The following is a 71810-nucleotide window of genomic DNA, read 5'->3' as shown; positions in this document are numbered from 1 at the left end:
ATGGAGGTGGCGGCCCTAGGCGAAAGGGAGCCCTCCCTCCCGTCTCTATTCTTTTTTTTTTTTAATTGTTTAGTTTGTTTTCTGTGGAAAAAAAGAAAAAAAAATTGTAAAGACAAAATTGCCCTTATCAAATAGGGAGTTGAGGCCATTCTTTGAGACTAATATGGCCACTTCAGACTCTTATTTAAAACAAGATTCATTTCAGGTTCTTATTTAAAAAAATAAAAGTACTTCGAGTCTTTATTTGAAATAATATCTACTTTAGACTCTTATTTGAAAAAAAATGAGGACACTTTAGGCCTTTAGTTCCATGGATTTAATAGTATACAAATGCTAGCATATAAATTCAAATGTAATATTATCTTAATTTTTAAATTTTAAATAATATCTTGAATTATAATTGATAAAGCCCAAAAATAAATATTTGTTTACTTGCAAAGAGTAAAAGAATGCGGTCATAATTTATGAATGGTATTGTGGACAAGATCAATGGCAATGAAAAATAAAAACTAACTAAAAAACAAATTGTCCAACATATGAAAGTTAAAAGGTCCCACAAAACTAATTCATGATACAATGCCTATCTTGAAAAAAACTTACCATCTCTATTATTTTAACTTTAAATTTTTATTTATTTAAAAGCATTTCATCTAATTTCGATACATAAACTTCCATGCAATGAATGGGCATGATAGGAGTCATGTTTTCAAGGTTATTTATGTTCATTTTTCTTTTGGTAACGAAGAAGGAAGTTATGACCGACCAAAAAGAAAAAAAGAAAAAGAAGAAGAAGGAAGTTATGAAGACATGGCACATTTTGTGGAAGACTGCCGGAGGTGGCGGCAACAAAAGGCCAGGAATCTATCAAAATCTAAAGGTTTGTCTCTTTACACTTTTAATTTTCATATTTCATAAATCTTATGTTTCATGTACTGATTTATTTAATCCAAAACATTTTTATTTCACGGCAGACAAATTGTTAGAGAAGGTAATTTGACCAATGGGGCGGACGCACACACGTGCCAAATTAACTAGTGCAAACCCTATTTTTGATATCGTGTAAGAAAGTTCAATCATAAACCTCAAGCTAATAGTTGGAGGGAGAATATATATACAAAGTATATAAATTTGATAATCAAGTAACATCGGATATATCAACATGCTGAATATAATTTTTTTCATTATTTTTAAAATCCAAATAATATCTTGAATAACAATTCAGACAACCCAAAAAAAAAAAATTTTTTTTTACTTGCAAAGAGTAAGGAAGGTGAAAAGGTCCGTTGAGTAAACCACCACCTCTTCACTTGCATCCATGTTTTATCGGAACTTTGAGCAAGTTATATGATTGCACTTGATCTGAAAATCAAAAATTACGAAAGGCTAAGGAATTTTTTATTTGCAGTCCAACCAAGAGCGGTCGTCAATGAGAATGAGAACCATCGATCACTCTTTGATGCCGCACTGAGAGGTGATTGGAAAACTATCAAGAAAATCCTCAATAAAGATCATGCAGCATTGAAGGCCAAAATTATGACTATAGAAGATGAGTCTTTTACTGTGCTTGATATTGCGATTATGGCCACACAAGATCAGTTGGTTGAGAACCTGGTCAAGCGATTCCCTCGGGTTTATGAAGATCTCAATCCTAATAGAGCCCTTCGCTATGCTGCTCAGGGAGGAAGATTAAAGATGGTAAAGGCATTAATAGACAAAGCTGATGCTGGATGTGATAGTAGAGCGCGTGCCCTAGACCTTGCTACTAATTATGCTCCTTCGCAAAAGGAGGCCATCTGGTACTTGGCCAGGCGTTCAACATGCGCCCCATCTTCTAACATCATGTTCAGTCTTATCGATGCCGGCCATTTGGGTAGGATTTCACACTGACTCATCTTATTATAGCCGGCCATTTGGGTAGGATTTCACACTGACTCATCTTATCTCATATTTTCTTGAATTAACTTTTTTGTTCTTGCGTCCCAAAAGACATATGCTTATATTTAGCTCGCAAATACGCTGGCTCAACAACATCCAAGGACACTGATGGCGTGGGCTGTTTGGATTTCTTGGCGATAGTTCCTCTTCACTTCCGTAGTGGAGCTCATCTCAATTTTTGGGAAAAATGTATTTACAAATGTAGGTATTGGCTGCGCTTCTTTTGTTGGATACGTGCAATTCAAGCAACTCCATCCACGTAGCGTTCACTCTATTTGTTCCCATTTTTAGTTATCCCTCTCTGCTTGGTCGATACATCATTTGACGACTCCAAGGACACAAAATTGGCTCGAGGTATTTTTATTGATCTGTTTAGTGGATGGACTAACACCAACAAAAAAGAAAAAAGAAAAAAAAAGCATATCATTCAGGGATCTTATTTTACAAAAAAGTTCAGGAACAAGGACTGCATCTATGTATACAAACTAATATCTTAACGATGATTTATGTCACAAATTAATATCTATTGTAACATTTGAAAAGCTAGTGGAGAAGTCTTAGTCATTGTCAAATTGCCAAGTAGGCTTATTGAGAATTGTAGATTTTGGATTTCAGGTCATGGAGATTGATTGATACAAGTTGTTTTTAAACATAACCAAGCATTATAAAGCATGAGCAATTTTCAATTCATGATTGTGCTATGTATCTTTTTGTTCATCATCAATTCCTAATTTCCTGACATGATTTATTCTCTCCTCTTTGTGGTGGTAGTACTAAAAGCACTTGATTGGATCAAGATATCACTATGGAATCTTGCCACAATACCAGGTATACGATATTGCCATGTTATGCAAAGAAAAACAGTAATCTCTCAATTTAAAGTGTATTATAGATACTATCAGTACATCCCTTTGAGATCATAGTAATAAATATAGACTGGCTCATCATTCGTACATTACGAGAAGATTTGATTCTAATCAATTTAATTCAATGTTTGAACTACATATATCCATTAGGTGAATTTACAAAAATATTCAATAGAAACCATATCTATCGATCCTCGTTGAATCTACCATTTTTCCCAAAAAAAAGAAGAAAAAAAGAACACTTTTTTTCTCATATGACATTGTGTGTGTTCATCAATAGATCTATCTGTTCTGATGCCCACATTTTGATTGCCAAGCCATATCAAGTTTATTTTCTCAATTAATATTTTTTTCTCTGAGCTACTAAATATACATAAGCATATAGTGCAAATGTGAAAGCTTCTTTAACCTTTGGATTCTTCATCATTGGAAAATTTGCTTCTCTGATGTTACGTGCAGCACCTTTCATCAAAAGAAGTGGAGAATCGAAGTTGAGGCACTATTACTCGCTTGAGTTTGCAAAACAAGCTCTTACCGAGATAAAGAGTGGTACAAGTACTCCCGAAATACTCGAGTATATATTGACTTCAGGCGTTGTCCTTGATGCTGCATCTCGCGGAGTCTTTGAAATTGTGGATTTATGTCTTAAATATTTTCCGGAGTTGATGTGGGATACCAATTTCGCGAAAAACTGATCATAAAAGTTGTGGAGGGACGGCATATTAAGTTGTTTAGACTGGTGATCAAAAACTACCCAATTCGATATTTGGCTGACGATAATTACATGAACTTTGACCTGATGGAGGCTGTAACCAAATGGTCTTCGAGATGTGAGTCCCCTGATGTTTCTGGAGCGGCTTTTCTTATGCAGAGGGAACTTCAATGGTTTCAAGTGAGTGATCCTCATTTGTTTACCCCCTTTTGTGCTCTTTATTGATGTTTACATTGATAGGTGTCCTTTTTTTTAAGGCAGTGGAAGATAGAGGATTTCTGGAAGATAGAGGATTTCTTTCTTCTGAAAGGCTGACATATATGGAAAAAAAAAAGTCATACTGGGAAAAGTTTGTAGAACAGCGCGAAGAATTGCTCAAAGATGCAAGGCAATGGATGAAGGAAACATCATCATCTTGTAGCCTTGTTGCAACTATAATTATTACGGTAGCTTTCGCTGCAACTTTTACGGTGCCTGGAGGCAACAACGGTAATAAGGGGATCCCAATATTTCTGAACAATGGCTCATTCATGGTATTCGTAGTTGCAAATGCTCTTGCTCTCTTCTCCTCTATCACTGCCGCATTGATGTTCTTGGCCATTCTAACTTCGCGCTACGCGATCGAAGATTTCCTCTTCTCACTACCAAGAAAAATGATATTGGGCCTCACTTTTCTCTTCCTCTCATTGGTTTTTATGCTGGTGGCATTTGGCTCTGCTCTTATGATTGTCTTGAGTGAACGATTGAAGTGGATTTACATCCCAATTACATTGTTGGCTGCCATCCCCATCATTTTGTTCGCAATCCTACAGCTTCCCTTATATGGTGAAATGGTGGAATCCACCTTTCTACCTCGCCTCTACCGTCTCCTGAAGTTTTGCAAATGATCTATGCTATTATTGGAGAAGGACATCTGCAATGTGATCGTTGTTTGCACTTGTTACTATATGTAAAATGTGACTATCATGGTGTTTACTCATGTTTAGAGACTTTTGAAGTGTGACATCAGCCATAATTTCATTGTTATTTATTCACATTGAGTCGAGTTCAAAATTTTCGGTTTTCCATTCCAGTTGAAATCGAGTATGATTTTTAATGCTAGATCACATTTGAGTCATGTTTTCGGTACCAAGTATGCATGTCAAGTCAACCTTGAGCTGCATACTATATAGACTACATAAATTGTGAAGCAGCCTTTTGGGATTCTTTGTAGTGTGTGTCCCTTTAAATATTCTTTGCTATCGAGAGCTTTGCCCCCTTTGTTTGCCACATATGTGATGCTTGGTATTTTAATGAACAATCAAATTAGCTGTCAGCGTATTCTCTTCTCCTAAAGACTTTCCCATGTACATTTCTTATCATATCTCATAGATTTATGTGACACGTGATTCATATAATGTTGATACCTAAATTTTGACTATTCCATTTAATTATTTCGAACTTATGACACCAGAATAGTCAATCATGAATTTGTTATCACCCCTTAATTTTGTCATGGCTTGTAGTAATAGTTATAGCAAACAACAAACCATTACCAAACAAAAAATGTAGTAAACCATTACATCTGAAGCAAAAACTAAGCAAAACAAACCAATATTAACAATACACAACTAAGTAAAAAAAACCTTTGAGTGCTCACGACCAATGAATTTCGACTCCAACCTTACATATTCACTATAGATTGCAACAAAAAAACCTTGTTCTATACAAAATTTGCGACAAATCAATAACACACTTTACATATAAATAACTCGATACAAGTATATATTCCACATCTTCGACTATGGTAGAAATACAAATTTCTTCTCATTACTCACTTCACATTTGAATAGACTATACAGGAGAACAACAACACAATCAACGCCCAATAAAAGTTTCTTTCAATTTTCAGCCTTGAAACGTCCTTTTTCAAATAGTCGACCAGAGATGTTAAACCATTCATTTGAGCTTGTACTGAGTTAACATCCTCCAACTCATCCATTAATGTAGCTAGAGGTTGATGTTGGCCTTTAAGTAGCTCCAAAATCACCTTTGTCGCTCAACTGGAGAATTTCGCGTCAACTTATTTGAAATATTTGCACTTTGAGCCTTCTCTATACCTATCGCACTCATGGAATCTTCTTCGAGAATTTAACCGAGTTTAAGATGTTCTTCTCAAACTTGATAACCCGCAATAACAGTAACACTCATTATCTAATTCACTTTTTTGGAATGAACGTGAGCCACTGCTGAAGCTTCTGCCCTCTATTTGTAAGATCAAGCTGATAATTTTGAGGGAAAATTGAAGTAGGTACTCAAATTGGCCGATTGGTGTTTTGAACTTCCAGTTCTCTTTCAATTTTGGGATTTAAGGTTCTTAATTGAGGGAAAAGCACCAAATGGCATCATTTTGTTGTTTGCATACTGACTATACTCTCCGTTGAGCCACGTCAGCTTTAAATTAATAAAAAAGTGTTGGATTTTCGGTCAATCAGATTCGCATTAGCACTTAAATAATTGTTTTTCAAACTTTTTAACACTTAAGTGATCCAAAATAAACTTTTGGTATCAAAGTGAGCGTCGTATACAACTTTTGACAATTCTAGTGTATTTTCCCCTAGTTTCTACTTTTCAATGCATGATGGACTTGGATAAATAGTTCCACAAATATAAACCTTTTGAAGCTTTATTTTTTTTCTTTTAACTTTTATTAAGGTTGAAAAGGACCGTCTTTCAAACGAATACTCGCACCATTTCAATTGATGATGTAAGGAATCAATAATTTATAATTGAAATATATATTTAGTTAATTCATATGACCTTCACTATAAATTTCAGCATCAAGTGCCTGAGGAACTAGCTTTGCACTTTTAGACTTTATTTTCTCAAAAAGTGTCCCTTAGGGTATATGAATTTATCTCTACATATAAATAAGAAATGCGAAAATCAATTATATAAGAAAATTATCCAAAAAGTTTTAAACATATTGTATGGCAGCGAATTCATTACTAAATCTTGTAATTATGTCACTTAAGTCCCAAACCTTTTGATAATTTCTTAGCATAGTCATTCCTAGCAATTTTTGGTCAAAAATTGCTAACATGGTGATCTAGTCAACCATCCTATGTGGCCAAGTGGCGCTAATGTGCATAATGTTTGGATTTTTTTAGAACTTGTTGTGAAATTTTCCTTTCCCCCCCCCTTTTTTTTTGGCTTTTGGCCGATGATCGGCCACAGGCGAGGGTTGGACTTGCATGGGGGATGGTCAGATGGTCGGCCATTCTAGATGGGACAAGGGCTACAACACCCTTGCTGAGTGAGGGCATCATGGCTCTTGTCAGCCACACATTGTGCAAGCTAGGGTACCTAGCTTGTGGTAGGTTACTGACCATGGCCAAGTATTGGTCATAGGCAAAATGAAAAGAATAGGGGGAAAAAAGGAAACAATGAGAAAAAAAGGAAATCATAAAAATTTTAGAAATTTTTTAAAAATTAGTTAGTGATTTTTGGTCAAAATTGGTTAAAATGAATATATTGACAAATCATGTAAAGATTTAGGATTAAATTAGCACAATTAAAAAGTTAGGACCTAAACTGGTCACTATACAATAAAATTAGGACTTTTTAAATAAGTATCTTAGATTACATAATAATAATAATAATATGACCGAATAGAAAAATGGGTTTATATCAAAAAGGAGGTGGGGCGAGATGGTGACAAGATAGGATGATTCAATGGATCCCACAAGCCCTAGTTCTTAAGATTAATTTAATGTCTTAGCTCATGCTGTGTCGGCTTTAAAAAAGAAAGAAGCTTTAAATTATTATGACTCTATGCAAAGTGATGATGTGGTGGTGATCACACGAGATCCTCACGAGGCACGTGAACCAAGAAAAAAAATTGGCAATTTTACTGTTTTTTGTTGAGAAGTTTAAAAGGACAATTATAATTAGCGTCAATAGGCCAGACAAATCTAGAATGATGGCTTGGGAAATATTTTACATTGTTTAACCAAGCCACTCAAAAGCTTAGAGTGTGTGGTTATTAGAAAAAAAAACTGATTAACTCAATTAACCCAAAAAATGTTAAATTTCACACTAACATAGTTTAGTTTACCCAATTGTTACTTTGAATTTTGGTTGGGGATATACTTAGGTTCTAGTCTATCAGTGCAAGCTTTAATTGATCATACATATTAAACACGATGGTTGCAAATCAATCCACTCAAACCATGCACACTAATTTGAAAGAAAAAACAAGATGATCAATAACGCTTGGATGAATGGATATGTGTTGTGATCCTAAAGCATTTCAAAATCTCTCTGTGATTCTTATAGGTGGTATTGTCAGAGTCAATTACGGGAAACTTTTTCATGTACCGTTGGAAAAAAAAATCTCTTCATATTAACTTTTGAGGAATGCCAAATTTATAAACTTTTTACTTATTAATATTTTCTTATTAAGTTGGCAATATCATATTGAATTTTCAGATGAATAAATCCCTTTGAATATCATCTCGGGTATTGCACATATAGCTTCTGATGTCTCAACAATAGAACGAAGAAGGGTTAAATTACGCATTTTCACCTAGCCCCAGTTTGGCATTATATTATGAATTTATCACACGTGGATGTAGATTGGCCACATCAAAGCACCATACTCTAATACCCAATTCCCTGCAATATATGGTGGACCATTGCTCCATATGTTTGTCTGCAATAACTAACACATGCTCCGCAAAAAACAAAACAACATTTATACACCTTGTCTCTTTTGTTATATCATTTTCGCCAAGAACAAAAAGGAAAATTTATGGCAAAATGATGATGTTTCGATTGTCATAGCAAAGGATAAGTCTCGATTAACTGAAGAACATTAGTGAGAGAAAGATCGAATTAGTGAAAGGGGAGAACTTTAGGGGGGACCATCAGGAAGGGTCAATTCATTGAGTTCTTGCCAAATCCAACGTGAACTTGAGGCAAAGTAGGTCTTATTTCACTATCTTGGTTTCAATGTATGCATACACCGATAATACACGTGGACGTTTTGTGTTGCTTTTGGCTTGCCCCCCCCAAAAAAAAAAAAAAAAAAAACCCGCCACACACTCCAAGCATCAAATTGCATTCTTGTGGCTCTAATAAATTATGGCCTAAAGCCAGTGTGGTTTGTGCACACGGGTCCAATTGAGTCATGTGCATTGACATTCCAAATGTGCTAGAAACGAGTTGATATAAAATTTTGTTTTGAATCAATGGATTAATCCCTTGGGATCAAGTTATGATGAATAAATCACAAATCCCTAAGGTTGTCCTTCGTTGGCCTCCTTTGATCAGACATCGGGGCAACAACAGAAGAGAGATTCGCGGTACCATACTCCTCATATAACTTAAATTTGATCAAGTTTTCTAGGAAGTACACTAAATTGCAATCCATGACTGAATTTCAAATGACGGGCCAAATGGTTTGTACTCTCCACAAAACCTACTGATTTACCCCAGCCCAAGAAACAAGAGGTGCGTGGGATTAAGCTTAAAGGCCCATCTCAATAACCTGGACCACTCTATTAGAAGTTGACCTGGCCATGGGCTTACAATTATTGGAAAAAATCAAGCTATTAGTTAACGTTTGATAGCCCCTCTCATACGAGAAAAGTAGAACTTTGTCTGTGTCTGGGTGCTTACGCTGAACCTATCCATTGACCACTGAAGTCACGCCTCCAAGTTCCAACGGAGTATGACCTTGTGTTAAATATAATTGATAATCCTCACTGGCCATTAAAAAAGACCAACATTTCCATTTATTTGATTTGTATATGGAATTGAATAAATCGATTAACAATATATATTTTATACCTCATATTTTGAAGGTCCAGATCTTTTTTTCTGCACAACATGATTCTTGTTCGATGGCGAAGTATATCTAAGTGAAGCGAATAATCGGTGGCAAGCTCTAGATATGACAAAGAAAAAAACTTCAGTCATTTAACTGATGATATCATCCCTGAAATTGCACAGCATAACATTTATTCTAGCAGAATGTGCTTTGATTTTGATAATTTTAAGGGGTTATTTCAAATTCCTCTCCGGTACTCCTTTTCTCCGGCTCTTCATTTTGAAATCCAGTTCCTCCTCCTTTTTCTATATTGGGTATTAAATCTTACGACAATTCTATAAATCATTGAGGATCAGATTCTTGGCGCCAGTAATTGTTAGGATCACAATAAATACGATATTTAATACATATCTATTCAAGTCGAGTGGAGCTCAAATTTTTTTGATTTTCTATTGGAGTTGAATTCGAGCAGAATTTTTAATGCTTGATCAAATTTGAGTCGTGCTTCGAGTAACGAGTATGCGTGCTAGGTCAAGCTTGCGCTGCTTCATCGACTCAATTACGTCTCCTTGCCTGCATAGAGAAATTGTGAATCTGCCGTTGATGATTCTTCAGAATATATGTCTCTTTAAATATATCTTTTTCTACCGAGATGCTTGTTATTTACATTTTCCCCTTTTTTGCCGCACACAATTGATGTTTGATATTAAATGAACAATCAAATTAGCCGTGAGTGTATCCTCTTCTCCCTAGGACTTTCCCGTGTATAGATTTTGTCATAGCCAATAGATTTACTCCCGTACATTAACAATCTCATCAAGGTCTAAACATACATTACTAATTACTACAAGGTATACAAGAACCCTCATTAAAGGCGACAAGGTAAGAGTCCAACCTTTTTCTTACAAAAACTCAGAATCTATTAACCTGGACAGAATTAGGTAAAGGCTACTGAGACCCTAGACTCCATATGTTCATGAGGATCAAGTACAGGAGACACAACAACTATTTCATATTCTCGGATCAAAGCAGTCTATGGACTAAAATGAGCAGTTTCAATTACAGACACAAAAAGTATACCTAACCTTATCGAAATGTTACGAAATTTCAGTATGTTATAGAAAAGACATAGATTAACACTTTCCATGAAGAAAATTAAGTCTATATCTCAATGTATTAAGAGCTGTAATTTGCTGTCTTCTTTCCAAAGTTCTGCATTAACTTTCAGATTTAGTATCTACAGAAGAAAATTGTTTTACTTATCAAAACTTGTCCGTTTGTTCTCAAATTATTGTTCTCAAATTTTAACATGTTATTCCTAAAGATGTTTTCTACAATTTTCATTGGGGTTTGAGGTTCAATTCTTTCTAGATAATTATAGAAAATTCATGGAATCATCAAAGGTCTTGCTGTCTCCTACAATACAGCTTCCTGTTTCAAAGAGTACTCTCGCCTATACATTTTTGCATCCTTTTTGCTATAACTAGAAGTCGAACTTAATCTAATAGATGTTCTCTTAAATAAACTTGTTCTTTTCCTTATCTTCACCATTAGAAATCAAAGCGACACAAAACAAAAGGCTTTCTATATATATTTCTCTAAAACATAAACATCTTATACTGTTTTCTTCTGTTTCTAGTTTAACCAAACTGCAAATTTCTCTACTAATCTCTTTTATAACACCTCAAGACTCTTCCTCAGCATCTAAAAATAATCATAGTAGGTCTTTACCTACAAAGAAATGTTCCACAACTTGGTACAAAGCAAATGTTCACAATACGCATGGCATTTTACCAAGCAAAATAATGAATCTCAGCTTTCTTGCAAAGTTTCTACCACCATGCTGGTCATTAATCCAACAGACAACTTGCAAAAAGCACACCGTTGGTGAAGCTGAACTGAAACAGAATCAAAGGAGAGGAAAATCCTCTAGATAACGTTAGACAACACCTCATCCAGCAACCAAAGGATTTCATTAGTCTAATGCAAAGGGATAGAACTTCAAATCCTCCAATTTTAGCTCTCAAACAGAGCTTTGGTTCCCAAATTTCTCGCACCCAACCTCAAAATCTACCCCGATTCTTACATGCACAACTAGACACAGCCATTTCGTGAACCCAAGACACTAATCACAGCCCCACTTGCCTAGATTTTTCACCGGTAGAAGAGGGAGGAAGGATTGGGCGAGTCGGGTCTTCGCGACCGGCAGCGGGAGCTCCGAATGGGACGGGGCAGCGATGACTCCGCTGCTGAACGAAGGTACTCGGCTACGAGGGGCGGAGATTGGGTCGGGTTTTGGTGGAACGAAGCGAGAACAGGGTAAAAAAGAAGTGGGTGTCTTGGTAGAGAGAGGGAGAAAAAAAATGCAAGTGAGGGAAAAAGAATGGGTTCCTTCGACTGAACATTCCCCCTTGATGATTTTAATTGGTGATGGGCTTAAGGCCCGTCCGCCCATGCTGGGCCCAAAAGGCCTAGCCCACGAGAATAGGGCCCGTGGATGGGGGAAGGTATAAAAGGGAGGAGAGAGAGAGAGATGACACTCGTTGGAACAACGAACTTACGTTCCTCTCCCTCTCTCCCTCTAACAAGAACAGTACGCTTAAGGCGACGCTGGTTTCCCTTTTCAAGGCGAATTGACATCATCGGATCAGAATTTCTTCCTCGATCTTCAGCATTGGTGTCTAATTTGTGGCTAACAAGGTACGCTCGACTCCGTGGTGTGCTTTACGATCGGTGATACGTGTTTTCCCGGGCTTCGTCTTCCGCATTGATTTAGGGGTTCGATTTAGTGTCGAATCCGTTTTTCGGGGATCCGTTATTCCTAACATTGGTATCAGAGCCCTAGTTCCCGTTTTCCCGACTTGTTTGATGTATTTTGATTGATTTTTCACAAAAGCAATTCGGCCGTACGGATCGGGGCGAGAAATCCCGACACCCGAGCGCTGTTCGGCCATTTTTTCGAAGTTTTCGTAAGTCGAAATTGCATTCTAATGGCATAGGAAGAAAGGCGACGTCGAGACGAGTCTGGCGATACGTCGAGCGTCGCCGGGAGACGCCACACGCGCCCGGAAGCGTTGGCTCGCCCAGCGCGTGCGACACACGCGCCGGTCAGTGAACTGGCGCGTGCTCGCCGCCGGCCGGCGACCGGCACGCGCCCGATCCGCGAGCCGACGCGTGCTGCGTCGGCATGACGTCACCCAACGGTCAATAACCGCTAGGTGACGTCATCGATGACGCGGCACGACGACGTTTCGCCGGGTGGTCACCGGCCGGCGACCCGAGGACGCCGGCACGTGCCGGCTGACCTCTGTGTGATGTCAGCCCGCGCACCCGTGCGGCACGTGCCGTCGGTTCGCTGAACCGGCCCGACCGATATGTCCGGTCCGACGACCGACGACCGTTGACCACCGTTGACCGTTGACGACCGTTGACCAAAACGTCATCGGCGACGTCGCACCGACGACGGTTGGCCGGGTGGTCATCGGCTGGCGACCCGACCGGCGACCCAACCCGACCGCGGACGCCTGGCACCACGCGGCACGTGCCGGCTGACGTCTGCGTGACGTCAGCCCGCGCACGCGCGCGGCACGTGCGGTCGGTTCGTCCGACCTGGCCCGATCGGCCTGATCGGCCCAACCGGTCCGACTGGCCTGACCGGTCCGTCCGGTCCGACGACCTGACCGTTGGCCCGTTGACCGACGACCGTTGACCGTTGACCGTTGACTTTGACCGTTGACCCGAAAAATAAAAGAAAAAAAGAAAAAAAAAGAAAAATGAATTTGTTTCTTTTTTAATTATGTGTGTGTGGGTTAGAGGTAATCCATTTTTTATTCTGCATTTGTTGCATGAATCATGGAAAATTATGTATTTTCCATTTTGTTTATTGTGGATTATAAGTAATCTATTTTAGTTCTGCATTTGTTACAGGAACTATGATGCGTTATGCACGGATACCTGCAATCCCGAGAACGGACGAAGGAAGAGCTAGACTGAAAAGGCTGATGAAAGGTTTAGCTGATTATCGGTGGCTTGATGGTGATTTAGTATCACACATGGTCAGGGTCAATCAGATGATACAGGAAATCATCTGGAATGGTTATCTTATGCCAGATTTTGAGAAGGTGCCGGCTTTGATGAACACTCTTCCACCTGAATGGCAAGCAGTGTTAGATCGGTTATGGGAGGTCAACGTGGTCCCGGATTATAGGAGGCTAGTGGAAGCTTTTGTAAGAGAGTACTATAGGATTGAGTTGGCCAAAACTTCAACCCTTGGATTGAGCGCCATATGGCGTAGAGTAAATGCGCCTTGGTGGCGACATGAGAGCTCTCCAAAAGTTTTTCCATGGTTGGCAAATGTGCCTTCAGTTTTCTCATATGTTTTGACTAATAGATTAGAAGGGACATTCCCTATTTATTTCTTAGATTAGTTTGAGATGTTATTGAGAGTGAATATCTTTTTCTATGTTGATATTTTCTTCTGTGTATATTACTTAGTGTAATGGATTGTTGTATTATGTTGAAAGCATTATTGTTTTATTGGATATCAATTATCTGTTGCTTTCTTGTTATTGCTAGTTCTTTGTGGGTAATTAGTGTGGGTAGTTTAGAAGTTTTTGTAGCTTCATAGAATTGATTTTGCATATGACAATCATATTAATGATAGTTTTAAGTTAGAATTTTTGGAGGATGATTGGAAACGTAGTGACCTTTTGATTCTAAAACCTTACTTGAAATTGTTCATTAATATGATGGGTCTGTGTAAAAGGGATGCATAAATGATAGGCATTAATTATTCGTGCATATAAGTCTGATGTGTTCAGATCAATGGTTTCAGCAACTAAGAACATAATTGCTGATATGAACGGCAACAATTGTGGAATATTGAATATGAAGATTCAATATGTGCTGGAAAAGCTAAAAGCACTAAAAGCTCTTGACCATATTATGGAAGATCTAGAGGATGTTGTGCGCCACCTTGAGCTAGTAGAGGACTGCCTATCGGCATTTGAGCCGAAAATAAACATTGGCTATGCTGGTCCTAGCTCAGAAAAGGGCTTTGAGCTTTAAGCACAAGCGTATTGATTCGTTCAATATGTGGGAATGCAAATGATCAAGTCCTTGTTGTAAGAAATCAAGAGTTAACCAACACAAAAGAGGAAGACGTCCTCAAGTGAAGAAAAAGTCAAGTGTGAGGTGTTAAAATTGTGACAAGAAAATGTTACTATGCTCGCAACTGTTGTGAGCCGAAAAAGGTAAACACCTCTTGTACATTTGAGAACTTTGATTATGTATCAAGTTCTGAATTATTGGCTGAATCCAATCATTTGTGGACTGTAGATTCAGGAAAGACAGACCATGTAGCGAAGGATAGAGAATCCTTCGTGGAATTCCAACGAATACCAACTGGAACTAAGTGGATCTATGTGGGAAACAACTCCAGAGCTGAAGTTAAAGGGATTGGCACCTGCCAATTGAACATGCGTGGTGGACGCATCTTGTTTCTACATGACGTTCCATATGCTCTAGAGATTCGTCGAAATTTAACATCTGTTTTGGTGTTGGTTAAACTTGTTTTTTATATGAACTTCCATAATATAGGTGTAGATTTGTATTTGGATACAAACTACTATGGTTATGGTCACTTTCTGGATGGTTTCATTGTACTAAATGTTGACTGTGGTGATGTCAATACTTATTATTCCCTTGTTTCACGTCTTCTACTTCATATGATAATGATGTGATTGTGTGGCATGCTAGACTTGGTCATATTGGCCAACAACATATGAATAGACTCGCCAAAAAAAGCCTTGTTGGGCAATATTGAAAAAGGCGATTTGTCAATATGTGAGCATTGCTTAGTAGGGAAAACGACAATGCAACCATTTGGAAAAGATAAAGAGCTGAATTTCCTCTGCATTTAATCCATTATGATGTCTGTGGTTCAATGAATGTGAGAAGAAGGCATGGGGCTGTTTATTTCATCACTTTTATAGATGATTATACTCGATTCGGATATGTCTATTTGATTTCTCATAAATCTTAAGCATTATGTTATTTCAAAAGGTTTATGAACTTGGTTGAAAATCAATTAGACAAGAAAATAAAAGTATTTAGATCCGATCGAGGTCAAGAATATTTATCTGATGAGTTCAGAAAATTACGTGATGAAAAAGGAATAGAAAGACAGTTGTCTATTCCATATATTCCTCAACAAAATGATGTTGCAGAGAGAAGAAACAGAACCATAATGGAAATGGTTAGGTCCATGATGACGCATGCTAACTTACCTATCACCTTTTGGAGTGATGCATTGTTAACTGCTGCCTATATACTTAACTGGGTGCCTTCCAAATCAGTTAGTTCCACTCCATATGAGTTATGGACAGGTAGAAAACCGGACTTAAGTTTTCTTAAGCCATTGGGTTGTACTACCTATACTCATAAGTCCTCTCACAAGTTGGGGAAATTGGGTCCTAAAGGAAAGAAGAGTATTTTAATGAGATACTCTGAACACTCGAAAGGGTATGTGTTCGTAGGTGAGCAGGAAAGTGGGAGTATAACTGAATTTGAATCACGGAATGTCACATTCTTAGTGGATGAATTTCCTAAGAAGGGCGAAATAGGGGAAGATTAATCCCTATTTGAAACCTTGGATCAAGATAATGATATTAGTGGAGTTCGTCCAAGTGGGAGTAATATGAGAAGTGATGAATTGAATTCAACTCATTCTCAATTACAACCACATGATGAGACAACGTCATTATCTAATCCTAATGGGAGCATTATGGGGAATGATGTGCTAAATGTACAATTTTCCCATACGGCGAACAAGTCGCCAGAGTATTCCCCATCGATGTTTTGACATTGAAAGGGAAACTTTTATGATTGCTCCACAAGATGAGGATGAGCCAAGAAATATTAATGAGGCTCTAAATTGCCCTAATAAGGAAAAATGGATTTATGCAATGAAAGAGGAGATGGAGTCAATGAAATCAAACTAAGTTTGGGAACTGGTTGATCTTCCAAAAGGGACGCAGAGCTATTGGGAACAAGTGGGTTCTCAAAATAAAGCGAAAGGCTGATGGCTCGATAGAAAGGCATAAGGCTCGCCTTGTGGCGAAGGGGTATAATCAACAGGAAGATTTCGATTGTGAAGATATATTTTCTCCTGTAGTGAGATTTACCTTGATTCGCATAATCCTGGCAATAGTGTTTAAGTATGGATCTTGAGTTACATCAAATGGATGTAAAGACTGCTCTCCTCAATGGAGAATTAAAGGAAGGAACATATATGGAACAACCTGCTGGTTTCATAGTGAAAGGCCAAGAATAAAAGGTATGTCGACTTTTGAGGTCGATATATGGCCTTAAGCAGTCGTCAAGACAATGGTATATACGATTTCATAATGGCATATGATTTTACAATGATAGATGAGGATCATTACGTATATATCAAAAGATTCAAGGATCAATTTGTGATCATATCATTATATGTTGATGATATACTAATTGCTGGAAGCAATATGGAACTTGTCAATACTGTCAAAAGTTGGTTGTCTTCCAATTTTGAATTAAAGGATATGGGATTGTAAACCCATTGACACTCCTATTGCAAAAGGTGAAGGATTGAGCCATAAACTGTGTCCAAGGACTCCACAAGAGAATGAACAAACAAAATATGTTCCTTATGCTAGTGCAGTTGGGAGCTTGATATACGCTATGATGTGTATAAGACCTGACATATGTTATGCAGTTGGAATGGTGAGTAGATACCAATCCAATCCAGGTCAAGCACGTTGGAAAGCCGTTAAAAGAATATTGAGGTATCTAAAGGGAACTGCTGATTATACGTTGAGTTATTAAGGAAATGATCTGCAACTCAAAGGCTATTCTGATGCTGATTGGGGAGGAGATTTAAATGAAAGGAAATCTACCTCTAGGTTTGTTCTCTTACCGAATAATGGCACCATATGTTGGAGCAGTAAGAAACAAAAGTGTATAGCCTTGTCCACGATGGAAACTGAGTTCGTGGCATTATCAGCACCAGTATAAGAAGATGTTTGGCTTAAGAGATTATTGGATCATTTAGGTGTTATTGGAAGTGCTGCAGATTTGTTATTGGTTAACTGTGATAGCCAAGCAGCGAAAGCGTACACCAAAGATCCAAAATATCATGGCAAGACCAAACACATAGATACTAAGTATAATTTTGTCATGGATATGATTGCACGAAAAGAGGTGAACGTAGAGTACATACTACGGATAGAATGGTAGCAGATCCTATGACAAAGCCAATACCTAGAGATGTGTTTTGTGGCCATATGAAATCTCTAGGATTGCGTAGAGGATGATGTACTGAATATTGTAATTTCCCTAAGAGTTCACATTTGATGAATTTGTGTTTTCATCATTAATGCCTATGAATCTTTGTTTGATCTTTATGCATTTTAATGCTCAGTGCATTATTTTAAGTTGAGAAAGTATGTCGGACAGATATAAGATTAGCCCACTCACACGGGTAATCGCCTCTATTTACTGTGTGATAGATAGATATGAGACTATTTTTAAGCTTATTATCTAGGTGATAATCGAGAGCTCAAGCTTAAAATACGTATGTCGCCTTAACTAAGTGTTAAGATGAGGACATAATACTAACTATGTCCGAAAGTAAAATCACTCACATATTTTATTTTATCTGTCTATGATGCCAGATGTGAGTTCTGATGAATTTTATAATTGAGTAGATACGTGAACTCAAGTTAGACATTGGGTATGTCTGAACTATCATCTGTATGGTATTGAAAGTGTAGACATACGCTCCATGGGAAAGGAGTTAATACCGTAATACGTATTTCATACTACGTATGCATGAGACGACCAATAAGAGTGGCAAAAAGTTTGATCTCAACTTTTTATGACGTGTGAGACTCTTGAGGAAAATAGTTCCTCAATTTTTTGTCCCCTCATGACTCTTACTTATTCTCAAGATTTCTATTTAGTGTTTGCTATCTTAGGGTGTTGCCAATGGTTATGAGTTGATTCGATCTAATGGGACATTTCTAGAAAAGCAAGCTGAACTGAAATTGAGAGTTTGAAGGAAAGAGGAAGATCGATTTTGGAGAATCACATTGTAGTTTTGTATTCACCGGCTAACCAATTATGACTGTCTTTGGGATAATCATAATTGTGAATACAATATATATATCATTGTTTAAAAGAGATTAAGAGAGATATAAATGTGATCGATCGATCTAGGGTACTGCATACTAAATCTACTCGGAGTGTATAGCAACGAGCTCTCAAAGTATGCTGGTCGCACGGATTATTCACCGGTATGAATGTTGAAGAGAGGTAAAGAGAATCCTGTTCAGCCCACCATGTGCGAGTGGGAGATGATGATTTTAATTGGTGATGGGCTTAAGGCCCGTCCGCCTATGCTGGGCCCAAAAGGCCCGGCCCACGGGAATAGAGCCCGTGGATGGGGGAAGGTATAAAAGGGAGGAGAGAGAGAGATGACACCCGTTGGAACAACGAACGTACGTTCTTCCTCGATCTTCGGCATTGGTGTCTAATTTGTGACTAACAAGGTACGCTCGACTCCGTGGTATGCTTTACGATCGGTGATACGTGTTTTCCCGGGCTTCGTCTTCCGCATTGATTTAGGGGTTCGATTTAGTGTCGAATCCATTTTTCGGGGATCCGTTATTCCTAACACCCACAAAAGGAGAAAATAGGAGAGAATAAAATAAAGAAAAAGAATTGTGGTCTGCCTCATCCCCCTCGTTTCTTTTATGTTCTACACTTGGCATCTAGGTGGGGGAGAAAGGCTTCTCCTTGAATTGTCACTCCATGCACAAGGTGGTCGTGGCCGAACTAGAATAACGTGATTTTTTATTTTTATTTTTAACCTAAGAAATGACCTTAGTCTCTAATATGAATAATCTAATTAACGATAAAAGAGAAGGAGAATTTGGGTGTCACAAGTCATCACACTCAATAGTCATGACGCTCAAGTGATTGAAGGAAAAAAAGAGTTATGGTACTCAAATAAACTTTATAAAAAAGTTATAACACTTATGGTGTCTCTATATGGATAAAGTAGTTGAGCAAAGAACGTTGAACAACTTTCAAGGAAGAAGCAATCAACTACCGACAGTTACCAAATTGGCCTATAAATACCGCATGCAATCCAACGGAGAGCCCCCCTAAACAACACACAAAGTTCCTTTGTCTTACCATTTTAGTTATCTTAGCCTAATTTAGTTTAGCTATAACTTCAGATTCTTGTTATATATATTCCATTCCAGTGAGTGTATATATCCAAGATAGTGCTGTTGATTAGATTCCACTACTATCTTATTGTTCGTCAATTAGCTTCCGACGTTATGTCCTCATATCTATTTAGGAGCGGTATCCACTAGGTGTTGTTTCCACTATCCAGCATTGTCGATTAAGTTCTGACATTATGTTCTCAAGCCCAATTAGAACAACGCCTTCTTGGTATTGTTTTCAATGTCTAGTGTTGTCGAATCAACTTTGATATTATACAAACCATTTTGATTTTCATGGGCTTTCATTAGTATGTCATAATGAGTTTGGATCAAATTGTTGATTATATTTTGACATTAGTTATCATTAATTTTAAGCTTGTATTAAGTGACTCCATTATACGTATATCTTAGTATTTGACCATTTTTGTCCAATACTAGCATAGAACCTAAGTCCCCTCAAATAAAAATCAAAATATAACATTTGATGAAAGATATTTCGTTGCGGAATTCAAAACCGACAAAGTACTAGTACATATGTTTTCATTGTTCTAAGATTTTTCAGAAAAATTTAGATACTAGATAGAGATGATGAAGCTTAACACGATTTCACCAATCCAGATTGAAGGAGAAAGTCCTAGGTTAACATAAATCTTAGTCAATTAGCCATTAGCTAGATGGTTTCCTAGGTCAACATTAAATCTCACCTCAGTTTTCAATTTCAAGGATTCTCTCGTTAAGTTTTTTTTTAATAAATTATTTCACATATTCTTGCAATTAGAACTTTGTGAATACCTGAAACCTTTCAAAATATGCAGATATTGACACAGAGAATCATGTATAATTTTGTAGTGCTTCATTGTCTTACAAGGTCACTTTAGAATGCGCCAAATGAGTGCCAACATTGTCGAATCAACCTTTTCGCCGCTTGATTCTAAACATGTATCATTACACTGTCGCGACCTACCGAGGGAGAGAATATATTTAGAGACACTTGCTTATGAGATGAGTCAAATGGTTCATACAAATGATGATCTCGGTTGGACCATCATTTCTTGCTAACATCACAAACGCTCATCAATCACAAACGTGGACTCTCTCAAGTCCATATCCCGTGTGACATTGGATATTTGATTTTTATTTTACTAATCATATGTGAATATCTATATAATAAGTAGCCACTAGCCTATTAAGGTCGGTTAAAATTCAAGTAAGATATGTGAGAATATCTTATTTTTTGCACAACCGGAGATCTTGGAAATGGGGAATTGATTACACTAGTTTTAAAACTAATGGTCTTTCGATATCTAAACTTGATAACATGCCAACTAAAATGCTAGGGAGCCTATCAAAGAATTTTTGGGTTCAGCTTAACAATTCTAAAAATGAAAATAACGCTCAAAATATTAAAGTGCACAATCAAGTGCAATCGAAGTAAACACAGACAACTTGATATTGTCTCTAAATAAAGGCATAAGAAAATCTTTATTATAAAGCTCTAAAGGTTTATTCAATTTTGGATTTCAAATTTTTAAGGATTTTTCATTTTTTAAAGGAAAACTACCTAATTTTTTAAGCTTTTGCCAAGGATTTCTAATTTTTCTATTTTTTCTGAATTTTAAATTTTTTTATGAATTTTTTAATTATTAAAAAGGGACTTCGGACCGGGTCGGGGAACCGGCCCAGGTACGGGTCTAACCCAGACCCTAGGGTCTATGTCTCAATTGGTTTCTAGCCAATCTTAATTGGCTAGTGGCAACTTCTTATATAGAATTTTGATAGGGTTAATCCGAATTTAAAATGAAAAAAATCTAACGTTACATGAGGTATGGATTTGAAAGAGTTTGTGCTCTTGATTGATGAACCTTTTCTTGAATAGCTGAAAAGTTCAATGAACCACTAGGATCGTCTCTTGAGTAAGTATCTCTAAATCTATTTTTGAGGGCGGTCCCTCGAGCTAAGGTCATGACAAGCTTTCCCTAGCTCAAGAAGAGAAGCAACTTAACTTGGTGTAGACTCCAACTTGATCATGGTGTCAAATGATAAAATGAACTCTTTGGTGAGAAAGAGGGATAGGTCACTAAAGTAATGGTTCGATCACCAAGATGGAACCTAATGATTTGTGGCCCTAGAGCCTGACCCTGCTTGCCCATTGGTACGGGTCTAGTCTATATTACCATGAATAAATATTTTTACACTCAACTAGTCTAACTACCATAAAGCGAGGCAAAAAAAGATATGCTTGCTCACTGTTTTTTGAGAATTTTTTTTACATTTAACAATTTTCACTTTTACTGCCGTGTTTCATTATTATTGAGTAGATGAGAACTTATGAATTGTGATGAAATAAGGTTCGGTTAAAACAATATACCAGTGACAAAAAATAACAAAAGTACAAAGTATGTTCTCACGCTAAGTGCATCGGTGGCATGATTCAGATATATGAAAGTAGAGTATTGATGTCGCTAGGTTTCTCTCTGACGCGAGGTCCGGACCGGAGGTCCTGGAAGTCGGGTCATGTAATCAATCTAACGTCAAGGTCCACGATCTACTTGGCCGAGGGGCAGTCGTAAAGAACGAGGACAAGGAAGTTCCGGGGTGGTGCTTTCAGAAACCTTCTTACGCTCAAGTTCGATGACGAAAGACAAAGGTTGGAAGTTGACGAAATACACAATCTTTAGTTTATGGTGGCACTCGCCTTACAAGAATGAAACAACGTTGTCTTTTTGGTTGAAGATGTAGTTCCTTCCCAATGATTTCTGAGTAACTTTTAATCTGTGAAATAATAATGAACCGTCGTGTCTAATGTCCGAGGCATAACAGAAAATTCTTCTAAACAGGGATGGATTAGGGAAATTTTTATTAATGGTGACAACATTAACATTCATGCAGTGTAAATACATTTAAATTTATTCTAAGAATTTAGCACTTTCTAGGCCCTTTTTTTTTCGTGTCTAAAATGACTGCATAGTGAGTGACTCGTGGCCCTATGACCAAGTTGATGACTGGCTGAGCACTTCTAAAGTATTTGTTGAAGTATGGCAATATTTTCACCCCTTCATGACTAAATCCACTTTCCCTAACCAATCAATTGCAATTTAAAGTGGTGGCCTTTCTATTTCTATGTAGAATTTAGTTGTCATAATTAAGAATTTCACATGTTTTGTTTATTTAATTTTATTGTTGGCACTATGTTTTGCTCTTTAATATTGGATTTTAGTTCCCAAAAAAATTCGTTTTGTCAAAAAGAAAAAATTTCAAGAAACCTAATTCTCTTCTATGTTGTCCAACAAATTTATGAATCAATTGTCAAGTATAGTGTAGAAAGGTTTTAATATACAATTTTTTTTTACACGATCACTTGTTTATAAATTTACACTTTTGTTGTGCATGTTACCATCAAACATTTTCTTATCAATTGTCATATAATAAGACCATAGGATGAAAAAAAAAAGGACCATATTTAGAGATTTACCAAAATATAATCACCATGTGAAACTTTAAAAGGAAAATTTAATTATATCAATTGCATAAAATAAGAATTTTTTTTTAAATTATCATTTTGGATTGAAAAAAATTAATATCATCAATGAAGTGTATATGACAAAATATCAAGATTCCTCATTATAGATAACTTTTTTGCATCAATGTTTTTAGTGCATTCCTAAATACTCCTATTAACTTCTCTACATTCTTTGTGTAAAGACATCTCACCAATAGTAAAGAAAAAAAAAAAAGACAAATTATATGATGTAGTAAGTTAAGAAATTTGATATATATTTTTTTGAAACTTTCTTTTTTCAATTAAACTTATTTTTATGGAAGTAAAATCTAAATATAGAAAAGGAAACGTATTGACTTTAATATTAGTGGGATGCCTACAGTTAAACAAAATAAAACATGTGACGTGTTTAATTATGACAATCAGATCTCAAATAGAAATAGAACTAAATAAATAAAAAGAAGGTGAGGTCACCACTTTAAATTGCAATTAAATGATTGAGGGCAATTTAATTTTTTTTTTTTATGAAAATGGAGTTATTTATATAGGGTAGAAGTAGCATAGCTCTTGAAAAGGAGAAGTTAATGCTTCACGTATAGTGCCGGGAAAACAATATTAAGGTTTGTTTATTTCACGAAGAATAAATAATTTATAAAATATATTTTTTTAAATAATTACTTCTATCGTTTATAAAAATGAATGAATAAAAAATATTTATCATCATTTATAAAATGATAATTTTTAAAACATTTTTAAATTATTTATTATTTGCGAAATAAATGAAGTGCAAAAGGTGAAACATATTTTCAAAAGGACTGCATTGTCATTGTCTCCGTAAAACTTGAGGAAAAAAAAAAATCAATCATCTTCGTAGCCGTGCATGTTTGTCCTGTAGTTGCAGGGGAAGGAACATAACATGCACGTGCTCGCTTTGTCACTTTTTAACCAGTGCGAGTCCTTTCATTGCTACATCAATCCTATTCGTTTCTAAGAAATGGTGAATCCCGCTGCCCACAAAAACAATTTCTCTCTCTCTCTCTCTCTGTTTTTTTTTTTTTTTTTTTTGGTTTTACATGAAAATCCAAGAGTCCAAAACGTCCCAAGTCATTGAAAACGAAAGATGGAACCCGCACCAGCTTTTGCACGAGAACCCCAACAAAATAAAATTCTTTGATAATTTTAAAAGAAAATTTTAAATAAAAAGCTGAAATACCTTTATTTTTTAAATAAGATTCTGAAGTAGACATTATTTTAAATAAAAGCCAAAATTGTTATTATTTTATTAAATAAGGATTTGAAGTGAACATTATTTCTTAAATAAGAGTTTGAAATTGATATTGTTTCAAATAAAAGCATGCAGAACCTATCGTCTCAAATAAAGACTTAAAGTCACTGTTCAATGAAGGACAATTTTGTCTTTTAAAATTATAAAATTTTCATTTTTTCTTTGATTTTTCTTTTTTTCCATAAAAATAAACTAAATAAAAAAAATAAAACACATGGGTTGGAGGGCTTTCTCTCACCTATGACTACCGCCCCATTGTTGGTGGGGTCATCAATGCCTAGGCAAGGGTCAATGAACCTTGTCAACAAAAGGTGAGGGTTGGTGCTCGCCAAAAATGGGAGAGGGTGGCAACCCTCTCCTAGATTTGGGCGAGGGTTGCTCGCCCTTGCCACAGTTTTGGGCGAGGGTGATGCCCTCTCTCGTTCCTGGTGAGGGTCACTAGCGACCCCGTCGACCATCGTTGTTGCCCCATTGATGATGGGGTGGCGTCCATAGGTAGGAACGTCCACCTGTATTTTTTCGCTTTTAAAAAAGAAACAAAATTATCTTTTTTAATTTTTATTTTAAACCTAATTTAATTAAATTTAAATTAAAAATGTGTTTAGATTAAAATACTTCTAATCGGTCAAAATATTTTGATGGTCGGCAAGTTAGATAGATTATGCCCTTATTTGAAACTATCATAACTATTTCAGGCCATTATTTAAGAAAATAAGGATAATTTATGCTCTTATTTAAAACAAGTTTCACTTCAAGTTCTTACTTGAAAAAACAATGGCATTTCAAGCCCTTATTTGAGGGAGCACTTCTATATTTTGAGGGAGTAATTGTATATTTCGAGGGAATGAACTTCTTTTAAGGAGGCCAACGATCCGTTTGTTTGAAAAAAAACTATTTTCGATATTGTTTCACCAAAATTACTTTTATGATGAAATATCTTTCACCAAAAGTCATTATTCGGTTTTATTAAAGGGGACAATGGTTCTACACCAACTCCAAACACAAGATATCTTATGCAATGAGGAATCCAGCGCCTTTAAATAGCACTATACAATTTTTGACCAAGTTGGAATTTAATTGATGATAAGAACCAAAAGTTAAAAGATTGATTTGTCAAAAAATGTTGGAATTTAATCGATGGCACAAATTGAGGATGGTAAGATACAACGTCAAAATTTAATCAACGATGAGGTATTAGGATAAAGAAACACCTCATAATCTAATCGACGACGGGAATCTGAAAATTATGACTAAGGAAATTAAAGTGCAGTATAGGAAATGTAAAAATAAAAAAAATAATATTTTGATTGATTTGTCCAGGGCTTTTTTGTTAATTAACTGGTGGTAGTTATAGTGAAAATGTGATAACCGCTCAGCAGTTGCATCTTCTCCAATAACCGCCACCGGCTCTGCCCATACTCTTTTATTCTCATAGACCCATTCCGCCCATGCTTTACATAATCGTCTTCATCGTGTTTTGAGAATTGTGCAATTATCGAGAATTGTGCAATTATCGGTGACTATTCCATGATTAGGTTTCCAAATAGCAACTATTGTTTTCCACAATGTGCATCTTCGATGCTAGCCATCTTGGCTCTTTGAGTAATATTTAAAACACCATTAATGAGAAATTTCCGCCAATGTTCATACAAGCAGCTACCAACCATACGTCGTTGTATTTCAATAATGGGATACGTGGCTTTTTTTTTTTTTTTTTTTTTATCGTCGATCAGCATGCGTTTTCTCCTATATCTATTTATGGTCACACGCGCGCGCGCGCGCACACACATATATATATATATATAAGGTGGCATTTATTCATTATGCACGTAACTCTAACTTATTTCGTCTAAATGTGGCATATTTCTCACCCTTGTGCTGAGCACGTGTCAATTAGATCAATTGTGGGTGTCAACAGGTATAACTCAAAGTAAACATCTGGCACACAAATTGTAGAACTCAAAGTCCAGTCTCCTAATTTGGTCTGAATTGGCTCCGCACGTTCCTTTATAGTTGTGGATGATGATATCATCGCTTTTCTTAGGAAAGAAGTCACAAGAATAATACCTAATTCACGATACAATATCTGATTCGAAATCAACTCATGACAGAAAGGATATACAAAATATGAAAATTAGAAGGTCCCATAAAACTAATCCTACAATATCTATTTTGAAAATAACTCATGAATTTCGTTAAGTTTAATGTTGAGGTTTTAGATCCTATTTGACTCCGCCTCGAAGTGTGCTCACTTTGCATAACTTAATCATCACCACATGTCATGTAACTCGAGATCAGTGACCGCATCAGACATTCCATGAATGGGCTCTGTGGGTCAATTGCATTGTCATGCCTAATCAATGAGCTTACTAGGCATTCTATCGATCGAGTCTTATGAATTAAGTTTATGTTAGAATGCATGCGTGAGCGAGTTATGTTAAAGAATTCTTATATTGGAGAATTAATGTGATGTGAAATAGTTAATATATCTTCTAATTTTTTCATAACTTATTAACTTAAATTTTTTGAGTGAATATGAATCTAATCAAATATGTTGACGAGCTCGGAATTAGACTCCAATTTGGTGATCTCATTTAGTAAAGGTATTGGGCTTCTACTGTGCGCTCCCAACAAATGGTATCGAGCCAATGATAGATTGATGTTGTGGCATCCCAAAATTCATAATGACCTCTAGTTACATTAAAGTCTATGAATAGGTGATGGAAGTATCATTAAGTTATTTTATAACCATTTAATCCATAATTTGCAATAAGACTTATGGCCGAGCTTTTAATGGATAATTATTTGATAGGAAAGAAAATCCTATCATTGGCCATGTGTTTTATAAATTGGAATTTATGGATTTATGATTTCAAGTTTTATGGCCATATGAAATTGTAATTTAGTATTTATATAAGTTGGGATTTAAGGTAAATTATTAAAAGTAAAAATGGACTTATTTAAGAAAATTTTGGGCCATTTAAGTTTGGACTTTAGGCCCAAGTGAGATGGGCCTAAAGTGGGCCAAGAGGCCCGGCCCATGAAGCCCATTGGGCTGTCGGCGCATGGAGGGGGAAGGAGGAGCCGCATGGCTTCCTCCAAGTGTCTTCAACAAGGGAGACACTTGTCTCCTTCTTAGGGACAAGTGTCCCCCATGCAAAGAGGGGGTGCATGCAAATATATATACAACCAAAAAGAGAGAGAGAGAGGGAGAGAGAGAGAGTGGCTGGTGGAGAATTCGGCCAAAGGGAGAGAGAGGAGGTTGTGAGAGAGAGGGAGTGGTGAGAGAGAAGGGGAAGCCGAGAGAAGGAGCTGTCCGCCCGTCGCCGCCCGTTTGCTGCCCATGTGCCGTCGTTCTCTTGATTTTAGAGGCAAGTTGGGATTGATTTCCACTCTTGCATGTGTGTCTTGCATGTGTGGTTGAATTCTTGGATGTTTAGAGGCTAGAAATCGAAGTACATGAGGTTTGTTCTTGGAGATGCTTGCTGTTTTCGCATGAACCGCCTGAGTCAGAACTTTGTGAGAGCTTGCATGCATGTTTTGAGTTCGATTCTGACTTTTATTTATTCATGAAAGTTGTAGAAAACATCTTAAAATAAAACATACTAAAATTTGGTACAAAATGATGGAGATTTAAGGGGTCAAACTCTCATCCTACGGAGATGCTAGATCTGGAATGTTTTCGCATGAACCGCCTGAGTCAGACCTTTGTGAGAGCTTGCATCCATGTTTTTAGTTCGATTCTGACTTTTATTTCTTCATGAAAGTTGTAGAAAATATCTTAAAATACAACATACTAAAATTTGGTACAAAATTATGGAGATTTAAGGGGTCAAAATCTCATCCTACGAAGACACCAGATCTGGAACGATTTCACTGACCTTTCGGTGGATTTGTGGTTGCATGTTGATTTTTACTAAGAATCTATTTTCGAATTTTTCATGAAACTTGTAGAGAACATCTTGAAGTTTAACATACTAAAATTTGAAGTAAAATGAACAAGTGTAGCCTAGTGAATCAACTTACTCTTGAAAACCGTAGATCTGGAGACGCGGTACAGGATACCCGAGACTTCATGGACCCATATGATGAATATACTCTGGAAATTTGACTTAGATCCCTTAATAAAATTTTTAGGGGAACTCTTGAAGAAAAACATATCCAAATTTCAGAGGAAAATAAGAAGAATAAAGGGGTGAAAACTCGGTATTTCGGAGACGACTACACTGGACGTTTCGGTGCTAGATCCAGAAGCTTCGTATGACTATAGAAAATAATATAAAACGAATTTTGCTTAGAAGCATTCATGGAAAATATACTTTAGTGTCTTGGCAATAACCTGGTAAAATTTCATAATTTTCTAAGGTCGTTTGGATATTTTAATCAAATTATTTCGGAAACTGTGCATTCTGTTTCTATCCAAAAATTGCATGCTGTTTTGTGTGAATTGTACCTTCTTGTGTGGAACTCTATTGGGCATGTGCTTTTCATGAAATTGCCATCTTATTGTCTTGTTTATCACATGTCTTAATTTCATGATTTTTGAGAAGCATATGGATATTTAATTTAAATATTTTCTAAAAATGGTACTTGCTGGAATTTTGTAAAAGGCATGAAATATGAACCATTTTAAATGGCATGGACTCCATGAATTGTATTGATTGGATGATGGTGTCTTGCTGCATGCATGATGATGATTTGAGATGCATGTATGAACTCAAGGATGAACATGATATTGATTGCCATCACATCACATGCCATGTCAAATTAAATTATAATTGATAATGTGAATTGAGATAAATGAGGAAGCCGTCGGAGGTGAGCCGACGATTCCCCGGGAGTGTCGGGATGCCCAGTGGTATACGGTACGTAATTCCAGGAGAGGCCTGGTGGTATGTCGGTACATAATTCCGGAAGCCCCGGAGGTTTGTGCTCGGGGGGATGCCTCGCGATGCTAGTTGGGATGCGAGATGCCCGGCCAGGGAGTGTAAATGCTGGAAGCCCTGGAGGTTTGTACCCAGGGGGATGCCTCGTGATGCTAGTTGGGATACGAGATGCCCGGAATGTGAGGGGCCGGATGCCCGGTGGCCTTAAATGGCTGAATGCCGGAGGTTCTCGCGACGCCAGGATTGGGTGCGAGTGATGAATGTGGGATGCAAACATTTGTCCCGGGAAAAGAGAAATGTGGCGGTCCAAAATGAAATTGAAATTGAATTATGCATGATGATATATGCATGATATGATGTTACGTGCATGGATACATGGTAATGATGATGGTACATGTGATATGATGATATGATGATGATGTTACATGCATGGATGCATGGTAATGATGATGGTACATGTGATATGATGATGTTACATGCATGGATGCATGGTAATGATGATGGTACATGTGATATGATGATGTTACATGCATGGATGCATGGTAATGATGATGGTACATGTGATATGATGATGTTACATGCATGGATACATGGTAATGATGATGGTACATGTGATATGATGATGTTACATGCATGGATACATGGTAATAATGATGGTACATGTGATATGATCATATGATGATGATGTTACATGCATGGATGCATGGTAATGATGATGGTACATGTGATATGATGATATGATGATGATGTTACATGCATGAATGCATGGTAAGGATGATGTCATATGTGACATGATGATGGTAAGTGTATGATATGATGGTGATGTCTATATGATGATGATGGTACATGAGGTATGATGACATGTGCATGATGCCATGGTATGTTGTGCATGGATGTTTATATGACATGTGATGCTATGATTGTGATGATTGCATGGCATGATGTATTGAGTGGTTTATTGGTCATTTACCTACTGAGTGGTTGTACTCACCCCTTTTGGGGAATAACATTTCAGACTAGATAAGATACCTCTACTGCCACTGCTACCAGTAGATGAATCAAGTGGTTGGTTATGATTGCAAGGAGGAGGATAGCTAAGGGAGGAACTTTTAGACGCCGACACTGATCGATGGACCTTAAGCATTCGACTGTTGGAGAAGATGTCGGTCATCCTTTGGAGTGTAACCGAGTATAGAAGACTACAGCATTTTGATGTACTGACTAAAGATGTCAATCTGCTTTATGTAAATAAACGTGTTCAGTTTTAACTTATATAAGATGTTTAGTAGGTGTGCATCGTTTTCTGAATATAGAGAAGGGAGTAGTTGGATGTGCTTCCGTATATAAATTGCGCAAGGGACCGATCTAAAAGATGTAAACCCCCAGGTTGTATGGACCCGCTGTAATTGAAATTGTATCAGAGTGACGTGTTATTAGGAAAAGTGAATGGTAAGCGAACTGTGGCGACCCAAATTGGATCGGGGGCCGTCGAGGGGTGCCACAGACGTGCCTCCAATCTAATCAAGATGAGATACCTTGATGTAGAAGAATACTTGAATTAAGGGGAAGTAGACATAAAAATACTAAGCTTCCATACGCATGATAGGGAGATTGTTAAGATTCATGTGTGAATAAGTTGTGTTAAAGAAATCTCATATTGAAGAATTGATGTAGTGTAGGGTTGTCAATATATCCAAGTTGGCACAAAACTCATACATTTAAATTTTTAAGTGAAAATAGATCCAATTGGATAATTTTTTTTCCAATTAATTGGTTCAGACTTAAACTCTCTTTTTTACTATTAATTTTTTATTGCACGCTTTCAATAATTTGGCCATTAAATTCATTACTGATGGTCCATGTATTAATGTTAGCGATGCAGTCGGATAGCGAATGTTATAATGACTGATGGGACACGATGAAGGTATCGATTTTTCATCACGCGCTTCCAACAATTCGGCCATTAAGTTCGATACCGATGGTCCAGGTATTAATGTTAACAATTCGGTTAGCAAGCGGGTATCATAATTAATGATGGGATGGAACGTAACCTCCTTATTGAGGACGTAATCAGTGACGTCATAAGAACAGTTGAGATAAACCAAGCACGTCACGTCCTCGGGGTGAGGAACTTCAGCAGCTTTCTTGACTTCAATGACACCTTTAAGTCGCCCCGATGTTTGGCCCAAAAATTGTTGTACGAAGATGTCATGTTTAGTTGCAGAAGAATCCTAAATAATTTCATATATAACTGCAAACTTTTAGACTTGCCCGTGTCCCCTCCCACGATACACGGAAAAAACGTTCCATCTTTATCATATAAATATGAGCTGATTTCATTGATTAACTTTCCATCCAAAATTTTTGTCCTCCCTATTTTCCTTACTTTTTAAAAATAAACATAAATTCCATATTCAGTTAACTAGGTCCAATGTGAGTAGGATTATTTAGGCATTCCAATTATTCTGTTCTTAGAAAAAATTCTAATATAAGATTTTGAGAATAATTAACTAAAAGTATATCATGATTTTATTAATTGAGGATGACAATAATCTCACCTTATGAGGTAAAATTAAATATGTCAATGTACTTGTTACGTGAGAATAACACATTAGCGCAATCCAAGCTCAAATTATGTTAGAATGATTTTTTGAGTTGGCAATAAAAATGAAGTTAAGAAAAAAGTGGCCAAGAGAATGATTTTCCCATGTTGTTCATAAAGGATGGATCAAATGGCTGCAAATACAAATATTATGGATATCTATATTACATATATCATCATTGTAAAAGTACATTCTTTTTGGCCCATAGAATCTGAGAATGAAAATACAAATCTATTTATTGTATAAAGTTACATGTTAAAAATAAAAAATTGATTGTTTTGATTATCTAAAATCTACTTGTGTCATGAAAAATTCAGGCTACCATTGTACAAGATAAAAGCCCATTGAAATAGGATTTATATTACGCAAACTGTTGATGTAATAGTCTTTTTTTATACAAGCAATGTCAGAATGGAAACACAAACCTGTTTGTGGAATAAATCTACATGCTAAATATAAAAATCGTAATATTTGTCATTCTATAAAACCCGCTTATGTAAAGTAAGAAATTTTTACACTGCGGGTGCACTTAACAAAAATGTATGGAAATATGTTGTTTGCAGAGAAGGGAATGGTGGAAGAAAAGAAAAAGAAAAAATAAAAATTTCCATAAAATTTCTGACGTCATAAAGTTTGGAAATGAGGACGACATCCGGGAAAAGAGGAGGGCACGTCATCTCTACAGCTGGAACTTTGGCTCTCTCCCCAGGTCGATTATAAAAGGAGAAGATCCATGGGAGCAGAAACCAACTTCGACTTCAACCCCTTGAAATTACTTCTCCGCTTTAGAGTTTTACCTGCTCGCGGCACGGCAAGGAAACCTCCATGGATATCCAAGACAGTTCGATTCCGAAACCATCGCCAGGTATGTTCTGTTCTTTCCTTTCTTTGTTCTGATTTCATCACAAAAGGTGATGGAAAAATTGGAAAAGTGTCGCTTTTTTGGGGGTTAATTTGGGCCGAACCTGAGGGCGTGTTTGATCTGAGAAAATTTTCCAATTTCCTGTCTTTCTTTCCACAAGTTTTCAATGAAAATACGTTTGGTAGAAATTTGGTTGTCGTGTTTTCGACGTCTGAACTTTAAAACTCAAAACGACCAAAAACGACAGTATTTTTACGAGGTTTGCTTTAAACAACTACACCAAACATGCTTCTATAACTTTCATTCCTGTTGAGTGTTGACAGCTCTTACTTTTCACACTCCAACCATCTTTTCAAGAAAATGGAAGTTGAAATAAGGAGCAAATTTCACTAAAACATTTTCGTAAACCGATGAGCTGATTTGAGGCAAAAATGTCGATTCGACTAAGCTGGAACTCATACAATTATAGTTGTGCTCTTAATGCGAGTCCAGGGTACCTAAAATCATGCATTGAACTCAAGTACGTATCCTAAAAGACATTGCTTGACTTCTAAATAATTTGTAAAGTCCAACTAAATCATCAGAAAAAATTTTCTTTTTGAAAGATAGCTTACTTCCGAATTATTAGGGGACGCAAAATTCTTTGTCCTGGTAATTTTAACAAATTGATTTAAATTGTCGCCATAGAACAGTATGAGGATTGGACTCATAGCCAAACAAAGTATAAAGGCTACAACTGAGATTTCCCAACTTACCAAGGCCAAACAAATCTAATTTCCTCATGCTAAAAATGCAAAAGCTAATATAGCTTATCTAGGAAAAAGTGTTAGAAAAGTCATCAATTTATTACAATTTAGTCATAATTTTTTTTTTGGTAAGTTCCTAAACTTTTTATTGGTACCAATTTAATCTAAATTTTTTTGATCTAGTGCTAATTCAATCAAAATGGCTGATTTTGGCCAAATATTACTAATATGGACGCCGATTGGCTGACTCAGGATAACTTTTAATAATTTTTTACATATTTTTTGCATTTTTAATTTATTTCCTTTTCCTTTTTTTTTTCCTTCTCCTCATTCTTCCTCTAGTTGGTTACTAGACTACTAATATCGGCCAAAGGCAAGAGTTGGCAAGGTCGATGTTGTTGGCCTTTGGCAAGCCTCACTAGCCACTGGTGAGGCTTGCCCTCGTCGGTCATGGATGAAGCTTGGCCTTGCCAGATCTGGCAAGGTTGGAGCACTCGCTAGAAGCTGTGAGGTCGTGCCTATGAGGGCTCGAGCCCTTACTAGTGGCTAGATGAGGCTTGACCTTGTTTGATCTAGCGAGGTTGGGCCTTACCCATGGCCGGTGAGACCATCCTTACAGCCTCTGGTGAGGGCTTAACCCTCGTTAGTAGGACCTCAACCTCGCCGGTCCTCACCTTTGGCTAGTTGCCAAGGTTCGAAACCGGTTGAAGCGAGGAGGAGAAGAAAATAAAAGAAAAGCAAAAAGAAAATAAAAAATTTGAAAATATTGTGAAAAGTTGTCCACGTCAATACTGACAATGCCATGTTAACCGACCGGCGTCCACGTCACATTGATGCCATTGAAATGGGGAGGACCAAGATTCAGAAGCTTGTAAGCAACAAATGGACTCCCTCGCGCCCCAACAAACTACTCCAATTCCCCTGTGTGGACCATCCAGGAACTTGTGTCGTGCAAATAAGTCGTGCGGGATCGGATTAACCATCCGGTGCTCGTGTTTACATCAGAAGCGTGATGATGCTTCGCTAGCAACTTGACATGGACCATTGTGAAGAATACTATATTGGGGAGAGTATGAGATTTCGCTTTATCAGAAAGATGTTCAGGGCATAAAGGTCTCCGAATTGCTGGTTCAAAAATTATCCGATCAAAATTAGCCGAAAGGACTTAATTGGCTATAAACCAAAAGGCTTAGGACTAAATTGACACAAACATAATAAATTTAAGACTTTTTAGACACTTTTCCCACTAACTGATTCATTTTTCTTGAGCCCATGAGTGTGACTATTCCTTTCAAGTGAACCGTAAGCATACACAATGTCGTACAAAGCAATTTCATCAGGGCAAAACAAACGGGTTCTACATAGTTAATTACTTATCTTTAAGAGACTGCACTAGACTAATCCCTTTAATACATGATCCCTAAACCATTCAATTTACAACAGTCATCTCCCAAAAATAAATATTACCATAGTTTTGAGTGAAAAATTACTTCTCAATGAAAGTGGTTGTCACTGTCATGACAAAGCTTAAGATAACATTAGAAAAGAAAATTCACTAACACATAGTGCAATATACATGCATGTGTCACGGGCCGAGAGTTTCCTTGGCCTCGGAACGACCCGTGGGCGCCCAACGAGCGGAATTCGCCAGGCCAGCCCTTTCTTTAGCTGTTCCACGAACAATACGGTGAATGATTCTTCGTACGAGATCCTACCACGCCCAGCTTCGCTCGGGCGTCTAGTCCATCGAGTAAGACAACAGTTCTCTTTAGGCACAACAACTGGTTTCGGCCTGCCATGGCCTCGTCAGGAGAGCGACATAAGCTCTCGACCAGTTTGTGCACGGGAGGCCTACCCCGTCTTCAGAGCTCCTAAGTGATATAATCTTTCTATCCTAGAACTCCTAGCACCAACCGTCCTGACGCCACTCCCACGGACCAGTTGTGTTCTACCCTTCTGCCTTACTCTCTTCACTAGATAACCCCAAGCCCCCACTCACAAGTGTCACGGGTACGGGAGGATTCACGGACTGTGACACATGGCTGTACATTCTTGCCACAAAAACAAGGAAGATAACATGGGTTTTCTAAGAAAAATTAGATCAATTCTTTTTCCCAACCATTATATCTATCCAATAAAGTTAAACGATACACTTATTTAAGAAAAAAATCCATGCAATGCATTTCTATGAATGTTGTAAACTTATATATTGTATAGATGGTGACTTATTTATTAATTTTATTAATTGATAAAATCGATATGATTAAATAAATTCATAATTTTTATTTATGTATAGTTCTATTATAGTTATGAAGATACATAAATTTTGTATGAACTTAATTTATGAACGATATCGCAAATAAGATTAATGGCACCGAGATCTCGAAATAACTCATCATCTCTATTAAGTTTGACATTAATTTTTTTTAAAAAAAATTTACCATCTAAGTTTAATACAGAAAATTCCAGGCACCGAATGACATGATACTACTCATGTATGCATGATCCAAAGCATACAAAGTGCAATTAATTTTTCTAAAGTTATTTATGTCCATTTCTCTTTTAGGTAACAAAGAGGTTCGAATAGACTTGAGTTCAATGGACATGGCAACTGATCAAGCTTGCCAAGACAGTTGCAAAACAACCAGAGGTTTGTCACTTTGAACTTTTAATTTTTGTTTTTCATAAATCTTGTGTTTCAGGCATTTTAACTTTTTCAATCCCAAATACTTCAAGTTTCAGAGCATACATATGCTGACATATAAATTGAAGTATAAAATTTTTATAATTTTTGATATCTGAATAGTATCTTGAATTATAATTGAGAAAGCACCCCCCAAAAAAAAAAAAACTTTTTACTTCCAAAAAGTAAAAGAATGTGCTCATAATTTACTTAACGATATCATGGATAAGATCAATGGCAATGAGACAAAAGCTTAGTAAAATCGCATTGTCCACTATATGAAAGCTAGAACGTCCCACTAATTCATGATACAATTTCTATCTCGAAAAGGAAGTTGTGATCTTTGTTAAGTTTAACGTTAATTCTTTTTGTTTAGAAGTTTACCATCTAAGGTTAATGAAAAAAAAAATCCATGCAATGATTGAGCTAGTATGCATGATATAAAGCATGCAAAGTGTAATTAACTTTTCTAAGGTTGATTATATTTGTTTCTCTTTATGGTAACAAAGAATTTCACGAAGAAGGGAGTTCACAAGGCATGGCAACTAATAAAGCTTCCCAAGACGGTTGCAAAACAACCAGAGGTTTGTCACTTTGAACTTTTATTTTTCATAAGTCTTGTGTTTCATGGATTTTGACTTTTCAATCAGAACATTTTAAGCTTCAAAGCATACAATACTGACATATAACTTTAAATAAAAAAATTTCATAAATTTTAAAATCTGAATAATATCTTGAATTATAATTGAAAAAGTCCAAAAAGACATACTTTTATACTTTCAAAGAATAAAAGAACACGCTCATAATTTATGAATGATATCGTGGATAAGATCAATGACAACAAAAAATAAAAGCGCACTAAAAACAGATCATCCAATATATGGAACCTAGAAGGTCCCACAAAACTAATTCCTAATTTGATACCTATATTAAAAAAATAAAAATAAATAAACTCATGATCTTTGCTAAGTTTAACGTTGATTTTTTTTTTTTTTTTTTGCTTAAAATTTTACCATTTAAGTTTCATGCAATAAATTCCATGTGATGAATGAGCTTGATCATGTATACATGATCAAGAGCATATAGAGTAAAATTAATTAGGTTATTTATATTCATTGAATTTTTGGTAAGAAAGAGTTGCACGAAAACGGACTACGAAGGCATGGCAACTTATAAAGCTTCCCAAGTTGGTCGCAAAACAACTAGAGGTTTGTCTCTTTGAAATTTTAATTTTATTTTTTCATTAACCTTGTGTTTAATGCATTTTGACTTTTTTTTAGTCCAAATCACTTTGAATTTCACAGCATACAAATGCTAACATATAAACTTACAGACAATATTTTCATTTTTTTAAAATTTGAACAATATCTATAATTGAGAAAGCCCAAAAGAAATACTCGTTTACTTCCAAATAGTAACAAAATGCACTTATAATGTATAAATGATATTGCGGATTAGATCAATGGCAACTACAAATTAAAACTCACTAAAAATGCATCGTTTGATATATGAAACTTAGAAGGTCCCACAAAACTAATTCATGATTCAAGACCTATTTATAAAAACTCATGATCTCTGTTAATTTTTTTTTTTTTTTTTTTGTTAAGAAATTTACCATATAAGTTTAATGCAGAAAATTCCACTGCAATGAATGAGCCTCATATAGTCATGTATACAAGATCTAAAGCATACAGAGTGTAATTAAATTTTGCAAGGTTAACCGTATTCATTTTCAAACACAGCAATCAAAACTTTACCAAACGTATTTTTATTGACATATTTGGAAATGAAAAGTTTGGAAAATTTCCATTTTATAGCTATATATATTACACGAAAACCTTTGGATGGCGCTATTTTCATCCCTTATCTGATTAAATGCACTCTAATGGTCACCACTCCCACATAGGAAGAGGAAGGTGGGGGGTTCAGATCTCCACATTCTCAAGGGGGTTGGGGTGAGGATGATATAGCTTCAGGTGTGGGTTTCGACTCCCACACCTTATATGGAGACATGGCAAAAATCTGAGAGTAAGAGTTAGAGTATGAGTAGAGTAAGACCGACAAAACAAAAAAATGCACACCATTTTCATAAAAAAGACAAAGTTGCCATTAATTATTCAATTGCAATTTAACTAGTCACCCCAATTTATTTATTTATTTATTTTGGTGAAGTTTATCTAGAAAAACGAGGTAGGTTCCAAGTAGTCGCCCCAATTTATTTAATTTCCTTCTTTTGTTAGTTTTTCTATTTCCGTATAGGATTTAGTTGTCATAATTGAGAATATCACATGTTTTGTTCTTGTTTATTGTGGATATCCCATATATTAGATGCATTATGTTTTCTCTTTATTTTTAGATTTTGCTTCCATAAAAATTAATTTTGTTGAAAAGAGAAATTTCTAAGAAACCTAGTTATTTTCTACATTAAGCAAATCTATGGAATTGAAGTTTCGTACTTGTGCCTTTGGGCCAGACAAAATTGAGGCACTCGTTTTTGCATATGGCGTTATTTGGCTAGAGCCTTGCAAATTAACTTGCATGAATAGCTTGCCTAAGTCCAAGAAAGAAGTGGCTTAACTTGGTAAAGACTCCATTGGTGTCAAGGGACGGAATGAACTTTATCATAAGAAAGAGAGACAAAGTTACATTAAAGCAACGGTTCGATCACTTGGGAATGAACCTAATGATCTGTGGTCTTGGAGTCTGAGTTTGCTTGCCAACTTGTGTAGGTCTAGCTTATATTCCCAGTGATAATCATTTTTACTCAAGTAATCCAACCACTATAATGTAAAATAATAATAATAATAATAATAATAATAATAATAATAATAATAATAATAATAATAATAATAATAATAATAATAATAATAATAATAATAATAATAATAATAAAAAAGAAGAACAAGTGATGCTTTACTTGCACTAGGTGTAGGGGTTGCCTTTATATTAGGGGAGGTACTTCTATAAAAAGATGGAATGAACTCCGCTTAGGGGGACCAAAACTCTTAGATAATTAGATATCTTACCCATTTTTGCATCCTCCACCTACTATGTTTTTGAAAGACTACAACGAGGAGAGCAACCCAATGGCGCTGCAACCGAGTGAAATACAAGGAGATTCGAATCCTGTAGAACCACCACCAGGTCCATATTTATGTTCCAACCCAGAAAAATTTATGGCATAAGTGATGTGGTCTTATAAGTTCTTTGTTTCCTTTATCTAGTTTGGCCGCAGATGTAATTGGAACTAAATACAGGGACGAAAAATAAATAAATTTCCTACAACGAACTAAAAATGCAAAAGCAATGTGTGCCATCAAATACAGTTGACTTGATTCAAGAAAACAGTAAGCAAAAGCAAAAAGTATTACTCAAAGTCAAATCTCCTAAATTTGGTATGACTTGGCTGCAGGAGTTCCCTCGTAGTTTTGGATGATGATGCGACTGCTTTTTGTCAATCCTAGTTTCGTCGCTCATAAGAACTCAATGAGCAGTTCATCAAAATTAACTACCAGAAAATTTCCTCTTATCGGAAAGTTTTGTCCGAGCAATCACCTGGCGAGGACTAATTATTTTCCATGTCTACTTGATATGCAAATCGGATGGCAGTTGGTTGTCCAACAAAGCAATTCCGTCAAGAGCGCACCGCAAAACAAACGGGTTTTGAATATTTAATTACTTATCATTAAGAGACTACATGAGACTCATCCTTTAAAGACATGATTCCCGAGCTAATCAATTCACTATAGTCATCTCCCAAAAGGAAATCATGTTGTTGTTCTAAGCCAAAAATAATTTGTCAATAAAAATGGTTGTTACTATTATAAGTGATGAAACTTTTAACACTTCTAGTGTCCTTATACCTATTTTTGGACTAGACAAAGTGAGATGCTTGTTTTTGTCGATAGCTTTGTTAAGCTAAAAGCTTGCAAAATAACTTGCTTGAATAACTTTCCCAAGCTCGAGAAAGAAGTAACTTAACTTGGTAAAGACTCCTTTGGTGTCAAGGAATAGAATGAACTGTATCATAAGAAAGAGAGACAGAGTCACCCTCATGTAATAGTTCAATCACTAGGTACTGAACCTAATTATGTGTGGCCCCAAAGCCTCAGCCTACTTGCCAACTTGTAAAGGTCTAGTCTTTATTTCAAGTGATAATCCTTTTTACATTTAAGTAATTCAACCGTTTCTATCCAAAAGAAAAAAAAGGTAATCCACTCGCTATAAAGTGAATACAAAATTATATGTTTTACTTGCTCTAGGTGTAGGTTTACATTAGGTGAGGTACTTGTATAAAAGGAAGGAATGAACTCGGCCTAGGAATTTGTTCAAAAAAAAAAACTCGGCCTAGGAAGACTAAAACTTAATTGAATATCTTACTCATTTTTGCATCATCTGTTTACTTTGTCGTTGAAAGATTGCAATGAGGAGAGCAACCCAATGGCGCCGCATCAAAGTGAAATACAAGGAAATTTGAATCCACCAGGTACATGTTCATGTTCCAAAACAGAAAAAATTATGGTATAAGCGATGGGGTCTTATAATTTCTTTGTTTCCTTTATCTAGTTTGGCGGCATATTTAATTGGAACTAATTACAGAGGCCGAAAATATGTAATTTCCACGAACTAAAAATGCAAAAGCAATGTGTGGCCACCAAATACTGCTAATTGATTCATTTTCTCGGGTCCGTGTTATGGCTATCCCTTTCAAGTAAACAGTGAGCACACAAAATGTATTACTCAAAGTCAATCTCCTAATTTGGGATGACTTGGCTCCACAAGTTCCCTTATAGTTGTTGATGAAGATCCCACTTCCTTTTGTCATCCTAGTTTCATTACTTACAAGCACTCAATGACCAGTTCATCAAGGTTAATTACCAGAAAATTTCCTATTATCAAGATAGTTTTGTCTAAACAATTACCTCATGAGGACTAATCAATTTCTATGTCTACTTAATACACAAATTGAATTTTCCGCTGATTGTCCTACAAAGCAATTTCATGATGAGCAAAGGGCTACAAGTTTGCATCTAAGTTTAATACAAAAAATTCCATGCACTGAATGAGCCTGATACGAGTCATGTATACATGATCTAAAGCATGTAAAGTGTAATTAATTTTTCTTAAGTTATTTATGTGCATTTCTCTTTTTGGTGGCAAAGAGTTTCGCATAGACTTGAGTTCATTAGACATGGCAACTGATCAAGCTTGCCAAGACAATCGTAAAACCAGAGGTTTGTCACTTTGAACTTTGAACTTTTGTTTTTCATAATTCTCGTGTTTCATGCATTTTAACTTTTTTAATCCCAAACATTCAGAGCATACAAATGTTGACATATACATTGAAATATAATCTTTTCATAATTTTTTAAAATCTGAATAATATCTTGAGTTTTTCTAAACCGTACAAACTGTAACTAATTTTTCCAAGGTTATTTCTCTCTTTGGTAATAAAGAGGTGCACGAAGAAGGAAGTTTTGAAGACCGGTCAACTCTTCTTTTAGAAGACTATGAGATGTGGAAGAAGCAAAGGTCCAGCAAGTTTAAATCTAAAGGTTTGTCACTTTAAACTTTTAATTTTCATTTTTCATATATATTATGTCTTACGCATTGACAGTATTTAATTCAAAACATTTTGAATTTAATTGCATATGATCATTAAAAAATTGGAATTTCACAAACAAGATGGATGCACACGTGAAATAAACTAGTGTAGATCCTGTCCAACCGCAAAACTTAAGTTGATAAGAGGAGAGAAACTACATGTATATAAACAGCATATAACTCTCATAATTAAGTGCCGTGGGATATTTCAGCATGCTAATATATTAATTCAAATATAATTTCCACACCAATTTTAAAATCAAAATAATATCTTGAATGATAATTAAGATAGCTCAAGTGAAAAGTATTTTTTCACTTACAAAGAGTAAAGGAAGGTGAAAAAGGTTCGTTGAGTAAACCACCGCCTCTTCGCTTGCATCTGCATTTTATTGGAACTTTGAGCAAGCACAATGATTACACTTGACCTAAAAAACAAGGAGTGCAAAAGCCTCAATTTGCAATTTTTGCAGTCTCGCCGAAAGCGGTGGTCAATAAAGACTATCGATTATGGTTTCAAGCCGCAGTGAAAGGTGATTGGAAAGAAATCGAGATGATCCTCAATAAAAACCGCACAGCAATGATAACCGGCGTTATGAAAATAGAAAGTGATGACTTAACTATGCTCGATGTTGCGATTATGGCCGCACAAGATCAGTTGGTCGAGAAGTTGGTCAAGCACTTCCCTCCAAAATGTGAAGATCTCGATCCTAAGAGAGTCCTCGGCTATGCTGCTCGGGGAGGAAGAGTAAGGATGGTAAAGGCATTAGTAGACAAATTTGATCCCGAACCTACAATTATTTACAAAGCCCTAAAGTCTGCTAATGAACATGCTCCTGATCGTAAGGAGGTTATATGGTACCTGGCCAGGAGGCTAAAATGTACCCCGAAGGACAAAATCATCCGCAGACTTATGTTTTCCGGCCATATGGGTACGATTTTACACTTTCTCGTCTTATCTCATTTCCTTTGTTGTTTACTTGAATTAACTTTTTTGTTGTTGTGTCCCGAAAGACATATGCCTATATTTAGCTCGCAAATACCCCGGCTCATTGAATTTCGAAGACACCGAAGGCGTGATGTTTTTGCAATTCTTGGCATTAATGAGTGGTTACTTCCGTAGTGGAGCTGGACTCAATTTTTGGGAAAAGCTTATTTACAAATGTAGGTATTGGTTGCGCTCCTTTAGTTAGATATGTACAATTCGAGTAACTCTATTCACATGATAGTCACTCTATCTGTTCCCATATTCAGTTATCCCTCTATACGTGGTCGACACATTATTTGACAACTCCAAGAACACGAAGATAGCTCAAGGTACTTCTATTGATATGCTTAATGGATGGAATAACACACAAAAAAAAAAAGCATATCATTTAGGGATCTCGTTGACAAAAAAAGTTAGAAGACGTGGACTACATCTACGCATGCAAATTGATATTATAATCATGATGTATGTCACAAATTTAGATCTAATGTAATATTTGGAAAGTTAGTGGAGATATCTTACTCAATGTCAAATTGCCAAGTAGAATTATTGAGAGTTGTAGAATTTGGATTCGAGGAAATGAAGGTTGATTGATCCAAGTTATTTTTTAACATAATCAAGCATTATAAAATGGAAGCGATTTTCATTCCATGAGTGCAATATGTATTTTTTGATTTGTCACCGATTCCTAATTTGCTGATATGATTCTTCTCTCCTCTTCGTGGTGGTGGCACTACTAGTACTTAACAGGATCGAGACATCACTCTGGAATTTTGCCACAATACCAGGTACACAAAACTGCCATGTTATAAACAGAAAATGACATCATTCCATCCATAGGTAGAGACCTCTAAATTTAAAGTGTATATTGATACTTCCAGTGTATCCCCTTGAGATTATAGTTATTTATGTGGACTGGCTCTCAATTTGTATATCATAATACGGTTCATTCTAATCAATTGAATTTGAAGTTTAAACTTTACATATCCATAAGGCGAATTTGTAATAATATTCAAGCAAAAATGGGCCTATCAATCCATTGCTGAATCTAACCATTTTTTTTTTATTTTATAAAAAGAACTCTCCTTTTCTTGTATTAGATTTTGCGTGTTCATCACATATCTGTCTATTCTCCGATGCATGCATTTTGATTTTCAAGCCATATCAAGTTTGTTTTCTTTATTTATATCTGAAAGCCATTTTTTTTCTCTCAACTCCCCTATATGTATTTAAGAACATAGCACAAATGTGAAAGCTTCTACAACCTTTTAATTCTTCATCCTTGGGAAAATTGTTTATCTGATGTTACGTGCAGCACCTTTCATCAAAAGGATTGGAGAATTGAAGTTTAAGCACAATTGCTCGCTTCACTTGGCAGAACTATTTCTTATCGAGATGAAGAAAAAATTTGATGATTGTGAAATCCTCGGGATTCTATTGACTTCAGATGTTCTCCTTGACGCTGCATCTCGTGGAGTCTTTGAAATTCTGGATTTATGTCTCAAATATTATCCGGAGTTGTTGTGGAATAACAATTTTGAAGAAAAACTGTACAAAGAAATTTTGGAGGGACGGCACGTTGATTTGTATAGACTACTGCGCGGACAGAACCCCGTTCAATGTTTCGTTGACACAGATAATTCGACGAGAATCGCCCAATGGAACGCTCTGACCAAATGGTCACCAAGATGTGTATCCCCAGACGTTTCTGGAGCAGCTTTTCTTCTGCAGAGGGAACTTCACTGGTTTCAAGTCAGTTCTCCTTATTTGTTTGCCTCCTTTTTGTGTTCTTCAATTGACATTTACATTGATGGGCGTCCTTTATTTTTATGAAGACACGGGGTATGGGCGCCACTGTTTCTAAATGGCTGAAATTTCAACCGCATAAAAGAACATTATGGGAAATTTTTGTAAAAGAACGGAAAGAGTTGTTCGAGGAGGCACAGCAATGGATGAAGTATACATCGTCATCTTGTAGTCTCGTGGCGACTCTCATCATTACGGTAGCTTTTGCTGCAGCTTTTACAGTACCCGGAGGCAACATTGACAGTATGGGGATCCCAATATTTCTTAACAAGGGCTCATTTATGGTATTTATGGTTGCAGACAGTTTCGCTCTCTTGTCCTCTGTCACTGCCACCTTGATGTTCTTGACTATCCTAACTTCACGCTACACAATCGAAGATTTCCTCCACTCACTACCGAGAAAAATGGTAATGGGCCTCACTTTTCTCATCCTCTCTTTGGCCTCTATGCTGGTAGCGTTCAGCTCTGCTCTTACTATCATCTTGAGCGAACGATTCAAGTGGATTTATATCCCAATTACTTTGTTAACTGCCTTCCCTATTGTATTGTTTGCAATCCTACAGCTTCCCTTGTATTTTGAAATGGTCGAATCCACTTATTGGCCTCGTCTCGGCCGTCCCCTGAAGGTTTATAAGTGATCTCTATTATTATTGGACAAGGACATGTGATGTAATCTTTCTTTGTACTTGTTACTGTGTGTGAAGTGTGAATAGCATGGACTGTACTAATGTTTTATGACACTGGAAGCGTGACATTAGCGAAAGTATAATATAGGCTGCCAAGTGTAAACATTGTCTCAATGTTTTATTTGTGTACTTCATTGCTCACTTTCGTATTAAGGTGAACCCAATTTTCAAAAAAATTGGCAACATGGCCATCAAATATTTCAATGGGGTTCATCCATTCGAATAAGGCAATGATCCACACAAATTCTCTACAATACACAAGATGGCCACCCAAGTGGTGCCCCAATACAATAAATTTTTGATGTAGCAAACCGAGCAAACAACTATTTCAGTTCAATGGAAGCTCAAACTTTGAAATCAGTCGTCATCCACTGTCCACACCTCCACCTCATCCTCTCATCCAACTCTTTGGTTTGACCTCCGCCATCTTAATGTGCAATTTTTGCAGTCATACCAAAAGCGGTGGTTGATGACAAATATCGACAATTTTTTAAAGCCGTGTTGAAAGGTGACTGGAAAACTACTGAGGAAAAGCTCAATAGAGACCACGCAGCAATGACGGCCAAAATTATGACCATAGAAAGCAATCACTTTACTATGCTCGATATTGCGATTATGGCTGCACAAGATCCATTGGTCGAGAACCTGGTCAAGCACTTCCCTCCAAAATATAAAAATCTTAATCCCAACAGGGCCTTCTGCTATGCTACTGAGGAGGAAGAATAAGGATGGTAAAGGCATTAATAGACAAAATTGATGCTGAACCTAAAATTATAGGCAATGCATTAGAGTTTGGTACTCTATTTGCTCCTTCCCATCTAATGATACTTTGTTCAGCATTACTCTGGCCGGCCATTTGGGTAGGATTTCACACTCACTCATCTCATTCCTTCACTATTTACTTGAATTAACATTTTTGTTCTCGTGTCCCAAAAGACTTATGCTTGTATTCAGCTCACAAATTCCGTGGTCAATGACATCCGAAGGCAGCTACTACAAAGTTTGTATAATCTTAACATTGATACTTCGTTTTCTCCACAGTGGAGCTAGACTCAATTTTTGGGAAAATCTATTTACAAATGTAAGTAGTTCTTGCACTTCTATTGTTAGATATAAATAAATATATATTAATTATTTCGAGAAATTCCATTTACATTGTGTTCAGTCTATCTGTTCCAATCTTTAGGTATTCCTCTATGCTTGGTCGATTCATCAGTTGACTACTCCAAGGACACGAAGATGGCTCGACGTATTTTTATTGATTTGTTTACTGGATGGACTTACACAAAAGGAAAAAAAAATGCATATCAATCAGGGATCTTATTGACAAAATTGTTATAGGACAAGGACAACATCTATGTCTACAAATTAATGTCCTAATCATGATGTATGTCACAAATTAATATCTAATATAACATTTGAAAAGCACGAGTAGAAGTCTTACTCTATGTCAAATTGCCAAGTAAAATTATTGATAATTTTTTATTTCAGGTAACTGAGGTTGATTGATTGAAGTTGTTTTCAAACGAATTCAAGCATTATAAAACATTAGTAATTTTCATGTCACGAGTGTGATATTTATGTTTTTATTTGTCTTTGTTGACATGATTCTTGTCTCCTATTTATAATGATAGCACTACTAGCATTTAACCGGTTCAAGATATCACTTTGGAATCTTGCCACAATAGCAGGTACATGAAAGTGCCATGTTATATATATACAAGGAGAACCTCATTTCATCCATGGTTAGAAATCTCTAAATTTAAAGTGCATGCACATACTTTCAATATATCCCCTTGGAATCATAGTTAATAATATGGACCAACTCTTGATAGTATACTACCATACAATTTGATTCTAATCAATTTAGTTCAAATTTATACTATATGTATGCATCGGGTGAATTGTAAAAATATTCAATCAAAAACATATCAATTGATCCACCGCTGAGTCTACCCATTTCTCAAAAAAAGAAAAAGAAAAAAAACTCTGTTTTTCTTTCATCACATTGTGTGTTTTCATCGATATATACATCTGTTCTCTGATGCATGCATTTTGATTTTCAAGCCATATCAAGTTTGTTTTCTTAATTAATAACGTAATCCATTATTTTCTCTCAACTCCTATATATACATAAGAACACGGCGCAAATGTGAAAGCCTCTTTAACCTTTTGATTCTTTCTCGTTGGGAAAATTGTTTATCTGATATTACATGCAGCACCTTTCATTAGAAGGAGTGGGGAATTGAAGTTAAGGCACGATTGCTCGTTTGACTTTGTAAAACTAGCTCTTATGGAGATAAGGCTTGCAATCAAACTGCCAAAATACTCGAGCCTCTGCTGACATCAGGCATTGTCGTTGACATTGTCCTTGACTCTGCAACTCGCGGAATCTTTGAAATTGTGGATTTATGTCTTCAACATTTCTGGAGTTGATGTGGGATAGCAATTTCGACAAAAAAAAAAAAAAAAAAACTTATAAAAGAAGTTGTGAAGGGATGGCATGTTGAGTTGTTTAGACTAGTGAACGCACGCAACCACATTGGACATTCGCCAATAATATCGCGACCGAGATAGACGTAATGGAGGCTGTGACCAAATTGTAATCAACATGTGTATCCTCTGATGTTTCTGGAGCAGCTTTTCTTATGCAAGGGGAACTTGAATGGTTCCAAATTAGTTCTCTTCATATGTTTGCCTCCCTTTTGTGCTTTTTAATTGACATTTACATTGATAGGCATCCTTTATGTTTCTGAAGGTAGTGGAAGCTGGCAGCTTTCCTTCTTTTAAATGGCTGAAATTTCTAGGTAACAAATAACAAACTGGGAAGTTTCGGTAAAACAACGCAAAGAGTTGCTCAACGAGGCAAGGCAATGGTTGAAGGATACATCATCATCTTGTAGCCTCATTGCAACTCTCTTCATTACGGTAGCTTTCGCTATGGCTTTTACGGTACTGGAGGCAACGATGGTAGTATGGGGATCCTAGCATTCCTTGAGAAGGGCTTGTTCATGGTATTTGTGGTTGAAGATGCTCACTCTATTCTCCTTCGTCATCTGGGCTATCCTAACTTCAAGTTACGCAATCGAAGATTTCCTTCTCTCAATACCGAGACAAATGACAATGGGCCTCACTTTTCTCTTCCTCTCTTTTGCCTTTATGCGGATGGCATTCAGATCTGCTCTTATGATCGTCTTGAGTGAACAATTGAAGTGGATTCATATCCCAATTACTTTGTCGGCTATCTTCCCTATTGTATTGTTCACAATCCTATAAGCCCTATTGTATTGTTCACAATCCTATAACTTCCCTTGTATATTAAATGGTCGAATCCACCTATTTGCCTTGTCTCTACCGTCCCCTGAAGCTTTGGAAGCGATCTTTATTATTATGAGACAAGGATATCTGCGGTGTGATCTTTGTTGTACTTGTTACTGTGTGTGAAATGTTTTAAAACACTGGAAGTGTGACATTACCCATACTCAAAAGTATAAGTTATGCTGCCGAGTGCACTCCTTGTCTCAATGTTTTATTTGTACACTTCATTGCTCATTGTTGTATTAAGGTGAACCCAATTTTTCCAATAATTGGCAACAGAACCATTGATATTTCAACGGGGTTCATCCATTCAAATAAGGCAATCGTCCACACAAATTCTCCATACTGCACAAGATTTGTCATGCTAGAATAGAAAGTCTTGCCAGGATTTCCTTCACATGTAGAGGAAAAGCTTACGTCATTGCCATCAGTTCTCCGTCTTTTTGTTTGAGATTTTGCAGGAGATAGAATATACTCCTCTATGGTAGCTTCATCTTTGTATCTCACATCAGGGAATAAGGGTCTGTCCCTGGCAGCAGATGATTCAATGGCCATCATCACAGCGTGTCGCAACAGGTGCCAAAATGAAGAGCTCCTGCCAGTCTGTTCATCTACCCACTGTCGTGGATGTAGACAAGAAATGGATGTCTCAACTTGCTCTGCCCCACCTGAGGAACAGCATTGAAGACATGATTCATGTTTTATCCATCCAGTCATTTCAGCACAAGATTTGGTGGAACTTTTACATTCAGCACCAACTTCTGTTTTTGGAGTTTGCCAAGAGCAGACTTCATCACATGCCCTTGCAATCACTTGATTAGATAGAGGATCTACAATTGCTGCAGCATTGACCACCTGTAGACGAGAGAAGGGTGTAACAAAAGCAAAATTTGTGCAAATTCCACAACGTAAGAGGTTCCCACACCAGCATAAAACAAAGTTGGACGCACAATTAGGGAGCAAGATGAAGCACTACATTTCCTTTTCGAAACCTCTATTTTACTAAGTCTATGCATGAACATTTCAAGGGATAAATGTCTAAAGGACCCAGCCTTCAAAATGATCGGATTGTTCTCCACTATTATAAAACAGTTTTCTTCTCGTTTTTTGAAACCAAAGTCAATAAATATGACACACAAAAACTTCACATTCCTGTCAAGTTAATTGCAACAAGTAAATCTCACTTCTTTTTACCAAACCGAAAATGATTCTTGAAAGCTAATGCGAGCTATGGTGAGTCCTCTATGGCTTGATGGGAAAATTGTTGAAAGTGCAAACACCGGAGCAGTTAGAAATGATACTCGTTGAACATGTACTTGGATGTGCTTAACTTCACATAATACTGATTCAAAGGAAAATAAAAAGTAGCGCCAAAGGAAGGCCTTAGAGCATGCCAAATTGTCTCACAAAATGTCAAAGCAGTATAACGCTCAGAAAGAAATGATTGCCATGTATAAGAGAATTTCTTTTCTTTTTTTATTTGGTAAGATGGGGAGGCCAGGTTAGTACTCTTATTCAAGAACTCTGAGATCTTGACTAGCCAGAGATATAATTAGCTGCGAACTTGATGAAATCACTAAAAGTTACATTCATTAATCGCAAGTCAAGGGCATACCCCAACACTTACCATATTACCATGAGATTTCGCCAATTCCAGAGCATACTTCATAAAACTTACAACTGATTGTGAGTCTTCATCACTAAACCCAGTTATGCCACTGATATCGCTGCTCTGTAGAATATCAGAAGCTGAGAGAACAAATCAGTAATGACATAGAGTATGTATAAATGCACATTATACACATGCATAGAGAGTAACAGATAATTCCTTGTGATCATTGACAAGAAGCAAAATTAGGAAATACTAAAATAAAGGCCAAAAGATTTGCACAAACTCCATTGAATTGAGTCACACAAAGAGGTGGAGCTTACATTTGATTGCAAAAAGTGGGAGAGGAGAATGATAAGACTTAAACCCGGCCTAGTGACTTACAAAGAGTGTTTTCCAATTAACTAGGCAACACTTGGTCTCTATAGCCAAGATTCATTAGCAGCCATTATGCATAATGGAGATGGCTTGATTAGTTATTCCTTGAAAGTAACTTCTCTGGTTTATATATAACCCCAAACTCCTCTCAGTCCAGATGCAATCAAAACTAACATAACTCAGCAGAACGAAGTAAAATCAATCACATCCTAAATTTCTAAAAACAAACTTATCAAATTTGAGATGGCCACTCAAACTGCAACTCTTTGTAAGTCTTTGGTTTTTAGACTCCAACTTCCAAGTTATCTGCTTGGAAATAAATTCTGAAGGAGGAAAAAAGTATAAAATGAACACCCAATTCTGCCCAAGAGAATATCAAAATCCATAAGAAAGTTATCCTGGAAAAACCACCTTAACCTGCTCCTTTAATTGAGACAACATTAGAATCAGAGACATCTGCACAGCCGATGCAAATACCCTAAACCAGCAAAAATGTCCTAAAACATGATGGCAATATGTTGATCTCAAGACATGAACATGCATTACCATTACTTTCACCAAAAAAAAAAACATGCATTACCATTACTGATGGGAATATTTAAAAGAGACGTACTAGGTTGGTGGATGGTATGAGGTGGGCCATAGCTTGCACTGTTCTACCCACTCTTCCGTTGACGATGCAGCATATTTGCAGACCTATCACAAATTAGCACGAATAAGCACAAAGAACAAAATGCCAATTTGCCATCACATAATGAAGTGAAACAACGCCATTTTCAGGTTACATGTTACAGGATGTTCTTATGTGGTATATCTTCTTATGCTTATATTTGAATTACAAATATATATTGATTAAGATAAGCACGACATGCAGAAAAAAAAAGCTTTAGAATTTTCTTAACAACTAATAGACTTTCCTAATATCAGATCATCTATGCACTTTGAAAGATTTGAGAAGGATACACACTTCCACCTAACATTAGATAGGATATGGCTTCTTTTCATGCTATAATGAACTTTAAAAGACAAGTTACATGATGAAAAAGAAAATGATAAAAAATTCAAGGGATGGAAACTTGGTTCAAATTCAGGGCTTGAAAGCCAAATTGATCTATATATACAGTGAAATCCTATCCAGCCACTGAAGTATGTTACAGAATCTAATGCCGTTGACAATACAGATGTTCGCTATTGCTTCATTATTATCGACCAGTAAAGATGTTCCAACCACTTATTCACTTGAAAGTGCGGTTCACTGGATGTGGGGACATAATAGAGCAAACAATATTAGTGTACAACAACCAACACCAAGAAGCCCTCTTTGGCATAAATAGCCTATAAAGTATTGTAAAAAAAAAACTACAAAGACCAAAAGAAATTCCCAAGCTTGAGCCAGGCAACACTTTTATATAGATATATCACACGATATACATTAATTACTTAAATGAGATGTCCCATTAAAAAAAAAAAAAGGAGGGAGAAATTGTCAAATAAAATTTTCTATAACTTGGAAAATGGGAGAAGAGAAAAGGCATCAACAGATGTCAAATATGCTAGCAGTTCATTGTCAAATATGCTAGTGGTCCATGGTGGGGTAAGATGCTCCGTGAGTAAACATCATTGCTAATGTTCCTTTTCTGCACATGATGTGCACATAAGAGGTATTGTAATCCTATTCAATCAATTTTCATGATTGATAAGGGAAAAACAACAAACTGAGCATTTAAATTAACAAGCAATACAGGTTGCTTTCATAATTGTTCATCAGGTTTTTCGATGCCTTGCATAGCTAATACATACTAGAAAAAAGCGAAAGACCAGAAACCAATGGTAGCATTTGAGTTTCATCAGATAACATTCTTCCTGAATCAGGCAATTTGTATTCACAATAGTCCCTCAAAAGAATTTCCGACAGTAGAAGAAGAAAATTCAGGATATGCAGCAGCAGGATACAGGAGGCAAGGAGCACGCCTCGTTCACCCCAAAACATAAGCAAACCATCCACAAAAACCTCAGCTTCATCACTCGAGTGCGGCTTAGGACTAAGTGTCTTGTCAAGCAATTACACTGATGATGTGAATATGACTTTAAATATCTAATGCTGATTGATTTGTTATACTCAAGTTAATGACTTACGGTGCTTCCAATGCAGACAAAGCTTTCTCATAACTTTGGGACTTAAAATTCAGATATAATTTCTTCGATCCAATGACAATTGCCATGCATGGATCAGAGGATTCTATTCCCTCTTTTATGTTACTTAAAGAGCAGTAAATACACGGGACCGATGTCTGATCAAGAACTACAGGCGTAAGTATAAACAACAGACATTGAATTCTTTGCATGAAATAGTTCCTGTTAAATAACCCTCGCATGATGACAACAACATTTCAATGGTTTTTTTTTTTAACTTCTTAAGGGTAACCCATAAACAAAAGGCAATAGAAGGACCTAGTTAAGCAACTACTCTTATGTTCAGTTAATGAGTAAAGCTTCGCCTTATGATTTCACAAATCTTCGAATTCCATAACGACGCGCACAGCAAAAATTGTTACTAAATTTCAAAGATGCAAGAAACAATGATGTTCAAATATCAAAATCATTAAGTGACCAATCACACCAGTGACAAACATAACACCGATGTGCTTATGAACAAAGAACGTACCTCCTTCGAGACACTTCTTCTTCACCCGCTTCACGTGGTGGAGGTCCTCCAATGGCGCAATTTGACTCAAACGCCTAACCAACAACCAAACAATGGATTCCCAAAAAAATTGAGCGGAAAATCAAACCATATACGAAACAGCAATTTCTGAGAAGTCAGAACGAGCTTTAACACATAAATCCAAAATAAGACACTGAGGCTGACCTCATATGATAGTGTTCGTGATCTTCGGCTGCTCAATCTGAGCTGCGACCACGTTCACTGCATGCAGGAAAAGGAAAAAAAAAAAAAAAAGCCGCAACGAAACGGCAATTCCGAAGTGTAGAACACATCAGCAACACGTCAAGTTCGGATCTTTCGCTCAGGATTCGGTCGGTCGTCCATGAAGAATATACCTGTGAGTTGCTGATCAGGCGGAATCGGCGGCCTGCCGGGGACGTGGACGATTCGCCACGCATCGTCGTCCTCGCTGCTCATCGCTCTTCGCAGCTCTCTCCGGTCGCCGGGAGCACGAAAAGCGGCGGGAAACCGCGACGCCGTCGGCGGTGGCAAAGCTCGCCCGCGCGGCGGCTGAAAGTGGAAGAAGCGGCGACGTTCTCGACGGAGAGAGAAAGAGAGAACTCATGCCTAATTGTGGGCCTGAACTGGCCCTTTCACTTTCAAGCACGCCCATTTGCTGTTACAGTGGCTCCTTTTTTTTTTTTTTTTTTCCTTTCTTAATTGATTTTCCTTGAAAGATATTTCTTGTAATTTTCTTTTATAGTTATTGAATAGTACAGCATTTATCATACTCTTTAGGGGTGAGCGGTTCCCGGTTCCTTACAGGTTCCGCTTGGAACCTGGAACCTACCCTCGGGTACAGGTTCTTCATTTTTTGGAACCTGGAACCTACCCGTCAGAACAAGAACCCGGAACCCGCCCGTCACGGGTTCCGGATCGATTCCAGTTCCAACAAGTTCTTTTTTTTTTTTTTTTTTTTCCATTTTTAGTTAAAAAAATGGAAATGAATGCAGCAATAATAAACAAACTTGTCATTCGTCACCTTCTATCAAATGATGTCGTGGGAAAAATTGTGCATTCCCTGCTATCCTACTAACTTTTATGCAGGTGGCATACCTAGGAAAACTTGTTTAAATCAGCAAAAGACTCAGCTCATGCTTTGATGCAGCTTCTGCTAAAGCATCTTCAAGTTCCCAAAGATTTTCGCCAAAGTCAACAAGCTTGTACTTGTCTTTGCGCCATTATCAGCAAGCTTCAGATCATCCTAGCATAAAAAATTCAGAAAACAGATATTTTAGCCTCTGAAGGAGCAATATGTGAACTTACTTGGCAATGTGATTTCATTCACACTTTATAATTAATGGGATAACAAGTGATATTTTGCAGGTATGTGAGTGCATCCAAGGAATGTGCGGTGGGATAAATGTCGTGATAGAAAAATAAGCAAGAGAAATCTGGTTCTTACAAAGATCGTAATCATCAACGGTGGAAGCTCTCTCAGTAAAATTGAGTCTACTGTTGCCAGATCCTACAATTAAGAGAGAAAGGCACTGAATTTATGATCAAAATCCATATACCATTATATACTTCTTTTAGCAAAAGAGTAAATGACTGGATAAATCAGAGAAAGGGATAGACCTTAAATGGCATTCCCAGAACAAGCTTTGTAGCAAGAGAATGGTAGAAATTTTCTGGGGCCTGCACTAACAAATTCTTGATGAAGACCACTTCACCAAAACTTACAACATACTTGCATCCTCCCCCCACCCACAGAGAGAGAGAGAGAGAGAGAGAGAGAGAGAGAGAGAGAGAGAGAGAGAGAGAGAGAGAGAGAGAGAGAGAGAGAGAAAAGTACACCCAATTGAAAATGTTCTCAAAAATATTCTGTTTTGTGAAAGTTGAAACAATACCTTCAACTGATTCAAGGAGACAGACATGAGAATGGATCCATCACGGTGTAATCCACCTCCTCGCCCTACTCCCATGTTAAGTATGGTTGTTAGAAAATGGAACTATCTAAAATTTTATGGCCAATGTCATTTTCAAGTTGATGACCAACCTCCTTTTGCATCGGCAATTAACCCGATCATCGCTGGAAGTCAAAATAATGTCTGTGCTTTTCTCAAATGGTGCCTGATGGTAATTAGAAATAAATACGGGGCGAATAAGAATCCCAAAATGGTCGACTAATGCATAATGATACAATAAACTAAATTAAAAACCTACCACCCCCTTCTGGTTCTGAAGCTCTGCTGCTCTCATACCGAGATTTGCCAGCCTTTTATAGGGATCTATCTCTTCTTCAGGTGGTTCAGTAAGAGAAACTCTGATTGTATCACCTAAACCATCCTGCATTAAAATGTTCCATGAACTTCAAGGTCTAATTAGGGTATAAGAACTTCAAGGTCTAATTAGGGTATAAGGAGCATTTCAAATATCACCAGCAATGGCCCGTTATGCGCAGTCCACCAAAAACAAAATGACTCCAATCATTCAAAAATATAAATGAAAACAGAATTTTGCAAAGCATTTTAAACCACCCAATCACTGAATTGCAGTGTGATACATCTAGATCAACAAGGGTTCTAATCATGTTCAGGACAGTTGCACCGAGCCAGTAGGTGTAAAGGAGACTTGAAGAAGGGTTCCAATGCCAATTGCAGACTTCATGCATCCATCTTCACCTTCTCCAGCTTCAGTCGCGGGCTTCGAGGCATGGCGAAGGTAGAGCTACGGCGTCGCGGGCTTTGGGGCACGGCGAAGGTAGAACTGCGGCGTCGCGGGCTTCGGGGCACGGCGAAGGTAGAGCTGCGGCGTCGCGGGCTTCGAGGCACGGCGAAGGCGAGCAGCGGCGTCGTTGGCTTCGGGGCACGGCGAAGGCGAGCAGCGGCGTCGCCGGCCGGGGCACGGCGAAGGCGAGCAGCGGCGTCACGGGCTTCGGGGCACGGCGAAGGCAGAGCAGCGGCGTCGCGGGCTTCCGGGCACGGTGAACGCAGAGCAGTGGCGTCGCGGGCTTCAGGGCACAAATGAAGCGAGCAGCGGCGTCGCGGGCTTCGGGCACAAATGGCGAGCGCGGCGTCGCGGGCTTCAAGGCACGGCGAAGCGAGCGGGCTTCGCGGGTTTTGGGGCACGGCGAAGGCGAGCAACGGCGTCGCGGGCTTCGGGGCACAAGGCGAGCGAGCGGCGGCGTCGCGGGCTGCAGGCGAGGCACGGGTTGACCCTACTCATCACGCCCACCGTTAAGTCAGCAGGGGCTGCATTAGAAGGACCGGCATTCGACGGTCTCGCGGGGAAGGTAGTAGCTGGTGGAGCAGGAGCGACGTCGGTGCGGGCTGCAGGCGAGGCGAGGCGCGGCGGGGATGCTACTTGGCGGTGTCGAGCAGAGGGCGAAGAGAGAACATAGGTAAGAGTGTCATGAGATAGTGAGACTGAGTGTTGTAAGAGTAATTTGGGGCACGGCGAAGGCAGAGCAGCGGCAGTCGCGGCTCAACCCATGGCCAAGGGGGGAAGAGCTCGGTTCGGGCGGAGGTGGTGACGGTTCAGAGCAACGACGGCTTGGACGGCCGAGCGAGCGGCGGCAAGAGGTGGTGATGGTGGCTTGGGGACAGCGGCGGGCCCTCACGGCGGCGCGGACGGCGAGACAACTCGTCGGGCTCAACGGCGAGACGGCTTGTCAGACGAGCAGTGGATGGTGGGGGTTCGATGGCCAAGAGGTGGTGGTGAGTAGGGCATGGGGCGGCGGTGTGGTGGTGGGTGAAGCAGCAGCCGGCGAGAGGAAGGAAGAAGAAGAAGAAGAAGAAGAAGGGGGGTTTCAGCTGAGAGAGGGGGAAAGAGGAGAGAGAGAGAGAGAGAGAGAGAAAAGAAAAAGTTGGGGGCAGGGAAGTGACGTCAGGAGAAAAGGGAGAGAGAGAAAAGAAAGGGAAAGGGGGAAGATTGAACAGAGGGGGGAAATGACGTGGAGGGGATTAGGTTTTTATTTTTATTTTTTTAACTTAGGCCAGTTCCGGTTCCTCCGGTTCCGGTTCTTAGAGGAATCGGAACCGGAACCGAGAACTGCCGGTTCCCAGAAAAAGAGAACCGGGAACTGGAACCGGTCTCCTTAGAACCGGGAACCACGCTTACCCCTAATACTCTTAACATTCGCCATGAGGGGTTAATCACATGCTGAACAGATAAAAGACCTTGAAAAGGTAAATAAACTACTCAAAAGATCAAAATCCTCGAATGCATGAGCAAGCGGAGGCAAATCCCTATTTATCGTCCGATGAAACGGGGTCCTGCAAATTTGTCTCCTTGGTATCACTTCTCAAACAAATCTGATCGTGCAGCAACAATGAATTGCTACGGTTCAGATCTAATATGCGTGATGACTTGATATTTTTTGTTTCTTTTCTCCTTATACGGATCAGCTTTGAATGGTCAAAGGCGGGGAAGAGAGAGAGAGAGAGCCGAGGGTTCTGCCCTCATGTCCGGTCAAAGGAGAGAGAGGACGAGATCGAGATGAAGAAGAACAGTGGAGAGAAAGACAGACTGCAGGAGAGAGAGAGAGAGAGAGAGGAGAATCATGAATGTCGGGGCAGTGCGGGGAGAAATAATTGGGGCCGTCCCCTCTGATTCCGTACGCGTCTTGTCCGCACCGGATTCCTCCTCCGTACGCCTCCCACCTCACCGCATTCCTCGCTCACCAACCCCCCTCCCTCCCTCCCCCTCCCCCACCGCCGTCTGATGATCTCTGATCTCTTTGTCTCGAGCCTTGGCGAAACCGACGGCGGCGATCGACCGACGTGGGGACGGTTCGGTGGGGGCAAGAAAAAGCGGGGGGGGTGGTGTGGGAAAGCATGTTAAAATTCGATCGTCTCTAATTAGGGTGGAACCGAGAAAGTATGATGGTTTCCGAAAGACCATCTCGGCTTTGGGTGAAAATGGGGGAAGGGGGAATTCTTCCCTGTGGACCCGAGTTCATTGAACCATGTGGAATATATCAACAAATTCATCTCATGGGTTTTCACATGTAGAAACTAGGGACTAGAGTGAATGGCCATGATAGAGTTGATGATTCTAAATTTGGAATTCAAAGTTGGATTTGACAAAATGTATTAAAAAAAAAATTAAGTTTGATTTTTCGATGATTAGTGTTGTGATAATGATTGGAATGTACATTGTTGCAACCTACAATCATTATGGAAATTGAGAAATTTGCGTTCGATGGGCTATCAAGGGATTTGAATATATTTATTCATGCAATGCATTTCTCATTGATGAACTTTTGAATGGTAATGTACACATTAGAATGTACGTCCCATTTGTTTCAGCTAGTAGTCTGCAAGCTTCTTTATGCTCGACTGGTCCAATTTAGCATAAAGGCACATTCAGGTAGATTTAGGAAAGAGCTTTTCATTTTCAAGGTTAGCCTCGCTCGAGAGGCTCGAACTACGTTTGCCCTTCTTGAAAAATTCCGCGCATTGGTTTTTTAACGGGTAAACTCGAGCAACAACTTAAACCCAACTGGAGGGCTCGATTTACATCAAGCCAATTATTACATCCACAACTGGCAAGCTAACTCCAAAAAGGCCAGGTCCTTTTTGGCCGCGAGAGGGGGCACGAACAGTCGCCGCGAGAGCAGGATAGCGACAAGGGTGGAAACTGGAGAGAGAGAGAGAGGAGGGGATGTATGGAGACAGTCGTACGAGACTAAAATAGGGTTTTGCTCATTTATAAAAGAAAAATCGTTCTAATCGCAGCTGGTGATTTCTCATGATCTAACGGTAGAGAATGTCAATCCTAATCTAATCAATCCAACCATATAGTTCCACTTGATCTAACGGTGATAGCTATTGGCCCTCGTCTCTTAAATTTAATGTAGGAGATTGGGTCTATGTAATGGTTGAAGTCGTCAATTCTCCTCCAATAAATTCGAGATCGAATCACTTGTCCATTTAACGGTTCTAAAGAACTTCTTTTGGATATGTGACGTTGGATTTCTATTTGTGACGCGTTGCCGTAAATCAAATAGCGGAATTCGCAAAAATCATCCTCATTATTACCCGACATTTGGTGTTGGTCATGAAAAAATATTTCATTAATTTATTCCGCCAGTCAGTCTCCTTATGGCAACAATTTTTTATTCAAAAGTGGACAAAATATGCTCGATCAACACCACATATCGACATGTGGTACTCATGCCTACGAGCTTCTAAACACAATTACACTTACAATCCTCATACTTTTGGGAATTTTCGAGTTTGATACCTATATTTTGTTCCTGCAATAATTTTTAGTCCTCTTATCAATTTCACATGAAATTTCAATGATGCAACATATCATTTAAATACATTGTATATATGTGTATAATGAATTTATAGTTAATAGTAAAGGCTTTGTTATTCACATCTGACCTCCTTTTCAAGATATATCATACGTATAAATGTGAATCGCGACAATTCTCGCTATCACACGAAGTATGAGCTTGGGAGAGTTCATGATTGTGATCGAATAAATTCACATGACCAAAGGAATCTCAAAGGATGAAAAGATGATATCTTTTGAAATACATACCAAACTTTTATAGTCAAGTATCCAATAATTGGATCTTTTTCGGTCAAGGGCCGAGGTCGAGTCACGACAGCAAACATGATGTGTGAAGAAATATGAAGTATCTTCACGTGAAGAAGAAAGTGAAGAAGAGCACAGGAGTCAAAAGCAACCTAAGAAAAAGTCTGACAAGCCACGGAAAGGGCAAGCAAATATGCTATAAGTACTGTAGTGAAAGCACTGTTTGATACTGTTTATACATTGTTGGCATCACATCAAAGTCTATAATGCCGCCAGGCATTACATCAAACCAGTCTACAAAGCATCCTGCAAAGTCTATAATGCCTTCGGGCATCACATCGAACCAATCTGTAAAGCATCCTAAAGTGCTCTACATTATTAGGTCATGACAAAGTCTATAATGCCCTAGCATGCGTTGTATAAAACAAACTTCCGTCAGAAATCCTATTAAGAATTGGATAAGGGTGTGTTTGGTAACAATTCTGTTCCGAAGAACAGATTATGATCAGAAATGATTATTTTTTATTCTGTTCTCGAGAACTGATTCTTAGTAAAAGAACGCGTTTGGTTATTGTCCAAAATTTCTGATTCTGTAATAGAATTGTGTTTGGTACCCTACTCATTGATTCTGTTCCAAATCAATTTCTTTTAATTTTTAAATAATTTTTTTACTTTTTTCATTTCATTTTTTTTCCTTTTTCTCCTATTCTTCTTCTTCTTGTGGTTGGTTGCCGATCAGCGACCTCACCGGAGCATCGCCGACTCTCATTAGCCGAGCCTCGCCGATGGCCAGGCGGGCCTCGCCGGGGCTGGGCAAGGCTTGCCTGGCCACCGGCGAGGCTGGGCGAGCCTTGCTGGTGGCCAGGCTGGGCGAGGCTCGCCTGGACATCGGCGGGGCTGGCATCGCAAGGCTTGCCCAACCCCGACGAGGCTCGGCCTTACCCAACCCCGACGAGGCCCGCCTGGCCACCGACGAGCTCACCGGACCAGTGGACGGTGAGTAGTGGCGGCGGGCGGCGGTGGACGGTGGTCGCGAGATGGCCAAAGGGAAAAAGAAGAAGAGTTGGTTTTGATTTTCAAATTTGTTCTTGGAACAAGAATCAACTTTTTTTTTATTCTTGATTCCACTCCCAATCTGTTCCAGGGAACAAAAATTTTACCGAACGTGATTCTCGGCCCAAATTGATTATGGGAACAAAATATCAAAATTTGGCCCCGTTTGAATGATTACCAAACAGGGCCTAAAAGAGTTGATTCCTGTACGCACTCTCTAATAAATTTCTAAATCTCTTTTCTCTCTTTCCTCTCCCTTGACATGTGTACAATTCGAGAAGGGTCCTCAATAATTTTATAAGGAATTGCAAATTTTCAGACTTGCCAGTGTCCCCTCCCACGGTACATGGAAAAACGTAAATATGAGCTAATTTAATCGATTAACTTTCCATGAAAATTTTTTGTCTCCCCATTTTCCGTACTTTTTAAAAATAAACATAAATTCCATATTCAGTTAACTTAGGTCTAATGTGAATAGAGTTATTTAGCCATCCCAATTATTCCATTCTTAGAAAGAAAAATTCTGAAATTAAGATTTTGAGAATACTTACATTAACTAAAAGTATATGATGATTTTATTAATTGAGGATGAAAATATTCTCACCTTATGAGGTAAAATTAAAGATGTCAATGTATTTCTTTTGTGAGAATAACACATTAGCGCAATTCAGGCTCAAATTATGTTAAAATGATTTTTTGAGTTGGCAATAAAAATAAAAGTTAAGAAAAAAAAGTAGCAAAGAGAATGATTTTCCTCATGTTGTTCATAAAGTACGGATAATGACTCCGAATACAAAAATTATGGATATTTATATCACATATATCGTCATTGTAAAAGTGTATATATATATTGGTATATACAATATGAGAAAGTAAATACAAATCTATTTGCCGTATAAGTTACACGTTTAAAAAAAATTGATTGTTTTAACTATATAAAATCTATTTGTGTCAAGAAAAATTTACATTGCCAACAGGATAAAAGTCCATTGAAATATGATTTATATTATGTATATTGTTGATGTAAAAGTCTTTTTTTATACAAGCCATTTCAAAATAGGAACACAAACCTTAAATCGACATGCTAAACATAAAAATCGTAATATTTGTCATTATTTTTGCACCGCCGGCACACTGAACAAAAATATATGGAAATATGTTTTTTGCAAAAAGGGAAGGGTGGAAGAAAAGAAAAAATAAATAGGAATTTCCATAAGATTTGGAAATGCGGACGTCATTCGGGAAAAGAGAAGGGTACATCGTCTTTACAGCTGTAACTCTGGCTCCATCCCCAGGTCGATTATAAAAGAAAGAAGACCCATGGGAGCAGAAAGCAACTTCGACTTCAATCCCTTGAAATTACTTCTCCGCTTTAGAGTTTTACCTGCTCGCGGCACGGCTTGGAAACCTCCATGGATCAAGAACTAGCGCCAGGTATGTTCTGTTCTTTCCTTTCTTTGTTCTGATTTCATCCCAAGGGGTGATGGAAATATTGAAAAAGTGTCGCTTTTTGGGGTTAATTTCTAAGTAATATAAAATGGCAACATTTTTATTTATTTATTACTTAACAAGTATCCCGACACTTTATAAAGAAAACCCTTGTAAGAAAGGAAAGAGTGTGAAAGGAGAATAATTTGTGCCGAACTTGAGGGCGTGTTTGGTCTTTGAAAATTTTCCAATTTCCTATTTTTCTTTCCACAAGTTTTCAGTGAAAATACGTTCGGTAGAAATTTTGGTTGTCGTGTTTTCAATATCTGAGCTTTAAAACTCAAAACGACCAAAATTGACAATATATTTACGGGGTTTGCTTTAAACAACTACACCTGACGTGTTTCTATAACTTCCATTCATGTTGAAAGCTCTTACTTTTCACCCTCCAAATGTCTTTTCAAGAAAATGGAAGTTAAAATAAGGAGCAATTTTCACTAAAACATTTCGGTAAACCGAATGTACCTTAAAAACATGAGCTAACTCAAGAGGCAAAAATGTCGATTCGACTCAGCTGGAACTCATACAATTAAAGTTATGTTCTTAACCTGAGTCCAGGTTACCTAAAATCATGCGATGGACTCAAGTACGTACCCTAAAAAGACATTGCTTAGAATTTTCTGGTGTGACCAACAGAAAATGACTCCTAAATAATTTGGAAAGTCCAACTAAATCATCGGAAAAAAAATTCTTTTTGAAAAAGAGATTACATCCAAATTATTGGGGATGCAAAATTCTTTGTCCCGGTAATTTTAACCAAGTGATTTAAATTGTCACCATAGAACAGTATGAGGACTGGACTTATAACCAAAGTATAGGGGCTAAAAGTGATATTTCCCAACTGACTGAGGCCGAAGCGTACAAAATGTAATTAATTTTTCTAAAGTTATTTATGTAAATTTCTCTTTTGGTAACATAGAGGTTTGCATAGACTTGAGTTTAGAGGACATGGCAACTGATCAAGCTTGCCAAGATAGTTGCAAAACAACCAGAAGTTTGTCACTTTGAACTTTTAATTTTTGTTTTTCATAAATCTTGATTTTCAAGCATCTTAACTTTTTCAATCCCAAATACTTCTAGTCTCAGAGCATACATATGCTGACATATAAATTGAAATATAACCTTTTTACAATTTTTAAAATCTGGATAATATCTTGAATTATAATTGAGAATGGCCAATTTTTTTTTTTTATTTTTTACTTCCGAAAAGTAAAAGAATGTGCTCATAATTTACTTAACAATATCATGGATAAGATCAATCGCAATGAGACAAAAACTTACAAAATCTCATTGTCCACTATATGAAAGCTAGAACGTCCCTCCCTCTAATTGATGATACAATTTCTATCTCGAAAAGAAAGTCGTGATGTTTGTTAAGTTTAACGTTAATTTTGTTTTTGTTTAAAAATTTACCATCTAAGTTCAATGAAAAAAAAATTCATGCAATGATTGAGCTAGTATACATGATATAAAGCATACGAAGTGGAATTTAATTTTCTAAGGTTGATTATATTCGTTTCTCTTTATGGTAACAAAGAAGTTCACGTAGAAGAGAGCTCATAAGGCATGGCGATTGATAAAGCTTCTCAATGTGGCTGCAAAACAACCAGACATTTATCACTTTAAACTTTTAATTTTCGTTTTTCATAAATCATGTGTTTCATGGATTTTGACTTTTGTTAGTACAAGTCACTTTGAATTTCATCCAATATATGGAACCTAGAAGGTCCCACAAAACTAAATCCTAATTTGATACCTATCTGAAAAAAAAAAAAAAAAAAAAAAAAAAGAGAGAACTCACGATCTTTAACGTTGATTTTTTTTTTTTGCTTAAAATTTTACCATCTAAGTTTCATGCAAACAATGCCATGTGATGAACGAGCCTGATACCAATAATGTATACATGATCTAAAGCATATAGAGTATAATTAATTAGGTTATTTATATTCATTGAATTTTAGGTAACAAAGAGTTTCACGAAAAAGGGACTACAGAAGGCATGTCAACTTATAAAGCTTCCCAAGTTGGTCGCAAAAAACCTAGAGGTTTGTCTCTTTTTAAGCTTTTAATTTTAGTTTTTCATAAACCTTTTGTTTAATGCATTTTGACTTTTGTTAGTCCAAATCACTTTGAATTTCACAGCATACAAATGCTAACGTATAAACTTACGAGATAATCTTTTCATTTTTTAAAAAATTTGAACAATATCTATAATTGAGAAACCCCCAAAAGAAATACTCTTTTACTTCCAAAGAGGAACAAAACGCGCTTACAATGTATGAATGATATCGTGGATTAGATCAATGGCAACTACGAATTAAAACTCAGTAAAAACGCATTGTTTGATGTATGAAACTTAGGCCCTGTTTGGTTCAGCATTTGGAATGCTCATCTGGGGCTCTAAAGTCCCTTGGCTAAATGCAAAGGTGTTTGATTCGTTTTTTTGCGCGACTTTGGCGATATGCAATTGCATCTCCAAGTGGCTCTAAGGGCCTTTAGCCTAATGCAGCTCTTGAGGTCCTTTGGAAAGTTGCATCTTCGGAATGCAACTTCCGGTATTGTTCATCTCTCCGGTGGAGAAGCCGATCGGCCGCCTGAATAAAAATACAAATAAAAATAAATATGTTTATATAAAAATAAATATGTTTATATTTTTATATAAAAATATATATTTTATATTTTATATAAAAATATATATTTTATATTTTATATAAAAATATAAACATATATTTTATGTTTATTTTTTATATAAAAAATATAAACATATCTATTTTTATATTTTATGTTTAATATATATATATATATATATTTATAAATATAAACATATCTATTTTTATATTTTATGTTTAATATATATATTTATAAATATAAACATATCTATTTTTTTTTCCGATTTTTTTTTTATATAAATATATATTTATATAAACATATCTATTTTTATATATATTTTATGTTAATATTTTATATATTTTTATATAAAAATATGTTTATATAAAAAATATAAACATATTTTTTATTCGGGCGGTTCGGCCGTCGGATTCGGCGGTCCGATGGCCGGACTTCAAAAAAAAAATATAAACATATTTTTTCTTTTTTAATTTAATAAAAGTTAATTACAAATGCAAATTTTACCAAACGGTATTTTGGCTAAAGTTGTTTCTCAATGCAAATTTTACCAAACGACATTTGCATTTCGGAAAACCCCCTTCACCCAAAGGTATTTGCATTTCTGCAAATATATTCTCCAAAAGCTAAACCAAACGGGCCCTTAGAAGGTCTCACCAAACTAATTCATGATTCAATACATATTTATAAAAACTCATGATCTCTGTTAATTTTTCTTGTTTAGAAATTTACCAATATAAGTTTTGTGCAGAAAATTCCACTGCAGTGTATGAGCCTGATACCAGTCATCTATGCAAGATCTAAAGCATACAAAGTGTGATTAAATTTTCCAAGTTTAACTGTATTCATTTTCAAACACAGCAATCAAAACTTTTACCAAACGTACTTTTATTGACAAATTTAGAAATGAAAATATTGGAAAATTTCCATTATATATTAGATGAAAACTTTCGGGTGCCGCTATTTCCATACCTTATCCGACTAAATGCACCTCATTTTCTTTAAAAGACAAAGTTGCCCTTAATTATTCAATTGCAATTTTAAGTGGTAGCCCTCAATTTATTTACTTTCCTTCTTTTGTGAACTTTTCCATTTCTGTGTAGGATCTAGTTGCCATAACTAAGAACATCACATGTTTTGTTTTTCTTTATTGTGGATATCCCTTATATATTAAATGCATTATGTTTTCTCTTTATTTTTAGATTTTACTTCCTTAGAAATTAATTTTGTCAAAAAGAGAAATTTTGAAGAAACCTAACTATTTTCTACATTAAGCAAATTTATGGAATTGAAGTTTCTTACTTGTGCTTTTGGGCTCGACAAAGTTGAGGCACTCGTTTTTGCGAATGGCGTTATTCGGCTAAAGCCTTGCAAATTAACTTGCCTAAATAGCTTGCCTAAGCCGAGAAAGAAATGGCTTAATTTGGTAAAGACTCCATCGGTGTCAAGGGACATAATGAACTTTATCCTAAGAAAGAGGGACAAAGTCACCTTAAAGCAACGGTTTGATCACTGGGAAATGAACCTAATGATCTAAGCCTGCTTGCCAACTTGTATAGGTCTTGTTTATATTCCTAGTGATAATCATTTTCACCCAAGTAATCCAACCACTATAACGTAAAAACAAAATAAAAACAAGTTATGCTTTACTTGCATACCTTTACATTAGGCGAGGTACTTCTATAAAAAGAAGGAATGAACTCCGCTTAGGGGGACCAAAATTCTTTGATAATTGGATATCTTACCCATTTTCGCATCCTCCATAACTTTGTTGTTGAAAGACTGCAATGAGGAGAGCAACCTGATGGCGCCGCAACCAAGTGAAATGCAAGGAGATTCGAATCCTGCTGAACCACCACCGGGTACATATTTATGTTCCAACCCAGAAGAATTTATGGTGTAAACGATGTGGTCTTATAATTTCTTCGTTTCCTTTATCTAGTTTGGTGGCATATGTAATTGGAACTAAATACAGGGACCAAAGATAAATAAATTTCTAACAATGAAGTAAAAATGCAAAAGCAATGTGTGGCCATCAAATACAGTTGATTGATTCGAAAAACCAGTAAGCAAAAGCAAAACGTATTACTCAAAGTCAAATATCCTAAATTTGGTATGACTTGGCTGCACAAGTTCCCTCCTAGTTTTGGATGATGGTGCGACTGCTTTTTGTCAATCCTAGTTTCGTCACTCATAAGAACTCAATGACCAGTTCATTAAAATTAACTACCAGAAAACTTCCTCTTATCGGAAAGTTTTGTCCGAGCAATCACCTTGCGAAGACTAATTATTTTCCATTTCTACTTGAAATGCGAATCAGATTGGCAGTTGGTTGTCCAACAAAGCAATTTCGTCAAGAGCGTACGGCTAAACAAACGGGTTTTGAATATTTAATTACTTATCATTAAGAGACTACATGACTCATCTTTTAAAGACATGATTCTCGAGCTAATCAATTCACTTTAGTCATCTCCAGAAAGGAAATCATGTTGTTGTTCTAAGCCAAAAATAATGATTCAATAAAAATGGTTGTCACTATTATGAGTGATGAAACTTTTGATACTTCTAATGTCCTTATACCTATTTTTGGACCAGACAAAGTGAGATGCCCGTTCTTGCCGATAGATTTATTCAGCTAAAAGCTTGTAAAATAACTTGCCCGAATAACTTTCCCGAGCTCGAGAAAGAAGTTGCTTAACTTGGAAAAGACTCCTTTGGTCTCAAGGAATAGAATGAACTGTATCATAAAAAAGAGAGACAGAGAGTTACCTTCAAGTAATAGTTCGATCACTAGGTATTTAACCTAATTATGTGTGGCCCTAGAGCTTGAGCTTACTTGCCAACTTGTAAAGGTCTAGTCTTTATTTCTAGTGATAATCTTTTTCATATTCAAAAAAAAAAAAAAAATCCTTTTTACACTCGAGTAATCCAACCGCTTCGATAAAAAAGAAAAGAAAAGAAAAGTATTCCACTCGCTATAAAGTGAATAAAGAATTATATGCTTTACTTGCTCTAGGTGTAGGTTTATATTAGGGGAGGTACTTGTATAAAAGGAAGGAATGAACTCGGCCTAGGAAGACTAGAACTCTTTGATAATTGAATATTTTATCCATTTTTGCATCCTCTGTTTACTTTGTTGTTGAAAGATTGCAATGAGGAGAGAAACCCAATGGCGCCGGAAGAAAGTGAAACACAAGGAAATTCGGATCTTGTAGAACCACCACCAGGTACAGACATGTTCATGTCCCAACCAAGAAAAATTTATGGTATGAGCGATGTGGTCTTATAATTTCTTTGTTTCCTTTATCTAGTTTGGCGGCATATTCAATTGGAACTAATTACAAAGGCTGAAAAGTTTTAATTCCCACGAACTAAAAATGCAAAAGCAATGTGTGGCCACGAAATACTGCTAGTTGATTCATTTTCTCGAGCCCATGGCATGACTATTCGTTTCAAGCAAACAGTAAATACGCAAAATGTCCCCATTTAAAAATTCTAGATTATAGGGTGACCATTCAGCTTTTTCGCCCCGCTAAATTGAAGGAACATATAAGTTTCAGAAAGACGATTTGCGTCAACTCTGGTTTTCTTCCTTCTATTATCCAAGATGTTTGTGTGGACGTGGACTCCAACAAAGAAACCAATCCTTCAGAAATACAAAATTCTCTTGATGAAGCAGTGCAGGGTACGCCGTTGCCAATGGAGCCATCCCTTTCTCTGTTGATTAAATAGGATTTATCTAAGTCGTTCATAATAAGTTGATACATGTTGAACAAGTCTCACTCTGCCAAAATCAATAAACCAATGAATCGCGGCACTCCAAATAAACAAATTTTCATTGATATGACACTTGAGTGATGGAAAAAAAAAGTTATGACGCTCATATAAAATTTTTAACACTTGTCGTATCTTTATCCTCTCCTGTTGTTATTAAAGACATTCTCTTAAATGTAAATCCAGAAGGCACGGCAACTGACAAAGCTTTTCCAAGGCAATCGCAAACCAACTAAAGTTGTTTCGCTTTAAACTTCTAATTGTTATTTTTCATTAATCTTGTGTTGGAGGATGCATCTTGGTTTATTTTACTCTGAAACTTTTTAAATTTTACAGCATACAAATGCTGAGATATGAATTCAAATTTAATCTTCTCATAATTTTTAAAATTTGAATAATATCTTGAATTAATACAAAGAAATCCCAAAAAAAAAAAAAAAATACCTCGAAAGAGTAAAAGATCGTGCTCATTAGTTATTAATGATATAGCGGATACGATCAATGGCAATGAAAAATAAGAACTCACTAAAAACACATTGTCCAAGATATGACAGTTTGAAGGTCCCAAAAAACTAATTGATGAAATAATACTTATCTCGAAAAAAAAAATTCAGGACCTTCCTTCATTTTAACGTGTAATTTTTCTTGTTTAAAAGTTCGCTATCTAAATTCAATACAGAAAATTTCATGCAATGAATGAGCTTGATCAGTCTGGAATAGATGATCTATAGTATACAAGGTGTAATTAATTATTATTTTTAAGGTTATTTGTGTTCATTTCTCTTTTTGGTTGCAAAGAGATTCACCTAGACTGGAGTTCAAAAGACACAGTGACTGATAAAGCATCCCAAGACGGTTACAAAACACCCAGGGGTTTGTCACTTTGAACCATTAATTTTTCCTTTTTCATAAATATTGTGTTTCTTGGATTTTGACTTTGTGTAATACAAAACATTTTAAACTTCACGGGGTCCAAATGCTGACATAAAAATTCAAATATAATATTTTCATAGTTTTTAAAATCATAAGAATATCTTGAATTGTAATTGACAAAGCCCAACCAAAAAAAAAAAAACTTTAGACTTCCAAACAGTAAAGAAAGACACTCACAGGAACAGCAATGTTGAGTAAAGGACTGCCCCTTGTTTTGCATCATCGTAAAAGCAGGAAGTTTTAAAGACTGAGGACTTTTAATGTGCAATATTTGCAGTCGAGCCGCCACCGGTGGTTGATGAAAATTATCGACAATTGTTTGAAGCCACATTAAAAGGTGATTGGAAAGCGATAGAGAGAATCCTCACTAAAGATCCCGAAGCAATGACGGCCCAACTTATGACCATAGAAGATGGTGATGGTGACTTTACTGTGCTCAATATTGCGGCTGTGACTGGACAAGATGAATTGGTGGAGAAACTGCTAAAGCGCATCCCTCGGGAACTTAAAGCTCGCGGCTTAGATCAAGCCTTCTGCGTTGCCGCCCAGAAAGGAAGAATAAGGAGGGCAAAGGAATCAATAGAACAACTTGAAAAAGTCCGTGGTGAATCTACGGTACACGATGCCCTGTTGTCTGCTACGAGAAGTATTCCTAAGCAAAAGGAGGTTATCTGGTACCTGGCCAAGCGTATAACATACCCCTCTCGTAATGATATCATGATGAACCTTATTAAGGCCAGCCATTTGGGTAGGATTTCACACTCACTTTTCTTATCTCAATTAATTAACTGTTCACTTTAATTTAATTCACTGTTCACTTTAATTTACTTTTCTGTTCGTGTCCCAAAAGACATACTCTTGTATTTAGCTCACCAATACCGTGACTTAGCGACGTCGGTTGATACCCAAAACAATGGCCTGTTGGAAGTCTTTGTGCATGTGAAGTCCTACTACCGTAGTGGAGCTAAACTCAATTTTTGGGAAAAATGTATTTACCAATGTAGGTACTTCTTGCGCTTCTTTTGCTTTTGCTAGATTTGTACAATTCAAACAACTCATCCACACAGGGTTCACTCTATCTGTTCCCTTTTTAGGTGTCCCTTGCTTGGTTGATACACCATTTGACAACACCAAAGACATGAAGATGGCTCGAGGTATCTCTGTTAAATCTGATTGATGGATGGACTAACATGACAAAAAGCATATCATTCATAGATCTTCTTCACAAAAAAAAAGTTAGGGGATAGGGTATAATATTAATATCTAAATCATGATGTGTGGTACAACTTAATATCTAATTTAACATTTATAAAGTTAGTTTGAGTTACTTAGGCAAGTCAAATTGTCAAGTAGAATTATCGAGAATAGATTTGGATCTCAGATTATTGAGGTTGATTGATCCAATTTGTTTTTCTCACATATTCGAGCATTAATAAATTTAATTACATGCGCTGATATGTATCTTTTTGTTCATCATCAATTTATAATTTGCTAACATGATTTTTCTTTCCTCTTAATGGTGGTGACACCAGCGACTCACCGGTTCAAGACATTACTCTGGAATGTTGCCACAAAACCAGGTACACTAACTGCCATGGTATCTTTAGACAAAAAACATGCCATGGTATCTATAGAAAAAGGACCTTATTTCATCCATGGGTAGAGATATCTATCTTAAATTGTAAATTGATATTATTGACATATCCCGTTGAGATCATAGTTATCAATATGAATCGGCTCTTGATTTGTATACTACGATATGATTAGATTCCATTCAATTCAAAGTCTAATTGACATGTATCCCATCAAGAGAATATGTAAAACTAATCAGTTTGAAAACATATCTATTGATCTGTCATTGAATCTACCCATTTTTCAAAACTCTTTCTTTTTTTTTCTTTTTTTTTTATCTCATGATATTTTGTATGTTCATCAATGGATCCATCTGTTCTCTGATACATGCATTTTGATTTTCAAGCCATATGAAGTTTGCTTCCTCGATTAATATCTTGAATTCATCATTCTCTTCTCAACTACTATATACGTAAGAACACGGCACAAATGTGAAAGCCTCCATATCCTTTGATTCTTTATTGCTGGCAAAATTGCTTATCTGATGTTTGTGCAGCACGTTTTATCAAAAGGATTGGAGAATTGAAAGTAAGCCACGAATG

The 71810-nt window shown here is 37.0% G+C and overlaps 4 protein-coding genes and 2 long non-coding RNA genes across 11 annotated transcripts; 4 read left to right on the top strand and 2 right to left on the bottom strand.

Annotated features, from left to right (window-relative positions):
- Nucleotides 1-2151: 2151 nt before the first annotated feature.
- Nucleotides 2152-3494, top strand: LOC108958827. The gene is made up of 3 exons (XR_005548980.1): nt 2152-2289; nt 2707-2763; nt 3261-3494. It is a non-coding gene; the product is annotated as an uncharacterized LOC108958827 (long non-coding RNA).
- A 106-nt stretch (nt 3495-3600) lies between these two features.
- On the top strand, nt 3601-4400 carry LOC104440378 (ankyrin repeat-containing protein NPR4). The gene is made up of 2 exons (XM_010053311.3): nt 3601-3693; nt 3771-4400. The coding sequence occupies exons 1-2, from the start codon at nt 3601-3603 to the stop codon at nt 4398-4400; spliced, it is 723 nt and encodes a 240-aa protein (XP_010051613.3).
- A 28225-nt stretch (nt 4401-32625) lies between these two features.
- On the top strand, nt 32626-45382 carry LOC108958266. 5 transcript variants are annotated; one of them, XM_039308373.1, is made up of 13 exons: nt 32626-32734; nt 36044-36127; nt 36670-36744; nt 39224-39304; nt 40578-40646; nt 41323-41394; nt 41617-41715; nt 42235-42693; nt 42776-42925; nt 43016-43078; nt 43490-43537; nt 44128-44501; nt 44585-45382. In XM_039308373.1, exons 1-13 carry the CDS (start codon nt 32695-32697, stop codon nt 45191-45193), a joined length of 2223 nt encoding a protein of 740 aa, XP_039164307.1. In that variant the 5' UTR covers nt 32626-32694; the 3' UTR covers nt 45194-45382. The 5 variants fall into 5 exon arrangements, with proteins under 5 accessions (XP_039164307.1, XP_039164306.1, XP_039164308.1 ...); XM_039308372.1 differs by having other exon boundaries at nt 44065-44501; XM_039308374.1 differs by lacking the exon at nt 36670-36744 and having other exon boundaries at nt 44065-44501.
- Nucleotides 45383-48742: 3360 nt separating this feature from the next.
- Nucleotides 48743-54130, bottom strand: LOC104440275 (tRNA-specific adenosine deaminase TAD3). Of its 2 annotated transcripts, none has more exons than XR_005549086.1 (6): nt 53607-54130; nt 53416-53472; nt 53212-53285; nt 51160-51242; nt 50187-50308; nt 48743-49414 (listed from the first exon to the last, which is right to left on the bottom strand). XR_005549086.1 is itself a non-coding variant. In XM_039308227.1 (6 exons), the coding sequence occupies exons 2-6, from the start codon at nt 53418-53420 to the stop codon at nt 48791-48793; spliced, it is 891 nt and encodes a 296-aa protein (XP_039164161.1). In that variant the 5' UTR covers nt 53421-53472; nt 53607-54130; the 3' UTR covers nt 48743-48790. The 2 variants fall into 2 exon arrangements, 1 of the variants encoding a protein (XP_039164161.1); XM_039308227.1 differs by having other exon boundaries at nt 50187-50291.
- Nucleotides 54131-54677: 547 nt separating this feature from the next.
- LOC108958825 (uncharacterized protein KIAA0754-like) lies at nt 54678-57358 on the bottom strand. Its single transcript, XM_039309901.1, has 7 exons — nt 57334-57358; nt 55896-56431; nt 55438-55560; nt 55271-55344; nt 55122-55186; nt 54850-54909; nt 54678-54739 (listed from the first exon to the last, which is right to left on the bottom strand). The coding sequence occupies exons 1-5, from the start codon at nt 57356-57358 to the stop codon at nt 55162-55164; spliced, it is 783 nt and encodes a 260-aa protein (XP_039165835.1). The 3' UTR covers nt 54678-54739; nt 54850-54909; nt 55122-55161.
- A 13082-nt stretch (nt 57359-70440) lies between these two features.
- On the top strand, nt 70441-71469 carry LOC104438116. The gene is made up of 3 exons (XR_005549106.1): nt 70441-70636; nt 70731-70790; nt 71169-71469. It is a non-coding gene; the product is annotated as an uncharacterized LOC104438116 (long non-coding RNA).
- Nucleotides 71470-71810: the final 341 nt, after the last annotated feature.

Source organism: Eucalyptus grandis, chromosome 3 (genome assembly GCF_016545825.1).
Source record: "Eucalyptus grandis isolate ANBG69807.140 chromosome 3, ASM1654582v1, whole genome shotgun sequence".
NCBI classification, from domain to species: Eukaryota; Viridiplantae; Streptophyta; class Magnoliopsida; order Myrtales; family Myrtaceae; genus Eucalyptus; species Eucalyptus grandis.
Note: the sequence above shows the minus strand (reverse complement) of the source record. Positions and strands in the feature narration are given on the sequence as shown.

What these genes read in the sequence shown, in the direction of transcription:
- LOC104440275 (XM_039308227.1), bottom strand. An exon ending in TCATACCATCCACCAACCTA is followed by an intron (nt 50,292 to 51,159) that starts GTACGTCTCTTT and finishes GATATTCTACAG; the next exon opens with AGCAGCGATATCAGTGGCAT. An exon ending in CGAAATCTCATGGTAATATG is followed by an intron (nt 49,415 to 50,186) that starts GTAAGTGTTGGG and finishes TCTCGTCTACAG; the next exon opens with GTGGTCAATGCTGCAGCAAT.
- LOC108958266 (XM_039308372.1), top strand. Translation starts at nt 32,695, where the DNA reads ATGGATATCCAAGACAGTTCGATTCCGAAACCATCGCCAG. An exon ending in AGGAAATTTGAATCCACCAG is followed by an intron (nt 40,647 to 41,322) that starts GTACATGTTCAT and finishes TTGGTGGCAAAG; the next exon opens with AGTTTCGCATAGACTTGAGT. An exon ending in TATGTTTTCCGGCCATATGG is followed by an intron (nt 42,694 to 42,775) that starts GTACGATTTTAC and finishes GTGTCCCGAAAG; the next exon opens with ACATATGCCTATATTTAGCT.
- LOC104440378 (XM_010053311.3), top strand. Translation starts at nt 3,601, where the DNA reads ATGGAGGCTGTAACCAAATGGTCTTCGAGATGTGAGTCCCCTGATGTT. An exon ending in GGGAACTTCAATGGTTTCAA is followed by an intron (nt 3,694 to 3,770) that starts GTGAGTGATCCT and finishes CTTTTTTTTAAG; the next exon opens with GCAGTGGAAGATAGAGGATT.
- LOC108958825 (XM_039309901.1), bottom strand. Translation starts at nt 57,358, where the DNA reads ATGGCGAATGTTAAGAGTATTAGGG. An exon ending in GAATGTTAAGAGTATTAGGG is followed by an intron (nt 56,432 to 57,333) that starts GTAAGCGTGGTT and finishes CGTGATGAGTAG; the next exon opens with GGTCAACCCGTGCCTCGCCT. An exon ending in CGCGACTGAAGCTGGAGAAG is followed by an intron (nt 55,561 to 55,895) that starts GTGAAGATGGAT and finishes ATTTTAATGCAG; the next exon opens with GATGGTTTAGGTGATACAAT.